Source organism: Haliotis rubra, unplaced genomic scaffold (genome assembly GCF_003918875.1).
Source record: "Haliotis rubra isolate DU_JTF1 unplaced genomic scaffold, ASM391887v1 Scf1012, whole genome shotgun sequence".
In the NCBI taxonomy this organism is placed as follows: domain Eukaryota; kingdom Metazoa; phylum Mollusca; class Gastropoda; order Lepetellida; family Haliotidae; genus Haliotis; species Haliotis rubra.
The window spans coordinates 270948-336385 of NW_025764907.1; the positions used below are offsets into that span (position 1 = coordinate 270948).

Here is a 65438-nt window from a genome sequence, read left to right on the forward strand (position 1 = left end):
TATTAGGCAACAACCATTAGACAAGCATGTGACCTATTTTGCAAAGCAGAAAACAAATTTCCGTTCATCTATTTATCATCTGTGTTAAATGGTTTTAGTATCAATTTCTGATGAACACCAGAATAATTACAACACAATTCCTGCACATTGATCCAATGATTCATCTGCCCAGCAACCCGTTACAGTATCCCGACGAACTGCATTCAGTGTTGTGTTAATCCTGCAGCCATTGTATTTAACAGGTCTTCCTCAAGGCATTGCCACACTTTCTTTGTCATCCTCAGAGAGATATGTGCTCTAGAAGCAATGGAGGCCTACATTTTCATATTTATCAGATGACATAGAGGATACTCTCTCAGTTTCCCCGTTGTCCTCATCACACAACTTAAATGTATGTAATTATATCAAATTAGCAACACCATTAAGGAAATATGAGCTCTTAAACATATCAGGCAGGAAAATAGCAATGGATCGATGAAATGGACGAGAAGGGTGTTTTCCCATTACAGAAGCATAATACTCCCCATGAATTTCATTCAGGGTCAATATTTGACATGGTCTTATAGCAACAAAATTCAACAGGTATTTTTTCTGTGACAACCTCACCAGCTGATTACCTCGACAACATGCTACTATCTTCCCCATCAATTTGTTCAGGAATGATTACACTTTTATTGGTTGTAAGAGTGTCATCTGGTCAAGATGTGTTTTCGATTTGACAAAAACACCGCATTCAATAGCTGCTTGAATTATTTTGCATGTCAAGTTTTAGCTGAACAACTGCAACATGCTCAGTGATGTTTATTTCATATATTATTCCATTATGACGAGTTAGAAGAGTTACCATGGTTACCATACAAAAAAGGATTTGAGACAAAATGAAAACAATTGACATTATTTACATAATTCAATATATTGACAATGAAAGTTCTGTGACAGCACATCTTCAGGTGTAAGTACATTACAATATAAGGCATAAGGACCATGTAAAAATTGTTAATATAAAAGTTAAAGGCGTCGGCAGATTCAAATGCCACAGGTGAAGACTTCAAGTAGCCCAGACCCCCTTAATTAAGAACACTGCTGAATATCTGCCTGAAACTGACGGCTGTACTTGTCTTCAACTGGACACCGGTACAGTGTGATATACAAATTTGCTTGCCCGACAGAAAAAAACACTGGACTCGGGCGTCGGGCAATGGGTTATTTCCACCCTTGGTCAGGTATCTGCACTATTTGATTCCTTGCTAAATATTTCCCTCTCATACAAACATTCAGTTTTTCAAATTCACCAAAAGGCAATCTCACATTACCCTCCTACTGGGTAATGACATTGAATTTCCTCAACATGCAAAAACCAAAACAAGCATGACACAAAAGCACTAAGCGTCAACAGCATTCGGGAAAACTGCTATAAACGAATCAAGTGGCACCATGTCCTTGCCGCTTCATGATGGCCCTCAGCTGATTGAGTTCCACCCAGTAACTCTGTGATTGAGAGAGGGCTTGAGGGAGCAGGGTCTTTAGATGGACCTCTGGGGAAAAACAGGCTGTACCATACACTATGGAGGCTGTGATGGAGGAGGTGGGGATGAAAAGAGTAGTGGAAATACAGTCTACACACGATGCCCCGGGCTTCACAGGTCGTGACAATGAGCACAGACCTCCATATAAAGAAACAATCAATATGACTGGCAAAAACATTCATTCTATTTCAGAGGACACAGAGGCCTTGAACTCCAATTGTTGGCCTCACATAAACATTACCAAGATATACATTTGCAATAATGTGTTGGATATTAGGTGGGAATTTGGGATCACAGCAAGTCTGGGATAGAACTTGGACTGAGGAAACACCTAAATCTCTGAAATTTCAAAATTAGTGCTATGACAACAAGAGACCCATGACATACATTGCGAATTATAAACACGACCCACTGCAGCAATTTATCTAGTGTTCCAACCTGAGTGCCCTTGGCCAGCAAATGAGTACCAAACCATGACACTGTTCAAAATCGGATCATATTAATGTTTACATTTTTTTAAATTCTGAGGTATTGGATAAATCTTAATTGGAATTGGGCTTTTTTACCATAATTCATTGCAGAGTTGATGCGAAATATCAGACTCTGAGTTGGTCTAGATACATCACTGTCAGAAATGTGTATGAGCATGTTTCAAGGTGGGACGTTTCAAAAAGCGGGCATTTACAGCAATTTTTTGTCTCAACGACTTACAAAAGTCTGAATACTAGAATCCACAAAATAATCTACTGGTCATGCTGGATATCTACTAGACAGAGGTCTCGACAAAAAAATAGGTTAAAAAGGGTATCATTTCATTGCGCAATTAGAATGAAAAACCATCAAGGAAAAAACAAGAAGACAAAGTCATCAATATTCCCCGCAATGGCAAAATACTCTTCATGAATATGTCTTCAAGTTATGAGTATGTGAAATGTTTTGGTGTGCATATAGCTAAGTGGAAGGAGAGTACTGAAAGGTTTCAAAGTTCTGCTCCAGAAAGGAGCACTACCACCAAATTCAGTTGAAGCCAAAATTGTTGCCATGGAAACGTCAAAAAAACAACCCCATTTTATTCAGAAATCCAAAACTAGCAAAATGCACCAGTTCATCACTAGACCTACCTATGTATGAAATTTTGTGATGAAACAGTGAACAGTTTTTAAGTTCTGCTCCGGAAAAGAGCACTACCACCAATTTCAGTCAAAGTGAAACCTGTTGCCATGGAAACGCTGTATTCAGAAATCAAAAACTACCAAAAGGCACCAGTACCCCATCGGGCCTATCTATTTACCACGTTTGGTGAAGAAATAGTGAACGGTTTTGAAGTTCTGCTCCAGAAAAGAGCACTACCACCAATTTCAGTCGAAGTCAAACTTGTTGCCATGGAAACGCAAAAAATATTTTATTCAGAAATCCAAAAATACCAAAAGGCACCAGTTCACCACCAGATCTATCTATGTGTTAAGCTTGGTGAAGAAACATTGAACGGTTTTAGAGTTCTACTCCAGAAAAGAGTACTACCACCAATTTCAGTCTAAAGTCAAACTTGTTGCCATGGAAACACAAAAAATATTTTATTCAGAAATCCAAAACTACCAAAAGGTACCAGTAGACCACCAGATCTATCTATGTGCCAAGTTTGGTGAAGAAATATTGAACGGTTTTAGAGTTCAGCTCCGGAAAAGATGTGCACAGACCCACGGATTGACGGAGTCCATTTTAATACCCCCCGCAAAACGCGTTGTGGGGGATAATTACTGAACAATGCAGGCTTGTTTAGGTTGCTCGCTTATTCCGAGTTGATCTATTGCTGACTGCAGAAGTTGTACAAACCTAAATTACTAGTACTATGTTCATCCCCAAAACTTCGGACCACCGGATCAGCATTTATTTGATGTTACTGGTCCTTAAGGCAATAAGCTAGACTAGTAGACAAGTGTTAGTGCTCCATTATTCGAGTTGTACGATAATGGCCTGTAAATAGCCGCCATGTCTAACCAAACAAACCAGTGACAGAAGCCATGTCATTCGAGGACACGCCATCAACAAGTTACTGAATCCGGCCACCTGATTCAATGAGTCACCTCTTACAACCAATGGGGACCAATGGTGATCTGAAATCCCACGAGGAGAACCTCACATCTCATCCCGCTGATCCCTGGATCTTATCCAGATGGATATGCAGCCACCTCAAAAGATTGAACAGTGATGCTTTCTAAATTAGGGCTCTGGGGAAGTCACAAAACAAACTTCTCATTTTGATAAATTCCTTCTTGCGCATCAGGTTTATTCTAACTAACATGGACATCTATCTCTCAAGTCTCTAGAGAACCCTTAACCTTTAGTTCCTAAAACACCACAAGCTAGTAACATTGTTTTTTTCCAGGAAAAATTAATTATACTTCCAAAACAGACATGATTTTGATGACAGAGGGTGAATTTTTTTTCATGTTATATAATATCCACTATTTGTCCCATTGAGTTCACACTAGTTTCTTTGAGAGATTCTCATGACAATCATCACAAATGCAACCAGGAATTAAATCTACTATCCTATTATTCCGTTAGCATGAGTAGGGAACAACATGTTTTGCTTGCTCACATCTGGGATTCTTTATTTGTTTCACATGTTTTATTTCAGAAGTATTTTAACAATGTAGTTCCATGTTGTATTGCATGCAATAATGTTTATCAGAGTACCAAAAAAGCTACTTTCTTTTCACCAGTGCTATTGCTGTCCCATTTATTATCAGTGATACACAATCAACTCTACAAGGCCATGATATTAGTTGGGAACGGTTAATTCCAACTGAGGAACCTTTATGGACATCTGCTGCAGACTTAGGGACGCACTGCAGCCTATGACTTGATCAAGATGAATTACTGTAACCATAATGAGGAGGCTATATTGCTAGTCTTCAAGCAGGCAACCAGGTCACAGACTCTAAAGAATCAATAACATTTTTTTTGTCCCAGTTCAACACTCATTTCACTCTGCTCGTCCTGAAACATTAGCCAGCAGTCTACGGACCAAGTCTAGTGAAATGTCTGCTTGTCAACCATGTCTAGCAATAAGAACGCCTAACCTCAGTTCATACATTAGACTTGCGCAAGTCTCTAAGATATGAATAAATAGTTTAAATGATAATTTCTAAAAAAATAATAAATAATAGACTATATCCATGGGCTCATCATTCAGTACAGCCTTGGAGCAAGGCTATTCAAACATTAACATCAAAATTTACAGAATTTACACCAACGGACAAGAAAATGAAAAAATATAGGACAGTAGGCACAAAACGTTTTGGTACACAAAGACTTTGATAGAAGAACATGACCTCATTGTATTTCTCTCCTGTTCTCTCCATAATTGGCTTCCTAATCATAATCATTATTCATAATCTTTGAACATTAATCCTACCATTTGTAAACAGCGACTGTATATGTAAAACTCAACGCATGTATCAAGCAGTCATCTAACAAACATGATGAGTGGTAAGAACTAGTACTAGTTTACGAAGAATAAAGACAGATTGGCTGACTGACAGAGAATGGTTTTACACCGCTTTAGCAATATTCCAGCAATATCACGGCAAGGGGACACCAGAAATGGGCTTCAAACATTGTACGCATGTGAGGAATCGAATCCAGGTCTTCAGCGTGATGAGTGAATGCTTTAACCATTTATAGGCTACCCCACTGCCCCACAAAGAATAAATAAATTGTTATCTACGAAATAGTGGCCTGTATTTTAGCCAACACCTTCATTTTCTATATTACTGAACATTGGACATATATATCATGAAGAATATATCTCTCAAGAGTCCTCAGTACCACTGAAAGATTTTGGCATCAGCTACAGCATCCGGACGACAGCTAGATTAAAATTTTAAATTCAAAAATGACACTCATCATACTTAGGTTTACTCCCATCGTAACCCTCACAACCCATGTCATATTCCATCTGCATATTCTCAACAATTACACACAGGAAATGCCAAACCTACACTACAAGTAATTTAATTTTGCTTTTCATTCTGCTGATCCTTCTCCAATAATACCATGTATACCTCAAATACTAAAGAGCAAAGATCCATATAAAAAAGGACAAACTTGCATTTGATGAGGAAACTCAAATATCATGCAGTGCTTTCTCTGAAATTTGACAGACTAAAGATAAACTGCTGCCTGGTATAATGAACAAAGTACTGGTCCATCCTGGGTGTCCAGCTATCATATGGCCATAATGGTCAGGCACAGTTTGATTGTGACATTCAGCATGTGTTTAACTTCCTGCGATCAAGGGTCATCTGGCTCATTAATCTGCACAGGTTGTGGTCTGGCTAGAATCTGTCTGACAGATTTAAACAATGGAGGTCTTCCCCTCAGTACAACACTCTGCTGCACTAAGCAAATACCAAGATAAGTATTCCAGAGATCCTGCACAGCTTGTCTGGATACGTTGTGTCTGACTCCATGAAATAACATTGGTTACAACTTTAACCATGATAACACCAAGAATTGGGAAATGTTTAATTTAAGTGTCAGAAGTTTAACTGTTGCTGTACATGTGGGGCCAAATATTATTCTCAATGCAGGTCCTGATCAAACCCTGCAGACTAGCACCTCCACCACACACTGGACATTACGCACAAGATAAGGAAACAAAATATCCAGTAATTATACATCGTAAGACTGACCAAAAAAGTGTAACTTCAATTAAAAAGACATCTTTTAGAGGACCAATCGTGTAGGTGGTCTGCACCTGTAGTTAGCATATGTTATACACCTATGCTGTCTTTGGCTCTAGTTAGCCTCTGTGATAAACTTGTAATTTTTTTGTATGGCGTCGGACTGTAAAAATACCAGCGCCTTGAGCATGCACTAGTTGCCTGGATATGTGCGCTATATAAATATCCTATAATAATAATTGTAGTTACTTTCTGTGATACAAAGGCAATAGGGTAGCCTTGTGGTTAAACTGTTTGCTCGTCACACCAACATCCCAGGTTCAATTTTTCCACATGGGTACAATGTGTGAAGGCCATTTCTGGTGTCACCCAGCACGACAGATGCAAGATGTGCACACAGCATGGTTTTACCTTGACTGACAATAGTGGGGTCCAAGGGCCCCCCATAAATAAGGTTACAGGTCCTTGCTGGAAATATGAGGGGCCTGTAAAGTATTGACATGGTGTAGTGTAGTGTATGGTTAAATAATTACTTCAGAGTCTGGAATGAATCAGTGGACAACGGTCATGACTGAGGGTGAAATTACAGACACAGGTAACTAACGGTGTCCTCCCATTTGTGAGAACTCCCAGTTGTGAGACACATTAATTAACGGTTCAGTGCACATAGGTGGTGTTTCCACATCCCTACAATGAAAGTGGGATCAGCCAAGTTGTTGAAGAGTACCCACAGGAGTCATTGATGAGTAGATTAATGAAATAGATTATCAAAGATTATATTTACACAGAAGAAATAGACTATTATGAAGTTTGAAAGTCATTTTCGTTTAAACATATTTTATTATTATTTATGAAAATGAATTGGGATTGGTGAACAAGCATTACTGCTTATGTTAACACTGCTCCCATGCAACATAAAAAACAAAATGAAATGGAGGATGTGCAGACGTCATCAATATTGACTATTGCATAAATATATTTTTAAGTATTACATCAAATACAACTATTCTCTAAGTAGTCATAATTAGAGAGTTACAGTTGTGTGTGTCTAACAAGCTATTGTAGGAATATAAATCAATCATGAGAAGGTTGTTGAGTTAATTTAAATATTTTCCTGAGAAAATTTGAAGCGTAGTGTCTTGATGATATAATCGTGGACAGATTCAACTCATTTCTGGTTTACGCAAGGAGTAAATTCTTTGTTTCCGTTCAAAATGGTATCCAGGTTATAACGGGTTGTGCCGGGTAAAAAGGATTTGGCATAAGAGGCAGTTCGACTGTAAACTTGTATTTCAGAGTTGTTTCTGAAACTATATCTTGTAGTTTCGGAGAAGGATGTAAATCTGAGTAGGTAAATTAATTTCCCTTTCAAATGATCACGAAGTTACCTACACAAAGTGTATGTTAATCAATTTATCTTATAAAGTTTCATTAAGACTTCCACAAGATTCAGTTACATAGCAAATCAGTAATTGGCTAGGGTTAATCCATTCTATCAGACAGGGGTGTATGGTGTGTTTTCTTTGTTAATTACCTACTCCACTGTCTCATAACTGGGAGTCTCACAATTTGGAGTTCTCACAAATGGGAGTAGACCGTAACTAACTGTTCCTGATGCACTGTAGGTATTTTTGTGCATCTCTTCAGACACAGTATTTTTGTGTTTCTGCGCGCATTCTGAAAAATGAATTTTATTTCAAATAAATACCTTTATATATCGTGAAACTGAATAAATACGTTTCCACACAATGACTTATCTATACAGACAATTAATTAAAGGTCACATGCAACGTAAAACACAACTTTGCAGATTCTGATACCTTTTGGTATGGACTTTCTTAAACAAATCATCAAAAATGCAAATTCAACTTATAAAGTTGAAAAATAACGCGATGAAAAAAACCACGCGAAATGGTAGTTCAAACGATTCACTAACTTTCCCCAAGCGCTTGGGGGAATTGAAGTGGTTTCAACAGCTGGGCTGCGCTCATAGCACATGCGCAGTGAAATAGGTTCGCGGAGCTTGGAAGCGGGTTGTCCGGTGAATACTCGGTGTAGGCTTTGGTGTGTTTTGTTGATATTTCACAGGTGCGAGCTTTTTATATGTTATTACAGTAGATTACCGATTTAACTGTTTATATAATTTCATTTGTCTATTTCACCAACGTTCTTCTTACCGAGTCACTTTCTCAGTTCAATATTTAAAAGCAATGTCATTATTTAGCGTCAACAGAATTTCTAACTGTGACCTAGATATGTCGTCACAGACAAAACTCAATGTCTGTTTTATTGGCACCTATGTGTCTGCCTGCCCGTCTGCTAATGACAATATTCAATACACAATTTCAATCACTGACCACATGCAATTTGAACTTAACACCTATCAGGCTATACACCATAAACAAAACGCATTGATTTATGGCCCGAGTTCGGTCTCTGTCACATTATGTAATTACACAGACAGGCAGGTGTGATACTTGTACACATGACATGTTATGATGTCTGTTGATTGCAAAATGTTATACACAAAAAATGAGCATGTATTTACAAAACCCAACATCTCTATATATATGTCAGGGTAGAGACTGCGATCGGAGTCTCTACTGGTAGAATCTCCGATCTTACTAGTAGAGATTGTAATCGTAGTCTCTGCTGGTTGAATCAGAGATTCTACCAGTACATTTTCCAATTCAGCTGGTAGAAACTACGATCCTACTTGTAGAGGCTGCAATCGTCTTCAACTGGTAGAAACTCCGAGTGATCTGTGGGTAAACAACAAAGACACTTTTTCTGAACAGTACTATGCATTTTATTCAGATATAACACTAGACTGTTCTACACTTATTCATCACACTTCTACAGATATATTAAGGACTAAAAATACAAATGTGACTTGAGAGATCATATTACAATATATACATATATTACAAAACTGATTACAAGCAAGATCAATTGCATAATCAGTGTTTGCCCTAGGCATAAAAATGTCATCATGACTCCCTGGTGTCATGAGAGGGAGTCATGGACATGTTTTTGGGAGTCAACTTCTTTCATCAAGAGATCAACTGTTATTGTTTAATAACAACAGGTCCAAGTAAGGCAGGTCAGGTATTTAATCAGCACTGAGCAGATAACTGGCAAACATTAAACTTAGTAGTTTTAAACAACAATAAATTACAATATGTACTCAAACTTAAACTAAAGTAAAGTTATCTGAACTAACAGCCCAGGTCGTGCATTGCCTCAACAATGACGCGAGCTTATAAATTCACTGCATATTTGAGATAATTTGTGAGTCAAATACGCAGGTTTTCTGCGTCATGGCAAACACTGCATAATCATAAGTACTAAACTTTATTTTGGCACACGTTAGTTGTTGATGGGTGGCACTTTGTTGAGCATTTCATTCCTTGTTTTTTGCACCTACATCTGTTTGTTACACAGCTCCTCTTGCAAGAACATACAGTTGATCCTTGTGTCCTACTTACTGTCCAACCGTTGTTCATTCTTGAAGCATGGATGAGACTGATTTCATCAAGACTGTGGACATCCTTATGCTCCAATGATGGAAAAAAAATTTGGACTCCACTCAAAAAACTCAAAAAGCAAAACAAAATACCTTACTCCAAAACAGACTTAACAAATAAAGTTAACAAGATAACAATAAATAAGTTCAATTATAACTGGCAAATAATAGGAAAACATTATCCCCACTTATTATACTTGCTTATTATACCAGTAGAGACTACAATTGCAATCTCTACTAGTAGGATCGGAGATTCTACCAGTAGAGACTCCGATCGGGTAGAGACTCTCCAATCTCTACTGATAGAATCTCCAATTCTACCAGATCGCAATCTCTACCCTGACATATACACACACAATGAGCCGTGAGGGCATCTGCAAATGAACCCGCCGTTACACTTGAGTGCACACCCACCCGCTCTGACTGGGTTCGGTATCCCGGCTGCTTCGTTTCTTGGGAACTAAACCCAAGTACAAAATATTGCACTTTTGATTTGCGATTGTACGCTTATAATTTTGTTTTTATGTTTTTTCATAACCAGCAATGTATATTATATGTCATGAATAAGTGATAATTGTGTTTTAATTATGTTTGATTTTTGGTTGCATGTGACCTTTAACAATAATGGTGTTTTGGATGAGCCCTGAAAAATGCCTGGTGATTTCACTGCTGGGCCAACATGCTCACTCCATAAACGAATAGATATGCAGAAACTGTATTGACACAGACATAACGGGAATGTAACATGAAGAAACCTTTCACACCCTCAGACTAACAAGGTAGACCATCAGCAGAGAATCTCTGGACACACATCTGAGGTCCACCAAAAATACTTGCCCCATGTTCAACAAAGGACCCCTTGACCAGACTTGACACTTACCGACAGAGATTTTTATTTATATTTTAACTGTCTGCTATATTAAAAAATATTTATACAAGTGCCAACAGAAATGAATGATTTTCCTTGGATTCTAACAAAATACAACCAAACTCCAGACCTACTGTCGCACACATTGAAATCCATTTTTCAGAAGACTACAAATTGAAAATCCATACTGTTTCTGTTCTGCTACAGATTATTTTCACACTACAGCCTGTTGCAGTGTACAACGGAATGACTTACAGCACGTCATACATATATCACTGTTTACCATACAGTCTACACGCCAGTCTGTTTCAACATTTCCAAGCCCCTGAGGATCAATAATCAATAATTAGTCGTATTTATGTTATTCTGACACAGAAACAACAGATCAGAGGAAAGTGGGTATCGATCCGCCCTTGTTTCCAATTGGTTAAATATTAAAATACACCATCTTGTAAACTTAAAATTATTTTATGACTTATAAAAGACCGACCTTTGAATGGGGAGAGATAACGGAAATGGCATATGAATTTAGAAATTCATCTTAAGCTTATTTCACAAACAATTACCATGGTTACATGTACATATTGCTGAGAATTAAGAATGATTCTGTTTGTTGTCATTCGTTTACATTCACTTGAAGTTTTCAAAATAGTAAACATGAATTCAAACACCATAATCTCATGTCTGAAGACTGATAAAATGGTAAATCACCAATCTTCTAGATTACAAAACGCCTTGATTTTTCCAAAGATTCAAGATCAATGCCTCCCAACCATTAAAACCTCCTCTGAACACACGAATACTGACAATTGACAAATTGCTTCCTTTACAAAGTCTGCCACAACACATTTGGTTCTTTCCCATAATAACAGACCAGGCCTCTGAACACAGAGTAGTTCCTCCCTGCTTGTAATTCCACGGATCCATAGGAAGATCTCATCTGCATGGCCAAATTAAAGGCATTAGGAATGATTAGGAAGCAACAGCTCACCACCATATGTGAATTTATTCTGACCAAACTAGCAACTGCTGACCAAGGATCACAATAATTGGAAATGTTGTAATTTCATTAATGACTAATCCTGTTTTGGACAACACTACCAGGGATCGTAAGGTCCTATTGAAAAACTGTTCCCTTATCACATAACATGACAACAATCTGTTTAACCTGATAACAATGAAACAGAATGTTCCTCGCCCTAGAGGCATTGTTTGACGTGCCCAGTGGGTACCCCAACATTTATATCTGTTAAATGGATTAGACAACCACTTAACATAGCTTGTACTGAGGCACCTCCATGATGCAAGATCTTCCTTGAACACGACCCACCTCCTTGATGCCCACCACAGCAGGCACGACTTGCAGACCCTGAGGCACCTCCAATGGCCCTCCTGCCACATAGAATGGACATTCACCTAACAGCAGAGATGCCAACCCCAAAGTGTTCAAAATAAGGATCAAAATTAGTAGTTTGATCATAAAATTAGTAGTCAACGAAATACTTAAAATTATGATGGATTCTGAGAAAGATAATATGACACTAATCAAGAGTGAAGCTTTAATTTCACACACCCCCAACAGCAGATTTCCAAATTGTTACATGCATTGATTCCATTTCAAATGTTATTAAATTGGATGAATGGAAGGTAAGTGAAGTCAGAAAATGTATTTAATAGACGAAAATATGTGTTTTTGTCTATATATCCTAATTTTAATGATTGTTCTTCAAATTTCGTAGAATTTCTAGTGCAACAATATTGGTGTAGTTTGAGACTAAAATTTGTAGCGACTACGATAATATCGAAGAGGTTGGCATCTCTGTAACAGTGTTGAAACTTAAGACTGAAAGTGAAGAAATCCTTATTGCACCTCTAATGTTAAAGGTAACTGATTCATTGGGTCCCCATGGGGTAACCATAGGCCCCTAAATTCTGAACATTATCTAATGTGACCCATTCTACCCTTACACCTACAATGAAAGGTATTTACAATAACATTGACAATTGGCATTGTAATGCTCCCCCACCCCAGGGGCCATGTTTCAGCCCCTCCCCTACCTGACCCTGCCTGCAGTATGGCCTGCATAAACTATTAATGTATGGTGTACCTTGCTGCCTTCATTAGAAAACCTTCGCCCATAGTGGCAGTAATGTTTTACTCTTAATTACCTCTGGGAACTTTGATATCCTAATCTTTACAACACAATCAGCCAACAAAGCCATTAGGTGTTCAGTGTTTGTGTAGACCTGTCATGCAACTTACTGCGAAGTTAAGGCAATAAAAGGCATGAGGAGTTTAGAAATGTCTCTTAAAGTAGAGAGCACTGAAATGCATGAATTTTCTCACGCTATTTAGACAGTTTCCACATGTCCTTTGCTTCGGATCAATAATCTCACATTGGGTTCACAGTCAGACACACACTAGCAGACAGAAAACATCCTTCACATTTGCAGTTAATTTTCATTTGCTTTCAAAAATGCTTCAATAAAAACAGAAATATAGATTAAACATACTTTATTCCACTTAACCTGGAATGGACTTGTAAACATGCCCAACTGCCTTACATAACTATCACTCTCTGTAACAATTACACCATTGTAGACATCAAAACCTTAAAGTCCAGAAAGAAATACACAAATATATTCAGAAGTCCACTCTTGTTACCAAGGATACAGCCATATATGTATATAGGACTATCATATATACTCAGTGTACAAAACTACCAGTACCACTATCTGAAATCACAGACAGATATATAGCAAGATATGACAAGTCAAAGGAGATATTATTCATTTTCTGACTTTCACCTTATTAAAAGCATCAGTTCACACATAAGAGTAAAACCATAAACTTGATACCTATATAGCGTTACTGCTCAAATTAGACAGTCCATGGAAACCACAATCTGATAAATCTACTGATAAGTCCAGGCCCCGATTTCTCGAAAACCATAAACTGATTTTGATACCTATATAAGAACGTTACTGCTCAACTTTAGATTAGTTTGGTGGATAGATTACTTAAGTTGTTTGGGCTTTTATATTTTAAAAATGCAGTAAAGTTAAAATTCAGCTGTTCCAAATCTACTGATAGTAAAAACTTAAGTTTGTTTCGAGATATTGGGGCCAGATCAGACAAATAGGTTTCCAATACAATCAACTCCGATACAACAACACACACCTAATGCTACAGTAATAAAGCCAACTCTTTCAAATATATGCAGATATTAACATGATCAACATGACAACAGCTGACATGGACTGAATGTCAGAACTGTTGTAACTGAAAATCCACTCAACTCCCTTCACAAACACTATTGTTGGCAGAACATGTTTCATTAAACTGTACAAGGCTAGCAAAACATGTTATTATTTTCATGTACAAAACCCCTAGCTTAAATTGTCCCAACACAATCAATCCTACACCATGTTCATAATCCCATGCTCAACCTGTTCTCCATCAATAGCCCTAAATGACCACTAAGCAGATAATTATACACTATACAAATCATACAATGATCTCCGCCCCCAATCACAATACACCTGTTTTGTTGAAGGTGTATGAACTCGAATGTAGATGAATTCCCCCAACAATGGTGTTGACAAACACACATTTATTCCCTGGCAAGGGCTCAGTGTGTTGTCAAGCATAGCACAACAAATGACCAGCCTCCTCGAGGGGACATGCCTGCACGTAACTGACAGTTTGCCAAGTTACTTCAGAACTGTGGATCTAATACTGAAGGTGGTCTACCGAGCACATGTAATCACAGAGTTTCAATGCCTCACAATCTTACAAGCAGCTGCGCTATAAGCTGGAAGATCTGTGTACGTGGTGTATAAGCAACTGAAATGGTGGCCTGGCTGACTTGTATACTTTGTCACGTTATTTACATGATGGAGTGACATAACATATAAGACAAAAAGGATGCTAATCAAAACAAGGATACATCTTGCATATTACACTAACTGCATGTGGCTGTCATTAAACATGAGAATTTTGCATTGAAAAGACAAGACACTGTTACTGTATGTCATTGTATTCCAGTTGAGCAGATTAATTATCATGATGTCAATCCAGAAACAAAACAGGAAATATTCACATTTCAGAACAAAGCAATCTTAAACTCTTAGCCACGATTTAACCAACCAGACAGACACACAGGCGACCAAAGGAGAAGCCAGGGGCTATAATTTATCCATGACAACTAACTCGGCCTCTTAAAGATCTCAATTTGAGTGCTAATACATAAAATGCTTAAACTTGAAGTCTTTAATCTGGAACCTGGTTTTTCCACTACAACAAATGCTACGCCACGACATACTACCTTGGGATTACCTCTGAGAGCCCTATAGGTGGACTAGAAACAAGAAACACTTCATATTCTGATTCTTTGAAATAGATTTGATCAAAACTTACTTACAAATGCAAAGCAAAAAAGATTTCTGACCAGAATGTCATTGTTTTCATCTTTAACTATTATAATTGCATCACTCCTTCCTGCCTTTGCAAAACTATACAGAAATAACAATAATGACTAAATAGAGATTTAAATGCTGATATCTTCATACTTCACTACTGTGATGCAAATTTTCAGTATTGCACTAATCTGTTCCAGTAATGTTTAAGGTACTCCAAGGAGTGTTTCCGGATGTTGGAAGGAAGTACAGAGGGAGCACTGCAATACAGTATGTTTTTGTAACAATGCTTCAAAACCTACCCAAATATTCAGTGAAATTAGGCGACCAATATACCTAGGGAGTTAAAAGAAATAATTTTTTCCTGGTGTTGTTTTATAAAAAATTAAACCTAGACCCCACCCCTCCAAACTATCAACTGGTTGTTCTCTACCCTTACCCTTGCTCCATGACTGTACTGAATGCTCAGCCCATGGATGTATAGTAATTCTAGCATTTAAAGATGCAAGTCCAGATCAGTGGACTAAGGACGCCATCTGTTATTTATATTGTTTTAGAAACAATTTAAACTATTAAATATTACCTTAGAGACTTGTGCAAGTCTACTGTACCCTCTCTTCATGAAGTACTGTGTCAGGTAATGTTTCAGCTAATGCACACACAGCCACAACTACTCATAATGCTCACTCCACACTCTCTCTGACCTTTCTAAACATGTTCAGTAAAACATAAGCCCAGGACACAATAGTTGTCATTCAAGACAGTGGCTTTACAGTACAACAATGCGAAGTCCAACTGTTTCCTTGCATATATCGACTTGAGCTAAGCTAAGGCCCACGAGCTGAAAAACCCATCAATGTATCAAGCAGCTATCTGTTATATTTAGCTTGTCCTGGCAAATCATATGTCAAGGCAGTGCACAGCTATGCACTGTGACAACTTCCTCGGCCACTCGTCACAAGATGCTGCTGCTGCTCCAGGCAATATATTCAATAGGAATTCTGATCTGCAATCTCAGTCGGTAATCTGTTCTGACCACAATTTATAGAAGATTGATCACAAAATCATGTAGATTATCAATGTATAAGTGAAATATGGGACAATTCTATCCCAGCAATTGCAAACTTGGTACAGCCCTTTTAGAATAAACAACAATCATTGCAATTTGCTGGGACCATGCACAGTGATTGCTATTTGCATACAATATACAGTCTTGAACTGGGACTGGACTTGCAGTTTGCTGGATCAATTTGTGGGTGACCCACGTTGATTACCATCCCACACATTTGCTGTGATGGGACAGAGAGTGGCAGCTAGACAATTAGGGGAATGAATTGCTGGAGACGTCCCAATTAACTTAGTGTTATGGTAATTGTTTTAGGTGTTAGTATGCATCTATCAAGAAGTAGCAGAGCACACAGACAGCATCAGGTTCACAGACATACTATCATACTGTACTGTACTATGTGTTCATTTTTTGGGTTATAACCCTAAACCTTGATGAGTGAGTGAGTTTAGTTTTATGCCCCTCTTAGCGATATTCCAGCAATATCACAGCAGGGGACACCAGAAATGGGCTTCACACATTGTGCCCATGTGGGGAATCAAACCCGGGTCTTCGGCATGACCAGCGAACGTTTTAACCACTTGGTTGCCCCACCGCCCCCTGAACCTGGACGAGACAGGGCCTCACTGGGTATAGAAATGAGTCACTCCACATCACAGGAATCTCAGACTGGGATTGGGAATGGGATTGAGATCGAAATCTTGAGATATAACATGATATACTGGGTAGACACTACAGAGATCCAGATGTTAACTGGCCCATTGCACCAATTAATCATTGAGCTATTACTGTCACAAATCTGTTAAACTATGGGAGATACAATCATCTTAGCACCAAGATCACTTCATTTTACAGATGAAAATGCAACATTCTCTACTAGAGACTAGACTACAGCTATCCTGACCTACATTACTGTGCATAGTGGTCTAAAGACCTATGGGAACATCCTAACATATCTTACCACTACTATCCCTACGGCATGTAAGGATAACTAATATGTTTTAACGTAAACGAAGAAACAGACTAGTGTTTACTTTCATCAGTGTCACTGGGTGGTGTGTATTCAGCAGCTTACAATTCCAAAAGACTTTCAGGATGAAACGATAATTTACACCAGCTATGATAGAAAATATATTAACATAACAAACCTTTAATAACGAAAATTTTAATGATTTTTAACAATTTTAATCCAGTCAATACTTCTTACAAATAAATATACATATTCAATGGCTTTGAAATGTTGCAAAAGAAGAAACACAAACAATGAACAGTCCGATGGTATAACAGTCTATGCTTCCTATCTGGACACGCTGCGGTTCAGCCTAACAAAGAAACATTTACTACCAAAAGGGTTTACCTATGGAGGAGTTTATTGCCAGCTGAGTGACACAGGTAATACCTACCAACTTTACAGCTCTTTGATAAGCAGGAAAAGTGTCCACTGACCATTTACACAAACAGACACCCCAATAAAATCTATGTCCTAGCAATAAACATTGCAGAACTGTCAACGTAGCCGTCTTTATATCATCTTCTAATGATTGTGGTCAAACACGGGGGCGGAGATATGGTCGAAGCAGACTGATATTATTACCAATAATGCTTTAGACCACATACAAATAAACCATCTCTCCCAGGTAGTGGTACACACTCAGGATGGTGACTTGTTCTGACCTTCCATCACAACACTGGCTGTACAAATACACACAGAGCTTCATCTAGTTACAAGGTTGTGGGCAGGCCAAGCATGTGTCATGCCATTATGAATGAAGACTGTCTAATAAGCCTGTGGCAAGTGCTCTATGCTGTTCTTGGGTCGTGGTTCAACAGTGTCCGCAGTGGGTCAATATGTACAAGCAACTTCAAAAGCATTCCGTCTCTTGGGGCATGTTGGATAGATTATTTTTATAATATGTTGTACAGTATCTTCTATGTTATCTTAATCTGTAATCTGACCAATAGTCTGAAGCCTGTGTCAAGTAAAATTTCTTTTTCTAAAGCAGGATCAGCTGAGGCTAGTCAATACTAACATCAGGATCTGGTGAAAGTGATCCCCAAATACAAGTTGGGTTAGCAAACTCAAATTGTCTTGACAAAAGACTGTTGTCTAAATGATTTAGCCTCAGATCAACAAAATGATATGAAAAGAACAGAGAATCATAATTTGCAGTCATATATTACCTATATTCGTGTCGGTAATGGTAAGATAGAAACAATGACTGACTGAGTTTGGTTTTACGACGCTTTAAGCAATATTCCAGCAACATCACGGCTGGGGACACCAGAAATAGGCTTCACAAATTGTACCCATGTGGGGATTCGAACCCGGGTCTTCGGCGTGACGAGCCAACGCTTTAACCACTAGGCTACCCCACCGCCCCAGAAACAATGAACTTGAATCAATTGATTACATGGCCCTTTTGTTCAACACACATAACGTCTCGGGACAAAATTCAACAATTCAGAAAGCTATACTTCAACTGATCAGAAGTTAAACATTAACCATGTTCAAACAAATGTCAAAATTACATATACATATACAATGTTCTTAGTTAATTCTAGCTGATCATTTAGACACCCATACATAATGTACACAGGTAAGACATCATCACTATTCATGATCATGATATGACATACTGAACATTCCATGAACGATTCAGCTAGCCCCTAATGTTCTAATCGTCTTGAACACTGAACACATACTCAGTTAAACAGAAACTCATTCTGCCATACTTATTCCAATGAGTCTTAATCCTATCATCCAAGATTTTTTGCTTCTCAGAGGAGAAGTATTATTCGTTTCAAATGTGAAGTGCTGACTAAATGTTCTGTAACCATGACAACTGGTCAATGCATACCTTGTTTATGTAGATTGTATATTTATATGGAGTGTGCCTATGTGCAATGTCCATCCAAGCATGAACAGCTAGATCTACTGTCCCTCAAAAATAATCTACCTGTTGGAGAAAATAGCACCTTTCATAGGCCAACAGCACCACTATCTGTAACAAGTGCTTACATGTTGTCCATGCTATGACTTATTCATCACTCTCTGGCTCCATAGTGTCTCCTTCCAAGTCAATGCTAGGATGCCACAGCTCTGTAATCAGATCTTGTCAGCTCATCGCAATCAATAACACCTAAGCTATTTTTATTTTTTCTACACAATCCATTTCTGCTAACAGACAAAAATATCAGATACATGTTACCCAAACTGTGTCACAAGAACTTAATCTCACAGTTAAGTTAAATCAACGATGTTGATAAAACCTGTGAGGCAATCAGTGAGATGAGCTCCCCGAAGACCATCGACCGTTACTGTATACTAAACAATACCCCAACACGTACCTTATTGATTTATGCTGAGAAAAGTAGAAATTATTCATTATTTTTCACCCTGAGTTGTTTCGGCCTGTACTGATGAGAGGAACCATTCATTTTGTACTTCCCTCTATGGGTCATTGTTCCCAGTTCTGTCAGGCCCATGTGGTATCAGAGTGTTAATAAACTGCCGGTATTATGTGATGCTCTACTGACGGACCAGGAGGGTGTTATAACAATAGGTGTTAAAAGGAAAGGAAGTAGGCTATGTGTTTCTGGGAAGCTATTGACTAACTGTCTCAATAAATCAGGACCAGGCTCCAGTTGCATACAGGAACCTCGATTTGCAATGTCGACTTGCAATGCCGCAGTGAAATGCGAATCTCCCAACAGGACAGTTGGCCAAGCGTGTTCAAGTAGGTAGCTTGATGGGTGTAGTGTTCACAATTAAACGGCAAAGACTATGCAGCGATTAAACACAGATAACATTGCATTGAGTCAATGACAGACAAATGATCACATGATAACTGGGTGTCATTTTATGAGAATTTAACATTGTGAAGAAAATAAAAGCACTCAATTGTGTCTTTTCTGTTTATCCGGAGAAAATGCCATGGCATTGTAAATTAAGTGTCAACAGTTCAGGGTGAATGGTCAATAGTTAAAGTGTCATAAATACCGAAAAAATGTTGAGCGAGCAAGCATGGTTTCACTTCAGCTTTGCGATAATATAGCAACATCATGGCTAAAGACTTCAACAATGGGCTTCATGCACTGTTACAATGTGGGAAAACACTTAACACAAACATGCACACCATAATACATCATTATTAAGTAGACTTGCCTTGACAAAACAAATTCTCAGAGCATATTGTCTGTCAGACTTTCACAAGCAGCTTATTTATTTACCAGAGCAACTCTCAGACAGAGAATCTGTGATGTAGCACAGTGGACACTTGTCCAATGGAAGTCAGTGTGGGTCTTCATAACAAGTCTGAGACACACTTAATTTGCACTCTCATGCCATGTAATCAAGACAATCTAGAAACAGCAGAAAATTTTGTAAAAGTTGAAGTAAAAGTGCTTTATGTACATTTTTAAAAGTTGACTGTACACCTTGAAGAAAAATATTACTTTGTCTGAACGACATTATACATGCAGTAAACTATGGTTAAAACAAACTCAAACGGACCACTCCAACCGCAGTTCATTATGCGCATTTTGACTACGATATACAATTGGTCGGGGGAAAAGAACATTTGTTACATCTGTCAGTTATTTGCCAGTTCATTATCAGCATATTTCACTGTACTTAACATGATGATGCATCTTGATGTCCACGTTTTATCAATAATGTATCTAAATGTCTGTAATTCTCCTATTGAGGAGGGACACACAATATTTCTCTTGACATGCAACTATTGACTATTCCCTAAGGAGCGGATCTTTCCATCTGAAGCATAATGCTTGCAAACCAATATAACAATTACCAAAATACCAGGGCCAGCCAGCAGAATTCCATCTGTCAGGCATGTCCAAAGGACTAGTGTGAACACATTTCACAAGGTTGTAGCTAATCCTGCTTGAATGAAACAAAACTATGTTGACATATTCTGTGGGTTTTCATCCAATTTGTAACAAAACTCAAGCAAACTGGTTTAGAATTACAGCCCTCAAATGCTACAAGTCAACAAGAACTTCAGTTATTAGATTCTTTATCCTCACCACAATTTAGCAGTCTAGGGCTGGCATACTTGCATGAAATTCAAAGGCTGAGAGCATGATTCAAAGATCACATAAACTTGACTCCAATATCACAGGACAGCTGACTGCATAAACCATGATTAAAACCTTTACAACAGGGTCTCTACCTCTAATCATGCTAATGGGTAGAGAATTTTCTTGGGGTTAATTTCTTCTCAAGCAATGATGGCACCAATGGAGGAATCAAAGCACTGACAATTACTGAGATTGCACTCACCCACGAACCTAATATCAAATGGGTCAGTATTCAAACTACCCATCCCGATTACCTGTGATAAAATTGCCTAGCATCAAAAGACATATTAACATGCAAATGTGTTAGTTGGTAAAACAGTGTCCTGCTATCTGAGCTCTGAGATTGACAGGTCAGCTGTGTCACTGGATAACCAAACATATTCACTTAATTATCATTCTCTGCTATGATAGGAGCATGTGTTATCAATCGATTAGCTATTTGCCCGATACAGCTCCTTGGAACCTTGGAATCACAAGAATGCATGCTCTGTCTGTTATGTTTACAGTGCCCTGTGAAATGCTGCAGTGTTATCAGTGTAGGGGCTCTCCAGGAAATGAACACAGTGATAGTGTTACTGAGTGGGTAAGGTTAGAGATACGGAAGGTACTAGATACCAGCACAGCTTAAAGGATGACTAATAGCAGGAAAAGAGCCTCTTCTGCAAAATTCCTTCTACTGAGCTATCAATGAATCCTTTCTCATCAACTTTTACGAGCATTTGAATTAAGGATGAAAGTCAAGGGATCGTTTGTATAGCATGTTTAGGGGGTCCTTACATTCAAATACTAAGAAGAAACAAGACCCCAATTATCTGATATTCTGCTCAGCCACAACAGTACAAGTCAGTTTGCATGTACAATTAGATGTTCCAGACATGCATCAGTTCTGGTAGTGTTCCACTGATACATACAATGTGTGCAACAGGCACATTGGTCAAGATGAGGTGTCTCCATCAGTAATATCAGCACCGCCTTTAGCAATATTCCAGCAGAATATCACAGCGTGGGGACACCAGAAATGGGCTTAACACATTGTGCCCATGTGGGGAATCGAACCAATAGGGTCTTCGAGTCGATACTGTGTCGAGCCAACGCTTTAACCACTAGGCTACCCCACCGCCCTCCACTGATACATACAATGTGTGCAACAGGCGCACTGGTCAAGATGAGGTGTCTCCATCACCCAGTAATATCAGCAGAAACAACAAAATCAACATCACCCATGACTAAATCCCTTGCAATACAAATGACATGCATCCATGCATATCAATATTATATCAGTTCAATCGGTTTGTGCATTAATAACAAAATATGCATACATAAGTGTTTAACTGCCCAAATCATGATAATACATTTATATGAGTTTCAGACTGATGTGAACACTCGGTCAAGTGAGTCATTACCAGTGAGGATGATGACCAAGTGATCAGACATCTAGCATCAGGTGATCTCCTTTGCTGGGGTTTTCCTTTGGCAATATGAAGTAGTCAGGTAAAATATAAATACATCTGAGGTTCATAAATATACTTTGCCTACAGGGTTTCTAATCACCACGTCACGCCTCATTATCTGGCACCAACTTTAGGATTAATGTACATGACAGAATGAGTTTAGTTTACACCACACTCAGCAATATTCCAGCTATATGGTGGTGGTATGTAAATAATTGAGTCTGGACCAGACAATCCAGTGATCAACAGCATGAGCATCGATCTGCGCAATTGGGAACCGATGACATGTGTCAACCAAGTCAGCAAGCCTGTCCAGTACATGACAGAAGAATGTCAAGTAAAAGCTTAATTCAATTCAGAAAATGTTACTTGTCTCTTACAAAATTGTTACATTTATCCTAGACATGTAGGTTACTGAACACACAACGTCATTTAGAAAGTGGTCAAATGTAACGTGTTACATCTGGGATTACACTTTCTTGATAGAGTACAGTACAGACTCAACACTAAAAATACCGGGAACTAGATCTGTACTTTACTGAGAAAGTGTAAACCCAAATATAATATACATGTATATTATAGATGTTACCATTTATTATAAAACCCAAAATTTGCTACTACATTAGTCCAATACCCAAATGTGACAGTCAGATGGTAAGTTTCAATGTTTAATAATACAAAGACAATATTTGTGTGAATGCCATCCCTCGTTGTTGATATCAGTCATGTTATAAATGTGCACCACCTACATCAACATGATGACTCAGCACGACCTGCTAAGATAAGCAATAAGCATGTTCTGTGTTATGGATGCAGGCCTATACAAACAGCTCTGACAGACAGCTGTTTACTCCGATAAGTGGACAGAAGGAGCCACACTGGCACTTAATGCAGCCACACACTGCTGGAACTGATAGATACCTACCAGGGTGTTCACATGTTTACTGCTACCCCCCAGGGACACTGAGAAAATACTATTAATGTACCACGACTGGGTTGTGATACAGTTGTGTAGTTGGGTCTACTGTAGACTAACGCTTAGGCAAAAAAAAAATTTAAGAAAAAAAAGAAAAACTCTACCTACCGACCCTGTTTTATAATTTCATGTTACCCTGAACACATATATTTTTTGGGGCCTTAATCTCTGAATATATATACATTTGTAATTTTGATTGTAACAAGTAAACCAATTTACACTGAAATTTAGTGAAAAAGGAGCCCCAGGGATATCAGTGATTCAGAACCTTGGGAAATCTAGACTTGCTTTATTTAGGGCTTCAGCATTGCAGGGAGGACTAGGCTGTAAGGAAAATAATACTGTGAGACAGACTAGGTCTACCGATCTCTCAGAAGAGATTGGTATTGTGGGAATGCCCTTAACACATGTGAGGCAGATATGATAGTTTTGTGCTAACACACTGTTAAACTAGTGTTAGCAAAGTGACCGTCTTGATATAAACATATTCAGAAAATAACATTATTTTGATAATGAAGTTCTGGGTGAGGCAAGGTGCAAGGGATTTAAAGCCACTTTCAAGATGTTTGCAAGATAGCAATGTGCATGCAAGTGCTTGTCTGGCTGCTTGTACAAGTGGAGATGAATGTCTGTTTCAAAGTATTGAGATACCATGACATAGTTTAACAGAGTATATCAACTCTTGTCAGACAAGTCCCTGTTTCATCCCCTGAAAGCTGAGGTGAGGTGATGTGAAATTGGGTTTTACATCGGCTGGAGAATATTTCGCTCATATGGCTGCTTGTACTAGCGTCCATGCTTGTGTATGTGTATATCGAACTGCTTGTACTAGCCCAGACTGAAGGGACCAGCAAGAATACAATATTTTAACATCTATTGTATGACAGAACTACAGTTCAAACCACAGACCTCCCAACCCAGGCAGGCTCCATATCTACTAGACCATGAAGGCAGTCCAATAATGAAATTACTTCTTAGAAACATATTTACACACTTTATTATTAAGTACATGATGAACAAACAATATATAAATCAGTGACTGTAAATTATCACTTCACTCACTCATGTCAATGAGCATGGGTTTCACACACCCTTCAATAGTCTTTCACAAGCAGGAACCATAATCAGTGCGAACAAGGGATCCAAACCCTCAGCAGCAAATTAGACAACTGTGCCAACCTACCCCTAATAGATCTATGCTTTAGTACAAGTGTTAGATTTCTGATTTCATATGCACATGACATGTATTAGATGACACTACAGATGCCATAGAGGTGTGTCCTGGGGTGTTTCAGATCACCTGCAGCAATGTGTGAATCTAAGAACTCACTGAGCACATGCTAAATAATATTCATCATACAGCTGTGATGGTAATGATTCCTTGACTCTTACGTTTAGTGTTAAACTCTGCTTTAACCTCTTCAAGAATAGAGACTAACGTCAAGTCAGCACCATATCAACAACAACAATTGTGGGCTCTGTGCATGTGCAATTCACTTTCGAAGCGTTCATCATTCATGAAACACAGAAAATAGTTGTCAGTTCCCATGGCACTCCTATAACTATTCAAGCCCTATCTCATCAGTAATTTGACAATGAATAAGTGATTGTAGTACAGAACTGTCACTAGTAGGTCACACAAATGTAGAATCCATTCTCACACTTCTCATTTCCACATGTTCAAAAAACCAATCCCCATGCTCAGGGGAGTCTTCAACATGCTCAAGGTATTGGAACTTTCAGATTTGGGATCATTTCTCCATACATGCTGCCAAATCTACATTTTCAATACTCATGTAGAGGAACATTCTCAGTAATGTAAGACAGTCATTTCCCTGTCAATTCCTACCTCATCAATAATTTGACAATGTGAAAGCAATCATGGTAATTCTAGTTCACAGCACAGAGTAATCAGATCTTCCTGAAATACTTTTTTCCCCCTGATTTACTGACAGCTGAACATGCTGATGGTCCTTTGATCACATTCTACCATCAGCTCAACAGTAATGACATAGAATATACATAAAATCCAAATCATATTTCACTGTAAGCATAGTGAGTGATCACAGGGTGTCATTAAGCATTAAAGTTTGTCGATTTATGAGCAGGATTTATAACCTGCTTCTGATTTTTCACTCCAGAACTCGATAATGACCACAGATACCAAAGCAGACGTAAGAATCATACTTTCCTGATAACATCTTGTGGTCACTTGAGGCTGAATAAACATATAAATAAAAAATGCATTAATAATCAGTCTTCCGCCATGGAATGTGATTTTCAATCATTGCAAGAATCACATCAAACTACAGAAAGAAGCAAACTTCTTCAGGAGCAAACATCTAACATCGAATAAGTTATCAAGAGGAAAATAGTATGGGCCATCTTTTTTGAAGATGTCTAAATCATTTTTAAAAACCATCACTGTCGATCATAAATTTTCTCAACAAACATGTTATGGTCTGTTACTTGTATAAGTTGTAACAAGGAGTAATGTTAGAGAATCTAAAATACAACTTGTTGGGAAAAGTGTTGCAACAAAATATCATTGTGCATTCCATCAACAGTTTTGTCATGTTCTTCCACTTTCTCATTATTCTCTAATATCACTATTAAGACTTCTTTTGACAAACATAAGCATGAAAGTGATGGGATCTTTGTCATAACCCTAAATGACAAAAGTAAGAAATTTAGGCGAGCCAAAGAATGTAATACCAAATTACCAGACCCATCTCTATAAATCATGTTTAATTGGAACACTGATTGTATATGACAAATAATATCACAATTAGCAGGCGTCCACTAATGATTACATCACACATTAAAACTAAAATCATCAATACTGGATCAACAGGATCAATGATACTATTGATGGACCTTGAAACATGGCTATCCTACCTATGTCTACCCCTACCAATACTGCAAACTTGTCTGTGATTACAGCCACAAATCAGAAGCCAAAGTTTAGTAAAACCATCCTTTGGTTTTAGCCCATACATCAACAGTAATATCTACTGAAAATAATGTCATGTCAGGTAAGAGCTGCCGGACTGGAAATACCCATCGGTTTTAAGAACATCCAGGGATCTAAGTCATCTTCCTGGACCCTACCCAGCTATGGTAACATATTTCTCACGTCAGAGAGTAACATCTGCCTCTAGGGGGTGGCTTAGGACAAAGGACAGACCTGTGAATCACTGACACCACATTTTTAACAGCTTGCTGGGTGATCTGCTGTTAGTCTCAGTACTAGCTGCTTGTAATCATTGATCTTAGACAATGTGTCTTCCTATGAGTCATCCTGCATGTACCATGTGGACAAAATATCCATGTGTAGAAACCCACATCAAAAGTTGTTCTTCTAGTTTCTTTTTAACTTTACAATACAAGCAATAGAATTTCTTACATGACCATCCATGCATGAAATATAAGATATTTATTTACCACAGCTGGTTATTTGATAATCTGCAGGACACAGTTGCCTAATGACAAACACATGGAAATCTGCATCAGTTGACAGGCACTTCCATGAGAGGAGGAAGCGTTCAACCAGAACAGCAGGAGCTCTTTGTCATAGAATGAATGACAATTAATACTTAATTAACTGTAAAAAACTGACATGCCAAAAATGGAAACAGCGAATAGATGTCTCTGAAATGGGCTCTGACTCATGAGCTCTCAATTTAAGAAAGGAAATTTGAAACAGTGGGAATATCAGTCAGCAATCTTTATATAGTTCCTTAAACAGTTTTGCTATTGCTCAGATAAAAGGATCATAAAGTTACAGAAGAAGAAGAAGTCTGCACTGCAGTAAATTCCACAATAAGTATGATTTAAGTTCTAAAATATATACAAATAGACACACACAAATATAAAAAGCTACTGCAGCTAGATTGTGGACAGATGTTCTTCATGAATGGAATGGGGTCTTTGAAAGGCATTTCGAAGTGATACACATAAGGAAGAGAGGTTTTTTATGGATGCCAACATCTTTATTATGTAGAGGCTGGGGCCATGGGTCACTTTGCTCATTAGAATAAAAAAATGGCCCATTAAAATTTTGAAGTTTACTATTGATACCAGGGGTGGAAATAACCCATTGCCCGACACTTGTGTCCAGTGTTTTTTTCTTTCGGGCAAGCAAATTTATATATCACACTGTACCGGTGTCCAGTTGATATTCCAATGTTAATTATGTTGTTTATTTAAAAAATCAACAAGAAAATGGCCGGTATCGTGGAAAAATTATCAGGGCAATTGATTTTACATGTGCCACTGTACCAGAGTACACTAGTAATTTTAAAGTTATTTCCACCCCTGGATACAACGGCAGTGTCCCATTCTAAATTCAGAAAATGGCTAATATTCTTGAAAATGGCCCAATGTCAAAGTTCTCTATCCCAATCCCTGCACAATGTTTCGGAGTATAACCGTACTCCTTCATCAGGTGAATTGGTGAATTTAATACAACATTTCGGAATTCACCCGATGAAGGAGTAAGTACATGCTCCGAAACGTGTATCTGTAATAGTCATAATAAAGAAGTTGTCATCCAACTCTCTTCCTTATGAATGAAATGTGTCCAGGGAAGGAGAGACGCTCAGGTTGACAGGTAAATGGTTCCAGAGACCAGTAGCTTCATCTCTTTGATTAAAGAATTTTAAGTTATTACAGGCATTCATAAGTTTCCAAACAGCTTCAGGGGGCCTTGATGTTTAATTGCTATATATTTGCTAGATTTAGTATCAGGTTCAGCATTTTGTCCAGAGGTCCTTAAAATACTCAAAATAATTCCTCTTATTTGCAATATTAAGTTGTGATTGTCATACAATGACCTCCAATGACTATGTCGACTGAAGGATCTGAACAGACTCTGCTGCTATTGGGAACCTATTTATGAACAAGGTGAAGATTTCATTAGTCACTTGTGTCAAACAAAGAACGACACTGTCTCTGTGAAATCAACATCTAGGGTTACACTCATTATAAAATTAGATTGTCATACATCCGTGTGGGTTTGAAAAGACAGAAGTCAAACTCGGAAAATTCATACTGGCCCGAGATAACAGATAGTAAGCCTTTAACATGCATAGAATCCACACAGATGATATATGACACACTGTAAATGATATAGCTGCCGGAAATAGCTGCACCGTGTTTTTGTCCCACTAAATAGAGGCATATGGATGATGAGACAACTACTCAGATATTAAATAACATTCTCTAGCCATGTTAGTAATAAGATTAACCTGTGTCATTAACAATATAACAACAAAATGCATCCACAATTATATCATAAAATGCTGTCATTTAAATGTGAAGTATCAGAGCATCTGTATGAGTAATCTATCAGCCATTCCAGACCTATCCTGCAGCCAGAAGTCTATATTCTGGGGAAACTTCCCTGTCTAATTTGTGTCTGACAATGCAACATCCCCAGGGACTGATAGACAGGAAATGAAGGCAGCAAATTTGATAAAACATCTTTCTCCCTGCTGTTTCTACATCCAACAATACAAGCTGAAGGATTTGGGTGTTCACAGAGCTATTTACATCAGTACAAACACATTTCTAGTGGCTCCAGTAAAATGGGAAAACTATGCATGCTAAGTGCATGACTCACTTATCAATGCTTATCATGGTTATGTCAGGTAATTTACTGACTAATAAACATGATTATGCTAATAATGATGGATAAGAAAAGACATAAAAAGATAATTCTGACATCATAATCAAATTTTATAGTGTTCATGTATAAATGTTCAGATAAGATGGTATGCCAATTTCATTTCTTCTCGATCATGTGTCAGTCCTCATTTTACTTCTACCAGTGGTTCAGCGACACAGTCCTAGTACATAATCACTGTATCGAATAAAGATTGACGAAAGGTACAAATATGATAATTTGACCAAGAAATATTGTTAACATGTAGAAAATATATTGTGTTCACTGCAACAACCCAAATGAACCATTCTCTTGTACCATTCTGATAACACTCTTTGGCTGATATACAGACTTAATCAGGTTTAACATGTTTAAAAATAAAAATGTCTGCTTCTAGATCATTTCCTGACTGAAAATGCATGTTACAATAACAACCATGAAGGTGGTAGTGACAACACCACATGTTGTTCCTACCATCATGTTCAGTACATTTTAGAGGCATCACATGAAATGTTTTAAGGTGGGCTTACAAGGCAAAACAAACTCGCATTTCAGACCAGAGGCACACATTTTGTGCTAAAGTTACATTTGAAATTTGGCAGTAATCAACTTCATAATATGTAGGTAATTTGTGAAAATAAATTGCACTAATGATGGTACATAAAACAACTGAATATTAGATCAACATGGCAATATAAGTTAATAACATTCTCTGACAAGACCTTTGACCGTAAAAAAAAACATGCATGCAATCACATACGATTTTGTAACTAAAACAATAACAGTAACTGTTGTCAAACACTATACAACTTTACAATCTGGTTGTCAAAAGGCTAATGACTTCTGGATATGATGCAGAATTGTAAACTGCATAGTGACAGGTGACCTTGATGATTCATACAATAATTTAATTGTAAGTTTATGTGTCAATAGGTTTCCCGTCCAGCAGTTCTTTGACTTTGAATCACCATAACCAAATCACACGAAATGGGGAAATTGGAGCCGGTGTCAATACGGCTGTCTCAGTCCCTTGAAGTTTAAAATTGAAAGTAAAACATACACAGAGCTAAGAATAGTAATATCCTAGCTAAATCCCTATCTACAACATCCTCACATCGCTTATTAGTGGTATGGGGTTGGTATTCCATGTGTAAAATAAAACGCATTTAATAAGCTGCAGGCGCGTCTGTTACCTTGAACACCTGACCTAGAACTTCAAGCAGATACAACTTGAGACGACACAAACTCTGGGTGACACAAACTTCCAACGAGCCGATTCATAAACAAGGTGTCAACTTGAAGTCAAGGCTTGTTTTCTCAGCTCCTAGGATAGAATCGGAGAAAACAAACATGTGCATTGACAAACGAATAATTTATCCGTCCACTCTAAGACTCACCTCTTCCAGAATAGGTAAAATCCACACATAATGACAGGAAAATCACTACCAGTATCAAAGTGTGCGCCATGGTGCTTCGGCCATTTTCCTGTGCTGTCCTTATGTCGCCCCCTATCGGCTGAAGCATAAACTAAGTAGCCGGGAGTGCCCATCACCGGTCCTCTCTGTGTGTGATTCCTGTGTGGACGCTCTACATCTAAACATAACGGCAATTTAGTAGTATTACATATATATGATTTGTCTTTTGTTTTACATTACTAGGACATCGAAATGAGTGTAAGATTTAATGTTGCTATTTATAATTTATGCACATGATGGCATATTCCGCCGTCATACAGCGAGAATATTGCTGATTGGGACAAACATAAAATCTGGCTGTAATTGCAATTTCGCTGTTTAATGCGTCAAAACTTATCAACAGCCTTATTCAAAAAACATTTTTTAAAAAACGCAAACAGTATTTATGAAGTGTTACTCATTAAGGGTCCCTGGGAATTTATTTTCGGAGACATGATTTCATTTGGTCATGAATGACTGGAACATTTTTTTTTAAAAAACTTTTATCTACGGGACATCCATCATGACCAGAGAAAAATTCATATTTCTGTGTAAAAAAACCTGAAACAAATTAAAGTTTATCCTTTTTCAGAATATATCAAGCACAAATTACTTTACAAATAAAATGTGTCTGGTCTAGACTCGGTTGTTTACAGACCGCCGCCATATAGCTGGAATATTGCTTGGTGCGGTGTAAAACTAAACTCACTCACTCACTCACTCAAATAAATTGAGAGACTCCCGTAATGAGATATTCAAACGAGAATTCTCAAAAGTAAATGTGCTTAATATATATTTATCGGTGTTTGAAGGAGACGATGTTTACGCAGTTTTGAGCAATATTCCACTTATTGTACCTTTGTGGGGAATCGAACCTTGTGCTTAACGCGCAGCAATAAGCACCTTGGTTCATCTTTGTAGCCTAGACAATGTAGGTATCCGTCGCCTCTGTCTGTGTTTTATAAATGCGCTGAGATCTAGTTTATTCACTTCTTGCAAGACCTGCTGGAAGGAACTGATGTGACACAATGTGCGCAGTGTGCGGATAAATATAGTACATGTTGTTGAACGCATGGGTGTGATATTGCGATTCGGTGCAACCTGACGTCTGTCATACGGACCCTGAAATAGATATTCTCAATGCAGCCCTTGAAAGCCTAGAATAACTGGCAAGTCTAGATTACCTCTATTTTATGTAATTGAAGAAAGTCTGAAGGCTCCTTTTGATTAATTTTTCTCAATACAATTTTAAACCTGTTTTTTTTTCTGTAAAATATATTCATTTCATTGACTACATGGTATGTAGCGAGCTGAAATATATTGATATTGTATCGCCCTAGGGCCAAGTACGTATCGGGTTATATTGTTCTCAAATAGTCAAAATTATATATTGTATTTTCATGTTGCACTTGACCTGTCTCCCAAACAAGATGTTCCGACCGACTGACCAACACGACATATTAGTCTATATTTGAGAAAAGGACACTCATCTGTGCGATCGTCTTCTCATGTTGTCGATTTAACGAGCGCTTCCGATGGGTCAGATTTCGCACGTGATCGAAAGTACAGGGTTAAATTACCGTCCCCGCCAGACAAATGAAGTAGTGCGTGTTGATGTACTTTATGCTATATACACGACCAACTGGCTCAGTGCAATAAACGTTCCATCTTGGTCTCACCCCGATCGCGCTACTAACACTGCGTCGTATACACATAGATCTCAGCAGGAGCACAGATGACTAAACATTGCAGGTCACGTGATATGTATAGCTGCATCAATTATAATCACATGAATATTTATATATATACTCTCCCAAAAAAAAGGAAACGCATATAGGAATTTCAACTGTATTTTTATGTTTATTATGAAACATCTTGTAGGCTTTATGAGTCAATGAAATATAGCGAAATTGCACACTGGGAATGCAGACATATTCGTCTTTGGCATCAACTCGAGGAAAGTCAGTTTGAGTGTCACATGGAGACGTGTGGTGACGCTGAAGTCAATATCTCGTGTGACCACCGTGGGCATCCAGAACTGCACGGCATCGCCTCGGCATCGAACGAATAAGTCTCAGAATCTCGTGTTGCCCAATCGCAGCCCACTCTGCCTGTAGTGCCTGTGCGAGTTGCTGAAGTGTCTGGGGCTGAGGGTTACGGCGTCGCACCCGTCTGTCCAGGGCATCCCACAGATGTTCGATCGGGTTTAAAGTCCGGTGATCTTGAGGGCCAGGGGAGCACATTTATGTTGTGGTTCTGGAGGAAGTCTCTAGTGTGACGTGCTGTGTGGGGCCTGGCATTGTCCTGTTGAAACAACTCCCTCTGGCGATCAATGATTGGAAGGAGGTGTGGGCGTAGGATTTCGTCACAGTACCGTTGAGCTGTCAGGTTGCCCTGGATCATCACCAAATCACTTCTCCTACGACGGGTGATCGCTCCCCACATCATAACACTGTCCCGGATGAATCTGTCCACCCGGGAACGCAAGCGTCGGCGAAACGGTCACGTCGACGTCTGTACACCCGCATTCTTCCATCGCGTCGTTCCAATAGAAATCGTGATTCATCACTGAACCAGATTCTACGCCAATTCGGTAGGTTCTGAACTCGATGTCGACGATGTTGTTGTCGGAGCACAGGGCCAAAATAAGGTCTTCTGGCACGTAAACCAGCCTCTCTCAACCTGTTCCTGACGGTCCGTGCAGAAAGCCTCCTCAATCCGGGTATTTGTCGAGCGGTACTGGTCGCCGTAGCTGTTCGATGACGCAGGTGATGTACCCGGATGTAGCGATCCTGCGCCGCAGTGGTCGCTCGAGGTCGCCCACTACGAGGGGCATCTGCTACCGAATTCTGCCGGCGATATCTCTCCCAGAGCCGTGAAATGGTGCTTTGGTGAACATTCATGCGTCGGGCAGCTGCACGTTGAGACTGGCCAGCTTCAAGCAAACCAATGGCGATATGACGGTTGGCTTCACTTAGACGTGGCATTTTGCGTTCGTCAACAATATTCCAATACAGTGAATAATCGACAGACAGCGATCAACCTTTTATACCCATCATTGAGACTATCTGATCCCCAACTTTCACGTGCATTGCATGTGAATTGTGTATTCTGTGACACTACACGCCGAAATTGAAAATCATGCTGTTAAATACGGGTATTTTACGGATGGTGCGTTTTGTTGTGATGTTTCAAAACATAAACACCATAGGACTCATAAACAGAGCAAAACCTTTTGTAAAATGAATCACGTTTTAATTCATTGCTACATGAAATTGCTATTTTCATGATGCGTTTCTTTTTGGAGAGTATATATGTGATGCATCAAATAACGATTGTAAATTGTACACGGTTAAGACTAGCCCATATACAATCATGCACCGATTCACTTTATAGTTTTATTGTCCCGCGAACATTTTCATTGCGGTGAGGTAGCCTAGTTGGTTAAACGTTCGCTCGTCACACCGAAGACGCGGGTTCGATTCCCCATTTCTGGTGTCCGCCGCCGTGATATTGCTGATATATATTGCTAAAATCTAAAACTCACTCACTCACTCACTCACTACTGGTCCTCACATCAGTATATTAATGCTGTAATCTGTTTGTTCCTATGTTAAACATCTGCGACGTAATGCCATATGCATGTGGGGTATATCAAAGCAATATTGCGCACTTTGAAATGGTTTGATAATGGTCGTTTTACCTATATGCAATAAACATGGGCACAAAGAAGTTCTTATCCCTAAAGTTGATAAGCTTTGTTGTTCACCCACCAACTTGGCGATCAAACAATTAACGACTAATATTGTTCAGATAAATAAACAATAACACAACATAAAAATGTATTAAAATATATATTTAAAAGTCGTAATTGCACACACAATGCAAGACTTTGTTAATTTGTGATTATAGAATGCACCCTTTTCTCCCAATGTAGATTTACTCTGTTACCGTGTGTATATATGGGACACTGTCCTTGTGATGGAGGACCACCCAGTGAATCCCCTTGTTGGAATGTCAAATGTAATTACTTGAATCGAGATAACCTTTGCTTTACACATATTTTGTCTAATTTCAATTGGGCTGAAAATGTCAGGCTACGGCGATTTGACCCCATTACACAAATAGAAAATATCGCTATTTAAATTTTATTTTCAACAATGTGGTCGTTCTGCAAATGCAAGCACACAAATTCACGCACGCACGCACGCACGCACGCACAGAGCTTGCTTCGGTCAATTATTGAAGAACGATCATATTTATCTCCCTATAGAGACGCCCAAACTGAAAGAAAATACCACAACTGAAGTAAAACACGATGACATTATACGTCCGTATACGTTCACATCTGATCTTGATCTCAGGATTATACAGGAATTTGTTCATTTGACTAGCTTGACACTGATAAAATTATATATTCTCGTCACATTTCTGTCTGAGAATTACGCTGAATACATGGCATTGTTTCAGAAATTAGCATAGCTGCGTTAATTGCAGAGGAGAGTGATATATGTTGTCATGTGTCAATTTATATACAGGCGGTGACAGGTGTTTCTCAGACAAGCAACACGGCAGGCGCGTGTCTGTCGTCGGTCTCTATGTGCTACACTAAACCACATTCTATGGGAATGTTATGATGTACCTCCATATGCTGTGTTTTGGGCGCTATATGTATGTATGTATGTGTGCGTGCGCGCGCGCGCACGTGTGTGTATGTATTGTTACGTGCCGATTCTGAACTGAAAGCAAACCGGAAATCAGTCCGTAATCAGTCCGTAATAGAACTTAGTGTGAAACCAACAATTAACAAAGCTGCTATATGATTAAAAATTGTATTCACAGATGAAATTAGGTGACAAATTAATACAAATATATACTCATGCCAATAATGGTTGTCACCCCCTTCAATTTTTTTAATTGGAGAGGGGTGGGGGTTTGGGGTGGGAGGGGAGACAACCATTATTGGCATGAGTATACAAATCACTATTACAATGGCAGTACAAAATAGTGACAGTACACATTCAAACAGCCGTGATTATAGCTATATCAAGATGGAGATGGTAACATTCACCTCATCATTGTAGCCTCCTCCTACCGAGGCTGAGTATCCAGGGTAATCTCCAATAGTCTCCACACAATTGCCGGCCTTCTTTAACTTGGCATGTAATGTGAGGATGCGTGGCAAGAGTTAGCTCCCTAACATACATAAGAAAAAAACACTCCAGACGATTCTCCAACTCCATAAGTCAGAAACGACCATAGGATTATAGTTTTCTGTAGAGACCTTCCAGAACACCAAATATACATAAGCAACAAGACGATCCCAACTTGGGTCAGCATACAACTGCCTGTCACTTCCAGAACACCAAAATGTACAGTATTACACAGTTGGTACACACAGTTGGAACAATGAACAACACTGACACAGTACACTATCCCCACCAGCGAAAGAAAGTTTGAACGTAGTAAGAACATCCTTTGCAAATTAAACTTCAAAAGATTGCCAAGAACAGTAAATGATAATGTACACCAATATGAGATGCACGAATTTTATGCAAATCATGCTGCTGTCAAACCGACCACCCTCAACCAACTAGTGATAATATGCACCGGGGATAATGTTGTGTTTGGCTTTAACACATATATGCTGGATGTCTAATCAGATTCCGACATAGGCAACCTCCAGCGCTTTAGGCTTTGATTTCTGTCAGTTTATGAAGAAGTGTCAGTGGATTGTGATCAGTGTACACTTGAACAGGAAACAAAGTAGAACCAAGGAAGACTTCAAGTTACTGCAGAGCTAACAACAAAACAAGAGTTTCCTTTTCCATTGTAGAATAATTTCTCTCATGTGTGTCCAATTTTCTTGAAAAATAACAAAAAGGATGACCAAAGCTTAATGCATCTTCCTACAACAGCTCCAGCATCAATGCCATTACTCATTAGCATCTGTGGCCACTTTGAAAGGTTTTTCAAAATTTGGTTCTTGGAGAACAGGAATATTCACGAGAATGGCTTTAAGTTTCTCAAAAGCAGCCTGACAATTGCCGCCCCAAACACTTGATTAGTGATTACATGATTAGTGAGAGGGGCTGCCACAAGTGAGACATCTTGTCCAAATGTATAGTAGCAACAAGCCATACCCTGAAATCCCATACATCCCATGTATTCCCAGAACAACTTGGAATTTTGAAATAACTTCCACCTTGGCTTGAACCTGCTATACCTTGGTATATGACATGACCTAAAATAGTAGATGTGCCTGTCCAAATTCACACTTTGCTAAATTCACAGTTATAACTTGGCTTCTTCAGTGAGTCTTTAGAAGAAGGCACTTGAATCATTTTCATAGGGCGGTGGGGTAGCCTATTTCTTCTCTTAGGTGTTCCCCAATCCCATGGAATGAATGATGGTATCACTTGATCATTTTCATAAGAATTTACTTGCCTTTTAGCACGAGTAACAACGCATGAAGGAAAATACCTGTAACTCATTTTTCAGATTTTCAGAAGCCCAAGGCTCATGACTAACAACAAGATTAGCAAAACCATTTTCCCCCTGACAGGGAGTTTCTACAACACCCACCTTAACCAACCCAGACACCAAGTCAGTCTCCAAAGTAAAAACATGGAGAGGTACAGTTTTAAAACTCACATAAACAAGACCTCAGTGGAACAATGACTCATCATAAAGTGTCAAAATAACATCCAAAATCAGAGTTTGAAGAGCACCAGTATCCCTAAAAATAGTAATGGACTTATCATTGAACTGTCACCTTTACCTGACACAAAACCTTTTCCAACGGGAGGCAAGTGCTCCTCTCTCGCAAGAGACTTTGAGTTTGACAACAAGGCTGAATCTTGACATTAACAAAAACATTGGGGGAAGAATACCTGTTTTCTACACTCAGAAATAATCTGCCTTTGCTCACGGCCAATCTACAAGTCCAGAAGTGTCTCGAGAACCGACTAGAGCAGCACTTGACGTTTTTGTCAACAAAGTCAGAACCATACTTTGCCTTGTTTAAACAAGGACTAGGAGAGGTTAAAATATCCTTCCCTGGTTATTCAATACAAATTAGGGTTATATCATGTAACGACCCACTAGCATCAGTGCATTGAACAATTAGGGTTATCAGGTAACGACCCACCAGCATCAATGCATTGAGCAAGTCAGGGTTATCATGTAACGACCTCCTAGCATCAGTGCATTGACCAAGTCAGTGCTATCATGTAACAACTCACTAGCATCAGTGCATTGAACAAATCAGGGATATCATGTAACGACCGATGAGCATCAGTGCATTCAACAAGTCAGGGTTATCATGTAACGACCGCCTAGCATCAGTGCATTGAGCAAGAGGGGTTACCATGTTACGACCGATTAGCATCAGTGCATTCAACAAGTCAGGGTTATCATGTAACAACGCTCACTAGCATCAGTGCATTGACCAAGAGAGGTTATCATGTAACGACCCACTAGCATCAATTAGCATGAACAAACAGGGCTATCATGTAATGACCGCCTAGCATCAGTGCAATGAACAAGCCAGTGTTAACATGTAACGACCCACTAGCATCAGTGCATTGACCAAGAGGGGTTATCATGTAACGACCGATTAGCATCAGTGCATTCAAGGTACAAGTCAGATTGTCATGTAACGCCCGCTCTAGCATCAGTGCAATGAAAAGTCAGGGTTACCGTATGTAACGACCGCCTAGCATCAGTGCAAATGAACAAGTCAGGGTTATCATGTAACGACTCACTAGCATCAGTGCAATGAACAAGTCCAGGGAGGTTATCATGTAACGAACGCCTAGCATCAGTGCAATGAACAAGTCAGGGCTATCATGTAACGAACGCCTAGCATCAGTGCAATGAACAAGTAAGGGTTACAATGAAACGACCCACTAGTATCAGTGCATTGACCAAGAGGGGCTATAATGTAACGACCGATTAGCATCAGTGCATTCAACAAGTCAATGGTTATCATGTAACGACCTACTAGCATCAGTGCATAGACCAAGAGAGGTTATCATGTAACGACCCCAGCATCAGTGCATTGACCAAGAGGGGTTATTATGTAGCGACCTCCTAGCATCAGTGCATTGACCAAGAGGGGTTATTATGTAGCGACCTCCTAGCATCAGTGCAATGAACAAGTCAGGGTTACCATGTAACGACCGCCTGGCATCAGTGCAATGAACAAGTCAGGGTTACCATGTAACGACCGCCTAGCATCAGTGCATTGACCAAGAGGGGTTATCATGTAACGACCCACTAGCATCAGTGCATTGAACAAGTAGGGTTATCATGTAGCGACCGCCTAGCATCAGTGCATTGAACAAGTCAGGGTTATCATGTAACGACCGCCGAGCATCAGTGCATTGACCAAGAGGGGTTATCATGGTAACGACCGATTAGCATCAGTGCATAGACCAAGAGGGGTTATCATGTAACGACCGATTAGCATCAGTGCATTGAACAAGAGGGGTTATCATGTAACGTCCGATTAGCATCAGTGCATTGAATAAGTCAGGAGTTACCATGTAACGACCGATTAGCATCAGTGCATTGAATAAGTCAGGGTTATCATGTAACGACCTCCTAGCATCAGTGCATTGAATAAGTCAGGGTTATCATGTAACGACCTCCTAGCATCAGTGCATTGACCAAGAGGGGTTATCATGCAACGACCCACTAGCATCAGTGTATTGAACAAGTCAGGGTCATCATGTAACAACTCACTAGCATCAGTGCATTGACCAAGAGGGGTTATTATGTAGCGACCTCCTAGCATCAGTGCATTGACCAAGAGGGGTTATTATGTAACGACCCACTAGCATCAGTGCATCAAACAAGTCAGTGTTATCATTTAACAACTCACTAGCATCAGTGCATTGACCAAGAGGGGTCATCATGTAGCGACCCACCAGCATCAGTGTATTGAACAAGTCAGGGTTATCATGCAACGACCCACTAGCATCAGTGCATTGAATAAGTCAGGGTTATCATGTAACGACCCACTAGCATCAGTGCATTGACCAAGAGGTTATCATGTAACGACCGATTAGCATCAGTGCATTCAACAGAGTCAGGGTTATCATGTAACAACTCACTCAGCATCAGTGCATTGACCAAGAGGGGTTATCATGCAACAACCGCCTAGCATCAGTGCAATGAACAAGTCAGGGTTATCATGTAACGACCCACTAGCATCAGTGCAATGAACAAGTCAGGGTTATCATGTAACGACCGATTAGCATCAGTGCATTGAATAAGTCAGGGTTATCATGTAACGACCGATTAGCATCAGTGCATTGACCAAGAGGGGTTATCATGTAACGACCGATTTAGCATCAGTGCATTCAACAAGTCAGGGTTATCATGTAACAACTCACTAGCATCAGTGCATTGACCAAGAGGGGTTATCATGTAACAACCGCCTAGCATCAGTGCAATGAACAAGTCAGGGTTATCATGTAACGACCCACTAGCATCAGTGCAATGAACAAGTCAGGGTTATCATGTAACGACCGCCTAGCATCAGTGCATTGAACAAGTCAGGGTTATCATGTAACGACCGATTAGCATCAGCGCATTAAACAAGAGGGGTTATCATGTAAAGACCCACCAGCATCAGTGCGTTGGCCAAGAGGGTTATCATGTAACGACCGATTAGCATCAGTGCATTGAAGAAGTCAGGGTTATCATGTAACAACCCACTAGCATCAGTGCATTGAATAAGTCAGGGTTATCATGTAACGACCGCCCAGCATCATCAAGTGCATTGACCAAGAGGGGGTTATCATGTAACGACCGATTAAGCATATTGCATAGACCAAGAGGGGTTATCATGTAACGACCGATTAGCATCAGTGCATTGAACAAGAGGGGTTATCATGTAACGACCGATTAGCATCAGTGCATTGAACAAGAGGGTTATCATGTAACGACCGATTAGCATCAGTGCATTGAATAAGTCAGGGTTACCATGTAACGACCGATTAGCATCAGTGCATTGAATAAGTCAGGGTTATCATGCAACGACCTCCTAGCATCAGTGCAATGACCAAGAGGGGTTATCATGTAACGACCGACCAGCATCAGTGCATTCAACAAGTCAGGGTTATCATGTAAAGACCCACCAGCATCAGTGCGTTGGCCAAGAGGGGTTATCATGTAACGACCGATTAGCATCAGTGCATTGAAGAAGTCAGTTATCATGTAACAACCCATTAGCATCAGTGCATTGAATAAGTCAGGGTTATCATGTAACGACCGCCTAGCATCAGTGCATTGACCAAGAGGGGTTATCATGTAACGACCGATTAGCATCATTGCATAGACCAAGAGGGGTTATCATGTAACGACCGATTAGCATCAGTGCATTGAACAAGAGGGGTTATCATGTAACGACCGATTAGCATCAGTGCATTGAACAAGAGGGGTTATCATGTAACGACCGATTAGCATCAGTGCATTGAATAAGTCAGGGTTACCATGTAACGACCGATTAGCATCAGTGCATTGAATAAGCTCAGGGTTATCATGCAACGACCTCCTAGCATCAGTGCAATGAACAAGTCAGGGTTATCATGTAACGACCGCCTAGCATCAGTGCATTGACCAAGAGGGTTATCATGTAACGACCGATTAGCATCAGCGCATTGAAAAAGTAGGGTTATCATGTAACGACCCACTAGCATCAGTGCATTGAATAATTCAGGGTTATCATGTAACGACCGCCTAGCATCAGTGCATTGACCAAGAGGGGTTATCATGTAACGACCGATTAGCATCAGTGCATTGAATAAGTCAGGGTTATCATGTTACGACCCACTAGCATCAGTGTATTGAACAAGTCAGGGTTATCATGTAACGACTGACTAGCCTCAGTGCATTGAAAGAATAGGGTTATCATGTAGCGACCCACCAGCATCAGTGCATTGAACAAGTCAGGGTTAGCATGTAACGACCGATTAGCATCAGTGCATTTGAATAAGTCAGAGGTTATCATGCAACGACCCACTAGCATCAGTGCAATGAACAAGTCAGGGTTATCATGTAACGACCGCCTAGCATCAGTGCATTGACCAAGAGGGGTTATCATGTAACGACCGATTAGCATCAGTGCATTGAATAAGTCAGGGTTATCATGTAACGACCCACTAGCATCAGTGCATTGAATAATTCAGGGTTATCATGTAACGACCGCCCAGCATCAGTGCATTGACCAAGAGGGGTTATCATGTAACGACCCACTAGCATCAGTGCATTGAATAAGTCAGGGTTATCATGTTACGACCCACTAGCATCAGTGTATTGAACAAGACGGGTTATCATGTAACGACCCACTAGCATCAGTGCATTGAAAAAATAGGGTTATCATGTAGCGACCGCCTAGCATCAGTGCATTGAACAAGTCAGGGTTATCATGTAACGACCGATTAGCATCAGCGCATTGAACAAGATAGGGTTATCATGTAACGACCGATTAGCATCAGCGCATTAAACAAGAAGGGTTATCATGGTAACGACCGACTGGCATCAGTGCATTGAGAAAGAGGGATTATTATGCAATGGCTAACTCGTGCAAGTGCTTTGAGTGACAACTGTCAAGTATGCGTGCATTGAACAAGAGAGGGCATTGAGCTCTCCCTCACCATTGGCTGCAAATAATGCATACCTCCTTCAGCTCTGTGGGTGATTCATATAACATTTCAACCTGGTATATTCATGTTTAGTTGTGTCACTGATATAATATTCTGACCTTATTTTTCTTGATTAGTATGTGTTTGGTTGATTACTTGTATAACTAATTTTGAATTTGATAAACACTATCGAAAAAGTATACCATCAGTATAATGTTATTCTACAAATATCCCTCAATGGAAAAAAATGCAAAAGGAGAATTTCAGATATGAATCAGCGCTCGAAGAAAAATAACATCGAATGTTGAGCAGCGATAAATATTCATGTCAATTTGTAAGTGATGTTTGGTACGCGAAGCACGTGGGATTTTTGTTATTTCTGATCCATCATGCTGATCTTGATCCCGACCTTAAATTTAATGTTTTGCACTTTTAAAAACTATTGCCGAATTTATGTCCGAATTAGGGAGGTTTTCGATTTTGATTTATGCATTAACACGTTTTAGGTGAGTAGAACATATCTGTAGAGAATAACAGACATGACAGTTAGCGCGCGCGCACGCACGCACGCACGCAAGCAAGCAAGCAAGCACAATAATAATACACACAGTTAAAACAAACCAAAGCAAATTTCTTTTGATACATACGTATGCACATTTATGAGTTTTCGGTCTATATAAATGCGACCACGATAGTGCTTTAATGGGAATTCAAGTCTGTCAGTCTGTTCCACATATATGTTACACACGGTATGATCGTATATCATTTGAACCGAGAATCAATACCTTTACACCTTTACCCTCACAAAGCAATAGGCCCAGACATTAAAGAAGGCGGAAAAAAGAACATTTATACAATGTTAAGATCGGAAATAACCGTAACATATGTCTGTCGAGATTGAAAAGACTCGGACAACAGCCGGTGGACGCGAATAAAGTAACTATATTGAAACCGCCTTCCCTGGAATGACAGGGGTAATCTCGTGTGTCACTCACGCCGATCGGCGAGATGAGTCATTCACCAGCTCATTTATGTCAACAAGTGCGCCCAGATCCACACTGAAGAATAAATCGCTCGCGTCCTGGTTATGTCCGGGAAAGAGTCACACGAAATAAGACACATTAACTACTACGGTTAATGAACGCATCATGCATGATTACAAAGGATGAGGTGTATTTTTCTTCGTTTTACCATCTTTATGGGAAATCGTTTAGTGTAGGTCAGTTCTATTATATGCCTGTTATCCTTCGATTTCTTGGGGGTTGGAAGCTGGTCAAATGCGAACCGACATTCTGTCGATTTTGCCCACGTTTGCAAGTAGTAATGAAGTAGGAAATGAAAATGAAATTTGGCGTCTTGAGGGGCCCCCTCATGCACGTGAACATGATTGGGACCTGAGCTTCTGACCAAATTACTCCGCGCAATCTCAGATGAACTTTGAAAAAATTTAATATCAAATTTCCACACGGCATCTTGTTTCTGTAATGAGATACGAACATGTCGAAAGTCGCATTGTATGAAAACCTGCAATGCACCGTCACATGTTCTTACAACTATAAGCCTTTGTACAATTAATACTTATGGCATCAATGGAATGAACAGTGTTTACATTAAGTCGAATTTAAAACCCTAACGAAGTGTCCAACGTGAACATGAGATAACCATTGTTTAAATTATATCTGAAACTTGCTGACTGACGTCACAAAATATGTTTGTCTGTATGTTGTTTAAAGCCGCACCCAGCAATATTCCAGCTATTCATCGTTGACCTGTAACTCTGCACCCCTGCACTCTGGATCCGCTTCTATGACTGGGTGAATCATTTTCCTAATTACGTCTGTAGGACATAAGGTTTTATTTTAATCACATTTCACCTGTTGGATTGTGGTTTTGTGGAGAGCGAGGGCATGTGATTTGTCGATAAAGGCAGTGCGGCGTTATCAAGATTAAACTGGTCAAACGTCTTTTGTGACAGGGCATCGTTCCGCTATTAACTTTGAGGGTGACGCACGTGCTGTCCGAGGTTCAATGTGATGGGATGGTATGCTCGGATATTGATCAAAGCTGTGTTAGAATTAGGGCGCTAAACCTTGTTGATGACAGGATTACTTGTGGATTTGATGTTCTCACTGCTCCGCCTTTCGTCAGAGAGTGAGTGAGTGATGTGTGTTTATGTATCGATATATTCCATTGGGATTCCTGCGAAGCGAGGGATATATAATAATACTGGCCAAGCTAAACCGTCGGTTGTCAACGGATCATGTATCGCACAGAGAGATTACTGATAATGGATGCCAAGCTTTAGCCATATATAAAAAATATCCTTTTCTCTCATTAACGCCTCGACCCAAAAGTTCGACCCGAAAGTTCGACCCGACCTTAAGATTTCTTTTATTATTGCACCAGAGAAAATGCAACTCTGACTCTCAAAATGTGCATGAATTTTTCATACTTCTAAGTTTTGATCTAAAATAGAATAAAATGTAATAACATCTGCCGCCTCGGCCCATATTTTTTTAAAAAGGGATGAGAAACAAGACTATTTTATGTAGTATTAGAATACAAGTAAGGCGACCATTGTGTACATTTGATACCCACTACAAGCATCTTAAACCAGTTCGACCGAGGAATGTTACATATATATCCTCAAAACACAACAACGAATACAAAATTTGAAAAACACCATCAAACAAATAAGCATCGAGGAGAAATGTGTGAAACAAAACACACACAATTTTAATGAGGTTAGTAAAAGGTTATTCTCAAGATGAAATATGAATGACATCGGCGTGGTTTTTAACTCAGATTAAAGAAAGTCCTCACTTAAATAAGCTGATCATGTCAAAACGATACACACGCTGATATTCCGATAGGATGTCGCCTTAAAATAGACAACGGGTGGTGGTGTAGCCTTGTGGTCAATGCGTTCGCTCGTCACGCTGAAAACCCGGGTTCGATTCCCCACATGGGCACAATGTGTGAAGCCCATTTCTGGTGTCCCCCTCCGTGAATATTGCTGGAATATTCTAAAGGCGGCGTAAAACAAAAACTCACTCACTCACTCACTAAAATAGGCACGTTGATGACTTGAGAGAACCAAGAAGTTGCAACACCGCTGTGTGCTTCAGGTATCCGGCGGTTTCTGCCATGGCTTGTTTGTTCAAGGGGTCTCTTGTTGTTACCGGATATAACTGAATAACATATATGTCGGACATTGTAATATATATAGCAGTTGTCATGTAATTTATGATGGAGATATACTGTTTTAATTCATTACAGCAACGTGAAAAACATCGATCAATAGCCTTATTACTAGGGGGACGGGATATATTTTACGCCCTCTTCATTCACTTCCTCATTGGCGTCAGAGGGTTGTGTGGAGTCTAACTAGTTGGTTTAATAGTTAAAATATAGATAAATACAGGGACACCTCAAAGCGACACGTCATAGAGTACATTGTACAGTCCTGGAACAAGGACGATTGCCATGTGGACGATTATCATGTGGACGAAAGAGTACCGTACAGAAGCTGAGGAATTCCACTCAACCCGTTCGGACGGGAATTGTCTCTGGAAGGGGATGTACTTCTATTGATCAAGAAAACAACCACATAAACTCTTTAGTAATGAAATGAAACATCTGTTTACAAGAATAAAATCTACCACATAGTATGTGTATGTGTCGCTGCCTCTTTTGAAATCATTTCTACTACAACCCTACTGAAGCTACTACAAGCGTCATACCGAAACCTGTCAGATTAAGGCTGTGGGGGAAGAGAGGTGAGGTGAAATATGGTTTAACGTCGTGCTTGAGAATATTTCGCTCTTATGACGACGTGCATGCGTGTGTATGTGTATGTGCGGCTGCTTGTGCTAGCCCAGACTTAAGGTGGTTTTATAGTGCTAGCCCACGGAGATACCATGCCCCAGTGAAGCATGAATACCCCGGGCGGTGGGGTAGCCTAGTGGTTAAAGCGTAGGCTCGTCACGCCGAAGACGCGGGTTCGATTCCCCACATGGGCACAATGTGTGAAGCCTATTTCTGGTGTCCCCCGCCGTGATATTGCTGGAATATTGCTAAAAGCGGCGTAAAACTAAACTCAGACAGTGAGTCAGTCAGTCATGAATACCCCACTCAGACACATTATACTGACTCCGAGCCGACCAGTCCTTGTTGTACCCATTAATGCCGAGCGCCAGGCAGGGACCAACAAGTACCATATTTTAACGTCTTTTGGTAAGACGCGGTCGGGGATCGAACCCGCGACCTTCCGCTCTCCGGACGGTCGCTCTAACCACTACACCACGGAGGCGGTACTTGGGGAAGAGAAGATGAATTTACACCATGGCCAACAAAGCGGTCACTGTTGGTTAAGGTTTGAAAGAACGTCCACGCTTGGAAGGCGTGGCCTTGGTACCCACAGATTAACTTTAGTATTTGGAAACATTCGCCTGATCATTAACTTCTGTTGAGTAGCATATGTGACAACCAAGTATTCGAACTTTCTATTGTAGAATTTCATATCAGAACAGGTTCCTTCCAACTTATTTTTTTCATACGAGGCGCCAAGTTAAATAGATCGGGTGGTCTGGCTCAGTGGCTTGTTTGATAGTGTGTCATCTTTCCCTAACTTATTTATAAAATAGAGCATTGGTTTGTCTTATACAGCTCTCTTATTAACAGGCCACCGTCACAACAAATTCACAAACAAACTTCATTCGCGGACAACTCGTAAACGTGGACAGCTGTTGCAAATGTTCACCAGAAACTGATTTAAGATTAGCTTCCACTCGCAGGTATGCTTGTTTTTGTCGAACATCTAACACCATCTAAGCGTAGAGAAGGTTAATGCGTCACTTCTGGTTCTGAGACATTCCCTGCCTGGCGCTCGGCATTAACGGGTACAACAAGGACTGGTCGGCTCGGAGTCAGTATAATGTGTCTGAGTGGGGTTCATGCTTCACTGTGACATGGTATTTCAGTGGGCTAGCACTATAAAACCAGCTTAAGTCTGGGCTAGTACAAGCGGCCGCACATACACATACACACGCATGCATCGCTGTCATATGAGCGAAATATTCTCAAGCATGACGTTAAACCCACTTTCACCTCACCTCACCTCTGAGACATTCCTTCATTGCCGGCGAGGTCAGTAGTTTCATGTGGTGTATTCCCAGACACGTGTGGACATATACTGACCGATTTAACAGCCCTTCACACACTTGAAACATCTTGTAATTTAACAGGTTGGTTACATAGGTTCCTGCTGTGGCCAAGGGACACAACTCTGCACAACGAAATGCAGCGCATTGAATAAATATACGTATGTTTAACAATATGTTTGACCAAAGATTGTCATGGGACTGTGTTATATGTTGTACAACTGGTTCAAATGTTACATTGTAAATGTAAATTCAGCGGGGTAATGGTGTGCTATATTTAGATTTATACCATGTGTGAGTGAGGGAATGTAGTAGAAATCTCCTCTGATGCAGAGAATATTATAGAAAGATCTGCCTTAGTGTAGGGCTTTCTTATTCTTGTATATATATAGGGAGCTAGCTATTGTCTCTCGTCTCACATTATATCTCAAGTCACCAGAAGACCCAGTGTGTTGTGTGTGATCATCATACCGTGCCTAGCCCCAGGTTCACGTTAGATTATATTGTTGCTGTGAGGTGGATATTGCTACCTTTGTCTCTTATTGGCTATAATCTGTTCTATTGTATTACACTGCCTCTGAATTTGTACTGTCGCAGTGATACCTTTGTCTTGATTTGTATTGTTTTGTGAAGTTAGTCAATTTAGAATAGAAATTGCAGCTGTTTGGTTTCACGCATGGTTCTCTTTGGAACTATTTAGTATCAACCTTTGCTGGCGACTAATGGGATCGGGTGGTCAGGCTCGCGGACTTGGTTGACTCCATGTCATCGAATCCCAATTGAGCAGATCGATGTTCATGCTTTTTGATCACTGGATTATCTCGATTATTTACAGACCGCCGCCATATAGCTTGAATATTGCTGAGTGTGGCGTAAAACTAAACTCACTCAGTATCAACCTGGAAGTCAACACAAGAAAGACTGATACCTTGTAACAGCCCTCTTTCTTCTAGTTCTGAACACTAGTAGAGGCTATGGGTAGTTGTTCCTCTTCCAGTTATTCCGTTGTGGAAGTCATATAACTAAAGCGTAAAGATAAGATAAGATATTTATTGCATAGCATTCCATTAAAAGTAAACTGAAGTACAAAAGAAAGTACACAGCTAGTACTTTGGGATGATTCCCCAGTCGTCTCATCTCTTTGTTCAGTGATTTGGTGTGGTGACCCAATGTAGTTGCTATTGATGACGACACTGTGAGCATCTGGTTGCTTAGACGGAGAATGTTGTGGGGTGGTTACTTTAGGCCTTCCAGTTCTAGGACTGTCAGATGGGTGGAAATAGAAAATAGTTCCATCAATCCCACGTGTACTTAGATTGAAAGGTTGGAATGACATAAACTACGAACACGAACTTGAACTGACAACCAAACTGGGGAAATAATAGTTGAAATAATAGTGTGACGTCATATGTACTAGTATTTGAAACTATGGAATTATTCGTAACCACACGCCCCTTTCAGAGTTGGTCTGGTCAGAGCTCAGTGCGTATTTTCCTGTCAGACTGTCATACGTATTCTTCCTTTCAGAACGTAAAGCGTATTGTTTTGATAAAGAATGATTTACAATTTTGATTCATAAAGCAAGCTTGAGAGAGAGGTCTCAGAGATGTAACTAGAAGCGTGTCGGTGACCATAAGCAGGGCTCATTTCAGAAGTTAGCATGTTGACATGTGCCGTTGTAAACACTACCAGAGAGAGTTGAAGGTTTGGAATCATCTGTCGACAATTTAAAGATTCGAACCTTTTTAACAATATCGTTGTTGGGATGACGAGACGAGTCATAACCATAAATAAATTACAGTTTTGTGTCTTCGCGCTACACATATAAAAACTCACACCAAAATACTTGTCCAGAACTTATATTGACTGTCCATGTTCCATCAAAACTGAAGTTTATACAGCATGGCGTGCTCAAAGGCCTTGATATTATTATCGTTTAAACTGGAAAAGTCAGAGAGTGTAAGCACACACATTTAATAGGTGTGGAACGGTACACTCCTACCAAGGTACTGTACATATTGCAGTACAAGGCCTTTGGTTCGGTCCGTTTCGGTTCTGTATATGAGAGCTTTCTTCCAGGAAAATAGCGGCCATTTATCAAAGAAATGCACAGATTTTGATAAAATGTTCGATTTCTAGACATTTGAGAAAATGTTGGAAAGGTTAATAAAATGACGGTACGAAAACCGAAGATACCGAATTTTTGGATTGCATTACGGTATACCGAACCGAAGGCAAATACCACGGTTCTACTAATTTCACCCGTTTCACCCCCAACATTTAACCCTTTCTGCTCAGGGAAGTGCGCATTATGTTAACTTCTGGCATAACATATTGCCTTACATATAAACCCGTGTGAAGCGATAACGACAGAGCTGTTCTCCTTTTGACGCCAGATCGACATTTTGGTCCATCAAAGACAACTGATATCAGGACACCTTGAGTTGAAACTGCATCAGCAATATAGGTGAACCTCTCAATTACGACAGTCCCCAGTAGTAGCTATGTTAGAGAATTACAGTATATGTTAATCTGATATCAAAATTATGCTATGTTTTGTAACAAAGTGTCCGTGAGGTACATGGTTTTCACCCTGAAGGCAATGACACGTTAAAGTGTTCCTATGACAGTGCCATCTCAAGTATCAAATTTCTCAAAACTACGGTTAAATTACCATAACTCAAAACTGAAACTGGAAGATAAACAAAACCTGTAACCTCACTAGAACAACGTCTCTGTGTAATGTGTAATGTCTTAGACGATGAGCAACACCTGATGTAATATCTTGTATAAATTATAGAAAGAAAGAGAATCATTTCTACAAACAATGCTTAATCATGATTAAGAATTTCCTACACTCTAAAAAAGAACAATTGTTCACAATTTTCACAAATAGAAGTCCTGAATCAATTTCCATTTATGTCATCATGTTTACAATTTTAATGCATTCTGTGTATTACCATATTCTCCTTTATATTGTTTCCATATCATTCTACTACATATGATTTGTGACATTGTTATAATGTACGTCATTTATATGTGAAATGTATCTGTATTTCTATATCTTTGTACCTACTGTGTTTATATTTGTAGTCTATAGAATATTGCCACCGTTCCTTCATGGAATGCTATGCAATAGATATCTTATCTTATCTTTACGTTTTAGTTATATTACTTCCCCAACGAAATAACAAATGGTGACCCCATATTAACCACACAGGCAGATAAACCAAGCGAATTCTATAGGTCTCTATAGGTTTGGCCAAAGGGCTATCACCAGGGTAAGGTATCAAAAGCTACAAGACAGATATCTTCCAATTAATAAAAGCATGCATCGTATACATCAAACCAATCTTATCTTGTTCCGCTCTTCCTTTGTCTTTAAGACGGTAGAGGTCATTATTCGCCATCAGGAGCTAATTAACACAGGTCAACAATTGAAGCATAAATCCAAAGTAAGTTCTTCCGTTACAATTAACCATCTAAAGGCTAAAGACTACCATACGAAACGTTCAACAGTTAAACAAAAACTGAAGACCTTCTGGAGAAACTTGGTTGAGAAGAAAAGGCAAACTATGCTAGTCCTCTGACATTATCTTTAATACTGTTTAAACTGAGTAGAAGTTAGTTTCCGTTTGATAAACATACTCAGAAGTGACGGGGTTAAACTTGGCTGACCCAGGGCAGTTGAAGGCAAGGTTGTGTGTGGTAAAGCAATTATTCCGACCAAACATTTGGATCGGTCAGGAAAATGGCGCAGACATTAGCCCCCATCCTTGCTGGAATACTGATGCTCTTGGTGGATGGTAGGTGGTTTTGAAATCATCATTAAGTGATCTGTGCTTTATGTGTGGAGCTTGGACTTACACAAGGTTGATTTGTAAAACAGACTTCATGCCACCTTCCATGACGATGTAGTACTGTAGCACTAATAATGTTTCCGAAAACACCGCGGAGGGTCCCGTTAGAAGCTATTCTGTACCTAGAATAACCCTATTTGACACCATGGCGAATATTTAGTATTTAAAAAATATTCGGCCACTTTTATTCATCACGCAGATTTTGATATTTTATGAATACAATTAAATAATTTTATAGTTGTTTTAAAAATATATGACATTGCATAAAAGTAGGTGTAGATGGTGTCTTAATATATGTCATGTTTTGTCACCAAGGTTTCGGAAAAAATATGTCTGAAGGATGTTTTAAACATTGATAACTGTACTTTGCCTGAAATACCTTTAGTCCCTCATTGTTAAGGGATTGTCACAGTTCATTGACCATCATTGTTAACAAAGCAAAAAGGGTCAACCTGCCGAACATAATACAACATAAACACGAGCCATTCACTTACATTGTCAATGTCAAATCGAGTTCAAGGGACGATATCCGGTTTTATTCTCGTGACGTAGTTCAGCTTAGTCTTAAACCACTGGACCGACTCTGCTTCTGCGGCCTAGTAGAAAGAGCACTTAACAGGAGAGCGCAAGGCAGCTGTTCGATTCACGGCGACCTCAAACAAAAAGAGGTTAAAAGACGGTACTTTTTGTTTCCTTTGCCTGGCCCTTGCTAACCCAAGTACCTGTAGGCAAGATGGTTGTCTGGGTGGATTATTGAAACTGTTTCAGAGGTCCTATTCTAGCACTGCAAAACAGTCCAGACTAGTACAATACCAGACAGACAGATACACAGCTAGACAGATACACAGACAGACATACTAGTACGTTGCTATATAAGATCAATAATCGTAAACTTCATTTCCCCCTCAACCCAAAACCCGGCCGGCTGATTACAATATTTCGAAGAGAGCAACATGCTTCCGCCAGTGGCCAATGGCCACTATTCTCATGAAGTATGGTCTAAGAAGGTTGTTGAACGAAACAGAAACTGTTGAAATATTAACTGAAGCCTGCAATGTGCATGTAGTATTGACCTTTATTGTATTGAGGTTTATAAGTGCTGCATGTCTATTAGTGGGCCATGGGTTAAACAGTTGCCCGAGGCGCCATAGTTTTGCATGCAGAGTTGTGTCCCTTAGGCGCGACAGAAACCTCTTCTTGTTAGCGCGTATAGAGGATTGGCCGTGACTATATTCTTCATGTTAGATTCATAATTGGTACTCACCGTGATATAGTTGTGCAGCTAAGGGGAAAATTGGATATTATAATTTGTTCATGGTGCGGAGCATTGTTATATTTAGTTTAGTTTATGTTCCCAGAGGCCGACACATGAATGTGTAATATACGATTAGCCTCAATGCCGTGGGCGTGTTTGCACAAAGAGATCTTAACGCTAAGATGGTCAAACAACCATACCGTATCACTGCCAGTCGTAGCTCTAACGTTGTTTTGTACAGTTGCGCCATGGTAAATTGACTTATGTTTCTTTGTGCTGACGTATTATCGATAGTGTTTTGTCGAACACGGGGATTACTTCTTATAACATGTCCTTGTGATTCTTAACTAAGGCCTGAAAATTTCTGTTTCCAGCGTCCGTGTCAACACGGCACAACGGCGTCCGCGAGTACTTCCGCCACCGTCACCACCACGGGGAACATGACTCCGGCAGCGTTTGTTACCCGAGGTTGGGGTGCTTCCAGCAGCAGCTACCCCTTCAACAACACAGGCGAGGTCCCACAGGACCCTCAGTTCGTCGGCACGGTGTTCCGACTGTTCACCCGACAACGTCCGACAGTTCCCGATGTGCTGGAGATAGAAAACAGACGAAGCCTCCTCGCGTCCAGTTTCGACCACAGACTTCCGGTCAAGATCATACTTCATGGCTTTCTTGCAAAGGAGCACGCCTCGACTGGGTGAAGAATCTCACCACGGAGTTCCTTAGGAAGGTACAACTTAACGTACTGACAACATCGGATCTTCACCACCTTGCATTATAGTGTTCTGAAAGTTAATTATCGAGTTACGTCAAAGGGATGGGGGTCTTAAAGTTGTACGTGGCCAATTACGTCCAAATGAAAATATACAACCTCACACACCACATCTTGATAAAACATTTCTCGCAAAGCAGTAAATTGAATAGATATTGAAGATAGCGCACTTTTGAAACGCAGCTCTGTACTGGAGCCGTTCGAAGATGACTGTACTCATGACTGAATTATTTCCAGGATATATTCTGGGCCCGCTGTTAAGAATCATTTTAAATACACTGACATTCAAAAGAAAGTATAAATATATGTTTGATGATGTCCCTTGCAGGTTTGCTATGATTGTTTTCAATTTAGTTTTGATATGGCTGGTAATGTATGGTCAAATTCAGTTCTTAAGCGTATACTTTCTTTGCCACTTGCAGTTCATGTTGAATTTAACCAACACTGATTTACCATGAATGAATATTATAATGAAAATTAGCCTTGATTATTTGGTATCCATTCAATTATAGCCACCACCTCCATAGCTGCCTTTACGCACTGGCGTCATCAACTTCGTCTTAATAACGGAGCACAATATTCCAATCGCTTATGCTGGTATTTAGATTGGAGGCCATATTTAGGCGTTGCGACATTCGAATCGTAATAACAGAAAGGTGATTTGATAAGCGTGACAGTCTAGGATGCGTGTTGAGATTTACATGTTCCTCACTAACATCCTCCATTTGCCCCATCATCATCAATATTAACAATATTCTTGTTAATGAAAACTGTATCTCAACGTAAGTGTACACGGGCCACGGTTTCAGGAACCAATGAACATCATCACCGTTGACTGGGGCGAGGCGCCGGCTTCCCATATATCCAGGCTGCAGCCAACACGAGGCTGGTGGAGCGGAAATAGCCAATCTCATTGTGTTCATCAATCACGAGACCGGAAGTCAAAGTAGTCAGTATCATTTGATTGGCCACAGTCTTGGTGCAGTTCACGTCGCCGGTTACGCTCACAGGTCACAGAGTCCCAGGAACCGGCAGAATCACAGGTGAAATATCTTCAGTTGATTGACGTACATGGGTAGTCGGGCACATTCCTGTGCTATTGTCCTACTAATATGTTATTGCAACCAGCTGTAGACACATCAGGTCAGCGAGCCTGGCCACCTGATCCCGCGCTAGTCGCCTCTTACGACAAGCATGGGTTACTGGAGATCATTTCTACCGCTGATCTTCACGGGTTTTTAGCGACTTCCATGTTTCTGGTTTGTAAGAAATGGTAATGCTTTTCTTTTTTCAACCATAGTTAATATGCCTCTCCTTCCTCGGCAGTTAATGGAAGACCTCGGCTTCTGCAAATGATAATGCCCTCAAAAATAGCATTACCGTTATTATTAACCCAAAATACATGGAATTTGTGTTGAAAAGAGAATAAAGGAAACAATGAAGGAATTTGACTTCGCTACTCAAAACCAACTTCTGACGGGCATTGACTGACCGAATGCAATTACGTCATCGAACAATGCCACCCTTTATGATAATGTCAGCTTGCACCTCTTTTTAGCTTTAAACACAATACATTGTCCCACCCCATGTCTTTCGGCGATGCGGTCACATTTGATCATGGATGTTTCAGAACAAATTGTTGCGTTAATGCTTTATATTAGCAATATATTATAATAAGATACCGAAACTCACTCTGAAACCTGTGTTGTATGAAGCGTAAGCATGAATTATTACAAAGTAGGGTAAAACCATAACATTTCGACTTATTGCAAGAACTAGAATCATTAAGGTTAGATGCGGATGTAACTTCCATCCCGTTACCATCCATGCATCACGTGACTTGCTGTTTTCCCAGGTCTGGACCCAGCAGAGCCCAACTTCCAGGGTTTGTCTCCCCTGGTCCGCCTGGATCCGACTGACGCTGACTTTGTGGACGTCATCCATACAGACGGATCGCCTTTCGAGACACTCGGAGGTCAGAGAAACATTTACCAATACCAAGGATGTTTGTTTCGTACTTTCAGTCCAGCTTTATAATATTTTTTGTTATTTTTATTTCCTGAAAACGTTAAGAAGGAATGAACAGGAACCACGTGTTATTGGCATGTTTCGGTAACAAGTATTACAATAGTTTCATAATGTTGATAGCGACAATGTATGAGGCCTTTAAATTTAACAGTTACTAATTTCTGGTCAGCGTAATAAATAGAAACTGCTTGTCATAATGCTTTCACGTATCAGTATTTTAGCTTTGTTATAAACAAGGTATTAAAATGTCTTGCCTCACTACGTAATAGAATGGCAAGATTATTTGTAAAGCGAAAATAACTGGTTCTGTAAAATATCGCTGTACGGAGAATTCATCTGTCCTGTATCTATGACCAGGGTTTGGAATGATCACGCCTGTCGGTCACGTGGACTTCTACCCTAATGGCGGTGTCCAGCAACCCGGCTGTCCAAGGGACGGTTGGTCAAGCTTCATGTCTTCTGCTTATAGTTCCGGGGTCGAAGGTGAGTATTGGGGCCAGGCATACTTCGATTATTGCTGACATAACAGTTACAATTGCTTGTTGGGACCGAAAAGCCGTGCTGGAATACGGAATAGACATGTGCCGGATTAGACAATGTTTTATGATCATAATATCGTTTTAAAATGGCGGGACCAAAATTGTATGCCGGTTTTGACAGTGTGCCTGATTAGAAAGTTGCCGGTGTTGGCAGGTTTCACTGTGAGTGAGTGAAGTTAGTTTTACGCCTCACTCAGCTAGCAATATTCCAGCTATATGGCGACGGTCTGTAAATAATCGAGTCTGGACCAGACAATCCAGTGATCAACAGCATTAGCATCGATCTACGCAATTGGGAACCGATGACATGTGTCAACCAAGTCAGCGAGCCTGACCACCCGATCCTGTTGGTCGCCTTTTACGACAAGTATGGGTTACTGAAGATCAATTCTACCCCGGATCTTCACGGATCGCAGGTTTCACTGTATATTAAAGTAGTCTCTCTGTATCGACAGTGAGGCAACATGCCCGTAGAAACGTGGTATGGCACCATTTCCTTAAAAATAGTGATCTATTTTGAATTACGTTATATCGTCATATTTAGGTAAACAACAATACCCTATAATGCGTACAGTATTTCCTCTAATAAGCGCGCTCAGCGCTTATTTTTCCAACGGACCTCCAGACCCGGCGCTTATTAGAGGCCCGGCTCTTATTAGCCCAGCGCTTATTAAATTACCCTGTATTTGTAATAGCGGGGATGAGTACATGTACTTGAAGTTATGATTTAAGGACCATTCCTTAATATATTTATTTTAGACCAAGGGAGAATACATTTGCGAAAAAAATGCAAAGGTCTATTACCCGGCGCTTATTGCTTAAAGCACTGCTTTATCCCCGCGGTTATTAGAGGCCCGGCGCTTAATAGAGGAAATACGGTATCTTCAAAAACCTGTGCATAGAGCTCAGGTCACAAATCAGTGGAAGTTAAGCAACGTCCTTAGGAGAGTCCTTCAATGGGTGACCGTGTGTGGCGGCCTGACTCCAGAGAGTTTCTAGGACATCAGTCCTGCCCCACAACGAAACACGTGTGATACATGTGGTCACAACTTATGCAAGTGATTTTGTTTAAAATTGACTCTATTCACCCAGCTGAAAAATGGGTACCCGGTGGGATAAGTCATGGTACTATTAACCTTCTAGTGCCTCACAGGCATCTTGGGTAATAACACTCCTGCTCAGCATGCTGTAGGTGTGGATTTAGCGCAATATATATGCACTAATTATTGATTAATTATTATAAGTCAAAATAGTGAATTGTTTGAGACTGTCGGAAGACTTTTGAAAACGTTACTGTGATCTTTAACGTTATAATTTTGATCAAACAACTTTTCAACACAATGACTCATCTTACCATGAGGAATTCTTATTGTTATTTTCGTTGTCACAAATGTTTTCATTTCACGACAAATGTGATGTGTACGAATTGATGAAGGATGAATGTATGCTCATCTGCTTACTGTAACTGAATTTTACCATTTCAATAGTCATTGTTCTACATGTCTACATTATTGTATTCAAAGCTGTTTTTAAATTATGTTTTCTATGTTAGCAGATGCTTATATCTGACACTGGCCGATATAACATTCGAAAAAGTGATTTGTTTCTTAGATGTACACACTTTTCTTGAGTCATGTTTCTGTTTTAGGTAGGTACATAAGTACACGATAAGTTAAGGATTTTTTAACATATCCTTTTTAAATGCCTTTATATCTTACTATTGTTAATACCTGTTGTTTAGTATAAAATGACTATGGTGCGAGTTTACTATATCTCAGAGGCGGAGCTCAGCATCGGCTGCAACCACAACAGAGCTTAGCGAGCTGTTTGTAGAGTCTGTCAACTCCCCTGTCCCTTCAAGGCCTTCCCTGTCTGCTCCAGCATCACCGACTTCAATAGCGGCAACTGCTTCCACTGCGGCAACCCTCCCTGCCCCCTGTCATGGGGTTACCCATCCATCCAGTCCCTCAGCGAGAGGGTCGTTCTATTTGGACACCAGGCCCACACGTCCATATTGTGGTATGTCTGAATTATAGGAATATATTGAATTCGTAGTCCGTTATACGCATGCATGTATTTACTAATATATGCAGATTATAAAGCTAGTACATGTTCCCTGGAAACAGTTATGCCTCAGTCTTATATATACATTGGTATGGATACTTAAATGCTGATGATATTGTGTGGGTTTGGCAACCTCACTTCCAATAGCCCTCAATCTCACGGAATTGGTCTGTTTCTCAGGTGTCGTATCCTCAGTTAAACAATAGGCACCGATCATGATTTGTCTGATCCGTATTAAATGTTTTGGTTTCCGAAGTGCTAAAACATTGAATAATATATCCTCTTTATGTATTGCTCAAAAGAAGTTAGAAATACCCGGTTCTTTCATAGCACTATAGTTAATCTGTCAGGACACCCGCCTCTGTCATATAATCACATGGTAGAACTGTCAGGACAATCTGACTCTGTCATATAATCACATGGTAAAACTGTCAGGACACCCGACTCTGTCTTCATATAATCTCATGGTAAAACTGTCAGGACACCCGACTCTGTCATATACTCACATGGTAAAACTGTCAGGACACCCGACTCTGTCATATACTCACATGGTAAACTGTCAGGACACCCGACTCTGTCATATACTCACATGGTAAACTGTCAGGACACCTGACTCTGTCATATATAATCACATGGTAGAACTGTCAGGACACCCGACTCTGTCATATACTCACATGGTAAAACTGTCAGGACAACCGACTGTCATATACTCACATGGTAAACTGTCAGGACACCCGACTCTGTCATATACTCACATGGTAAACTGTCAGGACACCCGACTCTGTCATATACTCACATGGTAAACTATCAGGACACCCTGACTCTGTCATATACTCACATGGTAAACTGCCAGGACACCTTCGACTCTGTCATATACTCACATGGTAAAACTGTCAGGACACCCGACTCTGTCATATAATCACATGGTGAAACTATCAGGACAATCTGACTCTGTCATAAACTCACATGGTAGAACTGTCAGGACACCCTGACTCTGTCATATAATCACATGGTAAAACTGTCAGGACACCTGACTCTGTCATATAATCACATGGTAAAACTGTTAGGACACCCGACTCTGTCATATAGTCACATGGTAAACTGTCAGGACACCGACGACTCTGTCATATACTCACATGATAAACTGTCAGGACACCCGACTCTGTCATATACTCACATGGTAAACTGTCAGGACACCCGGACTCTGTCATATACTCACATGGTAAACTGTCAGGACACCCGACTCTGTCATATATACTCACATGGTAAACTGTCAGGACACCCTGACTCTGTCATATACTCACATGGTAAACTGTCAGGACACCCGACTCTGTCATATACTCACATGGTAAAACTGTCAGGACACCCGACTGTCATATACTCACATGGTAAACTGTCAGGACACCTGACTCTGTCATATAATCACATGGTAAAACTGTCAGGACACCCGACTCTGTCATATAATCACATGGTAAACTGTCAGAACACCCGACTCTGTCATATAATCACATTGTAAAACTGTCAGGACACCTGACTCTGTCATATACTCACATGGTAAAACTGTCAGGACACTTCAGACTGTCATATACTCACATGGTAAACTGTCAGGACACCCGACTCTGTCATATACTCACATGGTAAACTGTCAGGACACCTGACTCTGTCATATACTCACATGGTAAACTGTCAGGACACCCGACTCTGTCATATAATCACATGGTAAAACTGTCAGGACACCCCGACTCTGTCATATACTCACATGGTAAAACTGTCAGGACACCCGACTCTGTCATATAATCACATGGTAAACTGTCAGGACACCCGACTCTGTCATATACTCACATGGTAAAACTGTCAGGACAATCTGACTCTGTATCATATACTCACATGGTAAACTGTCAGGACACCCGACTCTGTCATATACTCACATGGCAAACTGTCAGGACACCCGACTCTGTCATATACTCACATGGTAAACTGTCAGGACACCCGACTCTGTCATATACTCTCACATGGTAAAACTGTCAGGACACCCGATTTTGTCATATAATCACATTGTAAAACTGTCAGGACACCCGACTCTGTCATATAATCCACGTGGTAAAACTGTCAGGACACCTGACTCTGTCATATAATCACATTGTAAAAACTGCCAGGACACCCGACTCTGTCATATAATCACATGGTAAAACTGTCAGGACACCCGACTCTGTCATATAATCACATGGTAAAACTGTCAGGACACCCGACTCTGTCATATAATCACATGGTAAAACTGTCAGGACACCCGACTGTCATATAATCACATGGTAAAACTGTCAGGACAAATCTGACTCTGTCATATATACTCACATGGTAAAACTGTCAGGACACCCTGACTCTGTCATATAATCACATGGTAAACTGTCAGGACACCCGACTCTGTCATATATAATCACATGGTAAACTGTCAGGACACCTGACTCTGTCATATACTCACATGGTAAAACTGTCAGGACACCCGACTGTCATATAATCACATGGTAAAACTGTCAGGACACCCTTCGACTCTGTCATATAATCACATGGTAAAACTGTCAGGACACCCGACTCTGTCATATAATCACATGGTAAAACTGTCAGGACACCCGACTCTGTCATATAATCACATGGTAAAACTGTCAGGACACCCGACTCTGTCATATACTCACATGGTAAAACTGTCAGGACACCCGACTCTGTCATATAATCACATTGTAAAACTGTCAGGACACCTGACTCTGTCATATAATCACATTGCAAAACTGTCAGGACACCTGACTCTGTCATATAATCACATGGTAAAACTGTCAGGACACCCGACTCTGTCATATAATCACATGGTAAAACTGTCAAACACCCGACTCTGTCATATAGTCACATGGTAAAACTGTCAGGACACCCGACTCTGTCATATAGTCACATGGTAAAACTGTCAGGACAGATGAACTATAGTAATGGGAAAGAATCAGTGAAACAACTAATGATGTAATGTAATGTCTGATATCACTCTCAGTAATGGCGTGTATTTATTGTCCGGCCAACAAGAACAGTTTGTGTAATATATGTTTGTTCCCAGGTTACCCCTACTTTGTGAAGGTGACTCTAGCAGACACTATGTCCGTCATCCATGGAAGCATGGAGGTGAGGCTGTATGGCTCACAGGGACAGACACACCCAATGGAAATACACAGGTGAGAACAGGTATAGAATATTCCCCTACTATACGTAGCCGATCTTTACCCCACATAAAACAAACCAAAAAACCCCCAAAACCAACCAAACAACAAAAAAAAACAACCCCAAAACAACAGCAACCCTACCCCCAATTCCCCACCCCCAAACCAAACCAAAACAGGTGTGATATGGACTCGCTGTCTTTGATGAGGGAGATTTGTAACAACAATAATGGTATACCTTAACATCGATATGAATTAACTGATCGAAGTCGGCGCTATCCGTTTTCTTTTTCGTCACTACATCGCTAAGGTGCAATGCGTGTAAAGTGTACGTCCCGTCAAATGTTTAGACTCACTGAAAACACTCACTATATGTTATATATATATGTATGGTTACATCGAAGATTGATTTCTCCACTAACTTGGGGAACCAACTGCAAACCTTATACAGATGGATTGCCCGAGGACCATGCATCACGTTGTTGAAGAGCATGTGCAAATATCGTGCATGTGGAGCAGCTGAGTTTTGGTGTAAAAGTTTTGTTAGGAATTCGCCAATTTTAGTTTTACTATCATTTCTTGAACTCATGACAATAATCTTTTCAACTGTGAAGATTTGTTTTACAATACATCAGTTCATGTGTAAACAGTACCTTTAAACAGTATAGAATAATATTTTGCACCCAGTGAGTCTAAAAATTTGATGAGAAGTATATATTTCGTGGTGTCTCCCATGTGATGATGTGGAACATTTCCTTTAAAAGCAGCGTAAAACTACAATCAATCACTCACTTACTCTATTTGGTTTTGCTCCACTCGAATCAGGCTTAGAAACAAGGGTAGCGAATGAGATCAGGGTATTCAAGTAAGTGGGTGAGTGAGTTTAGGTTTACGCCGCACTCAACAATATTCCAGCTATATGGCGACGGTCTGTAAATAATCGAGTCTGGACCAGAAAACTCCAGTGATCAACAGCATGAACATCGATCTACGCAATTGGGAACCGATGACATGTGTCAACCAAGTCAGCGAGGCTGACCACCTGGATCCCGTTAGTCGCCTCTTACGACAAGCATGGTTTACTGAAAATCAATTGTAACCTGGATCTTCACGGGCTCTAAGCCACTCAACATGCCCTTCATAACCGTAGATGACGTTAATGTTTGTTAAATACTAGCTCAAGTCAACCTTTGACCTTTGTAGTGGTGCGTTTACCCTGGCGAAGTAGTGCAGAGAATGTTTGTGACGCCATCAGACTTTAGGCGACATCGAGGACGTGTACGTCACCTTCCAGAGGGTTTTACACCTACTTCGACTACCTCGGCTTCTGGCGCTCCAGCAACGGCGTGCATTTGGTAACGTCTGACAACCATCGCTGTACACGCAGCATAGGTAAGACGGCAGGGTGAGTTAGTATGGGGAGTTAATATGGGGTTAGTATGGGGAGTTAATATGGGGAGTTAGTATGGGGAGTTAATATGGGGAGTTAGTAGGGGAGTTAGTAGGGGAGCTAACATGGGGAGTTAATATGGTGTTAGAGTGTGGAGTTAATACGGGAGTTAGTATGGGAGTTAGTATGGGGAGTTAGCATGGGGAGTTTATCAAAGACTGTCTGTTGCAGATGGGCTTGCTTCCATACATCAACCGGTTTGTGACCGTTGTGATATCCTGGACTGATTTAACGCATCTGAATTTGAACTTGGGCAGGCAAAGCGGTTGCTGCTGGTGATATGTCTTTCCAATATTGTCAAGTGGACTGCTTTTGAAGATTTAATTCTTAAATTCTTTAATTTCTTTTTAAATCCTTTGATTTTGTGTAGGATAATTTGACACTGGCACCTTTACTAACGACATTGACTACTGATTTTCGGTTCCATTACTTCACTGGAGGCCGTCGCGACGATTGGCTATTGGACGTTAAAACTCTAGACATGGATTTGAGGACCATGTGTTTGTATGTCGTGTCATATTGACTCTAGGATAGGCCGTTTTAGGACGATGTGTTGCATGTATGTCGTCATACTGACCTAGGATGGGATTTAGGACGACGTGTTGCCTGGTATGTCGTGTGATATTGACGTGTGGTCATGACGATTGGCTATTGACGTTAAACTCTAGACCTGCATTTAGGACTATGTGTTGGTTGTGTGTCGTGTCATACTGACCTTTGATGGGGTTACGTGACGATGTTGTATGTATGTGGTGTCATACTCGACCCAGGATAGGGCTTTAGGACGATGTGGTTGCATGTATGTCGTCATACTGACCTAGAATGGATTTTAGGACGAAGTGTTGTACGTATGCCGTGTCATACTGACCCTAGGATATAGGGTTTAGGGACGATGTGTTGCATGTATGTCGTGTCATACCGACCTTAGGATGGATTTAGACGACGTGTTGCCTGTATGTCGTGTCATATTGACCTAGGGATGGGATTTAGAACGATGTTGCCTGTATGTCGTCATACTGATCTAGAATCTGGATTTAGGACGATGTGTTGCATGTATGTCGTGGGCCATATTGACCTAGGATGGATTTTAGGGATGATGTGTTGGTTGCGTAACGTCATACCTCGACCTATGGATGGGGTTAAGGACGATGTGTTGCATGTAATGTGGCGTCATACTGACCTAGGATATGGTTTAGGACGATGTGTTGCATTTATGTCGCTCATAATTGACCTAGGGATGGGATTTTCCTCTTAGGGCGATGTGTTGCCTGTAATATGTCGTGTCATGTTGACCTTAGGATGGATTTACGATGTGTTATTAAAATGTCATACTGACCTAGGATGGGGTTAAGGACGATGTTGCATGCGAAGTGCAGGTCATACTGACCTGTGGATAGGGTTTAGGACGATCAGTTGCATTGCATGTCAGTCATACCGACCTAGGGATGGACGAACGATGCTGCCCATGTCGCCTAATAATCCCGAGGATGGATTTAGAACGATGTGTTGCCTGTATGCCCGTCATAATTGATCTAGAATGGATTTAGACGATGTGTTGCCTGTATGTCAGTCATATTGACCTAGGATGGGATTTAGGATGATGTGTTGGTTGCGTATCGTGGTCATAATTGACCTATAGGATGGGGTCAAGACGAGGTTGCATGTATGTCGTCATAATTGACTCCAGGATAGGCCGACGATGTGTTGCATGTATGTCGCGTATGTCATAATTGATCTAGGATGGGATTTAGGGCGATGTGTTGCCCGTATGTCGTAGTCATACTGACCTAGGACAGGCCTGAGACGATGTGTTGCATGCATGTCATACTGATCTAGGATGGGATTTAGGCTACGGTTGCCCATGCCGGTCATAATTGACCTAGGATGGGGACATGACGATGGGCTGCCTGTATGTTGTCATACGACCTAGATGGGATTACATTAGGAACGATGTGTTTCCCGCAGCGTCATATTGACCTCCAGGGCTGACGTTCAGGATGACGTTGTTTGCAGTCGCCCACGACCCAGGATGTCATTGACGATGTAAGCATGGTGTCATACTGACTTGCATATGCCTTGTGAATTTACGTGTTGCATGCATGTCGTCATACTGACCCAGGATTTTAATTTCAGGGACAATGTGTCGGTATATGCCGCGTCACACTGACCCTGCATTTTAATTTAGGACGATGTGTTGCCTGTATGTCAGCCATATTGACCTAGGATGGACGGCCGAGACTGGCTGCTGCCCTGTAGCGTCGTCACGGACCTAGGATGGGATTTTCTAGGATGATGTGTTGGTTATGTCGTGTCATAATGATCTGAAGGGATTTGCACGATGTGTTGCCTGCATGTCGTCATATTGACCTAGGGATGGGATTTGGTGGATAATGTGTTGGTTGCGTGTCGTGTCATAATTTATCTAGAAGGGATTTAGGACGATGTGTTGCCTGTATGTCGCCCACGAATTCAGATGGGCTGTAGGATTAAATGTGTTGCCGGCATGCCGCAAAATAAGCATTGACTCCAGGATGGGATTTCAGAACGATGTGGCTGCTCTGTATGTCAGTCATACCGGACCTAGGATGGGGATTTAGGACGATGCGCTGCATCGTAATTTGACATACCTCTGGGCTGACATCCAGTTCTAGTCTTGCTAAATCATTCTAAGCTTGTAGCAATAATAATACGTAACCGAACGAAGCTGGTCACCAA

At 40.1% G+C, this 65438-nt stretch overlaps 1 protein-coding gene and 1 pseudogene across 1 annotated transcript in view; one reads left to right on the top strand and one right to left on the bottom strand.

The window, feature by feature from the left end:
* Nucleotides 1-4112, bottom strand: part of LOC124269372 (receptor-type tyrosine-protein phosphatase kappa-like) — a 62763-nt gene extending 58651 nt beyond the window's left edge. The window contains exon 1 of the mRNA XM_046704392.1: nucleotides 4109-4112. The gene's annotated coding sequence lies outside the window, so the exon portion shown is untranslated. The remainder of the gene's footprint in view (nucleotides 1-4108) is intronic.
* A 48259-nt stretch (nucleotides 4113-52371) lies between these two features.
* Nucleotides 52372-57890, top strand: LOC124269382 (annotated as a pseudogene).
* Nucleotides 57891-65438: the final 7548 nt, after the last annotated feature.